General features: G+C 38.9%; 2 protein-coding genes and 1 pseudogene across 2 annotated transcripts in view; 2 read left to right on the top strand and 1 right to left on the bottom strand.

The window, feature by feature from the left end:
* Positions 1–26,903: 26,903 nt before the first annotated feature.
* On the top strand, positions 26,904–28,050 carry LOC132118934 (putative nuclease HARBI1; annotated as a pseudogene).
* A 13,133-nt stretch (positions 28,051–41,183) lies between these two features.
* LOC132119391 (uncharacterized) lies at positions 41,184–43,173 on the top strand. The gene is made up of 6 exons (XM_059529295.1): positions 41,184–41,493; positions 41,582–41,698; positions 41,774–41,892; positions 41,995–42,142; positions 42,218–42,336; positions 42,434–43,173. Exons 1-6 carry the CDS (start codon positions 41,256–41,258, stop codon positions 43,052–43,054), a joined length of 1,362 nt encoding a protein of 453 aa, XP_059385278.1. The 5' UTR covers positions 41,184–41,255; the 3' UTR covers positions 43,055–43,173.
* Positions 43,174–62,860: 19,687 nt separating this feature from the next.
* LOC132119389 (inactive N-acetylated-alpha-linked acidic dipeptidase-like protein 2) overlaps positions 62,861–72,089 on the bottom strand; it is a 306,226-nt gene continuing 296,997 nt past the window's right edge. The window contains exon 14 of the mRNA XM_059529291.1: positions 62,861–63,669. Within this exon, the coding sequence (XP_059385274.1) occupies positions 63,483–63,669 (187 nt within the window). The 3' untranslated portion in view covers positions 62,861–63,482. The remainder of the gene's footprint in view (positions 63,670–72,089) is intronic.

The following is a 72,089-nucleotide window of genomic DNA, read 5'->3' as shown; positions in this document are numbered from 1 at the left end:
GGTAATTTAATCTGTGTAGCACAAGCAAGGTACATAAAAGGCAAAGAAAAAATAATAAATAAATTACAAATAAATAAGTTACATGACATGCAGCCAAGTATGGTGACCCATACTCAGAATTTGTGCTCTGCATTTAACCCATCCAAAGTGCTCACACACACACCGTAAACACACACAGAGAGCAGTGGCCACCTCAGTCATGGTATTACCAGCCCAAGACTCAAACTCACAACCTTAGGGTTAGATGGTTCCAGTATTTTTATTGCAAAAATATGCTCAGAAGAAGTATTCTTAAAGAGCTAGTATATACAGTATATAAGTATATACAGAAAAAGTATATACCCATTTTTATGTGTTGCCCCCAAAAATCATATCATTTCCTTATTGCAAAGCCTTTCCAGCATGCTTTCATATGATGCAATCTCAGTAATTCCATCAATAGGGTTTGGGGCATTTCCAATTGCATAATATCATTCTAGTCCATAATATAATAAAATTTTTAGACACATTCTTTGCTACATGAAGACATAACTAAGGCGCCAAGGGCAATTTTGGACCTCGGCCACTTTATTAAGTATTTTGAGAGTTTTGCGACTGTATTCCTATAACATTATTATCTTTTTTTTTTTTTTTTGGACAGAGGTCAAATTTCACTGTGCCAAAGCAAAGCAAGCTTATTTATGAACTCAATTCAGCAAGACCACCATATCCCACAGATAAATATGGGTCCTTATAACGGATTAAGATAACTGTGAATACTCTACCAGGGCTGAAATAACCTATTGATTTGTGCTTGCAGGATCACTTTACATTCACACTGTCTTCCGCACTGTCTCACGTTTTCCTCTCTCTCTCTCTCTCTCTCTTTCTCTTTCCACCCTTGGTCACAGGCATCTGCCTATGATGTGTTCTTAATGAAGCATTTAGCCATCGATGTGCTGCAGGCTGCCTTGAGTGGATAATTTTCAGGTTAAGTATTTACTGGGGTGTTGGAAAATAAATTACTTTTGTGACAATAAGTGCAATTACAAAGAAATTCTGCAGGGAACAGTACAGATGATAAAATCTATAGTAATGTTGTAAGTGTACAGCTAACAGAACTGTTTAATTTGAATTTTGCCAAAATCCCACCATTGTTGTACTGACCGAATTTTTTGTTTTTCTGTAACTCTCCCAAAAAGCCTTAAAGGAGTCTTTAAAAAACGAATCACTCAATAAAGAAGTGTTAAAATGCCAATAGGCACTTTTAGGTTTAATAAGATTCAGAATAACACTACATTGTGACATAGCATGATCTGTAAAACTCATAAGAACAATTTAACTACTATTAATAATATTGAGATGTTGTCCAAAGGCATACAACCTGTCTAGTCTGGTAAGTGATATCACATTGTCTCTTTTATGAACCCAGGTATATTGTCTTTCATTATTATTTAATAGTCTCCAGATATCACACAAATCATACTTCTTAATCATGTGAGTGAGACGTTTCCTTGAAGGCATAGTAGGTTTAATATGATTCCTGTACAAGACATGCTCAGTACAATTCAAATCACCAGCTAAAAATAAAAACTCCTCAGAAGAAGCATTCTGCAAAGTACAACATAATATGTCTAAAAACACAATCCTCTTGAATGTAGATGTTGGAGCACAGACACACATAAAAACAAAAATATAATTCTCAAACATAGCTCTCACTTTTAAAACCCTGTCTTTAACAATTTCCTAATAATCATAAGAAATTGAACTGAAACTTCTGAACAAAATGGCAATCCCTGCACGTGAAGTATTATGACTCAATACAGATATCCCTTTAAACTCCTTTTCCATTCAGTGACATTTTGTCCATCACTGTGTGTTTCTTGCAAAACAAATTACATCAATGTTTTTGTTTTTAATAATCTCCTTTAACAACGCACTTTTTCTAATGTCCCTGGCACCATTCCCATTCAAGGTAGCCAGGCATATTTCACTCATAAGTAAAAACAACAAAAATAAATACAGACCTCGAAAAACAATCACATTGTTACAAAAATATATTTTTTAAACATCATCGTTTAAAACTTTAAGTTCCTTACAATTTTCTTCAAACGGTACACTTCATTATTAGTAAAGGAACCGGACATTAGCCTTTTTGTCTTCTCAACAAACTGTTTGACATCAGGGAAATAGTCCCAAACATTAACACCTCTCTTATTTTCTGAGTCTCAAACACTCCGCGATACAGGCAGAACAGCATTTTCTAAAGTACCACATACTTGTCTTTCTCATTTTTTTCTTTTCCTGAAAACTGCCCTAGATTAACTGAATTCCCATTACCATTGTTAAAAGTGGCCTGTACCATTCCTGATGGGTCTTGAACTGCCCCGATTGAGCCAATCTCAACCAGGCCAGCAGCATTCTGTCTACTACCGGAAAACTCATTTCCAGCCACAGGCTCTGCCTCAGCGCGGCTCTCACCTAGTGGCCTCAAGGCCAGCAGCTCAGGTTCAACTGTGCCAGGAGCGATAATGCCATAACTTTGCCCAGTACCATCCGCTTCTTTCAATATATTGGGACAATTTTTTAGTAGATGTCCCACTTTCCCACACCCAAAACACTTTGTTCTTGCAGTTGTGATAAAGATAACATACTCAAAGTCACCAACACAAAACTTAAGTGACAGGTCTAACTCTGCATCATCTTGAACTACCATATATGCAAAGTGCCTAAAGCAGACAATATGTTTCAAAAGAGGGTATTCGGTACTTATCGGGATTTTTTTAATTGGCAACTCCAGTTATCCATGATGGGACAGGGGCTGAGTTAAAATGTCATCACTCATGAATGGGGGAACATTCAATAAAGTAACCCTCTTAGATGGTAATGAGAGGAGAAGGACAGGAATAAACTTGCCGCCAACAGTAACTCCGTGCTCAACAACAACATTTGCTATCAGTACTGTCAAGAAAAATTACAGCTGCGTTATTCACTCTTGAGGCTGATAAAGTTTTTCCATTAGAAAAACTAATGGATTGCATAGTCGATATAAAAAACTGGATGACGAGTAATTTCTTACTGCTAAATTCTGAAAAAACAGAGGTGTTAATTATAGGACCTAAAAACTCTGCTTGTAATAACCTGGAACACTGTCTAAGACTTGATGGTTGCTCTGTCAATTCTTCATCATCAGTTAGGAACCTAGGTGTGCTACTTGATCGCAATCTTTCCTTAGAAAGCCACGTTTCGAGCATTTGTAAAACTGCATTTTTCCATCTCAAAAATATATCTAAATTACGGCCTATGCTCTCAATGTCAAATGCAGAAATGTTAATCCATGCATTTATGACCTCAAGGTTAGATTATTGTAATGCTTTATTGGGTGGTTGTTCTGCACGCTTAGTAAACAAACTACAGCTAGTCCAAAATGCAGCAGCAAGAGTTCTTACTAGAACCAGGAAGTATGACCATGTTAGCCCGGTCCTGTCAACACTGCACTGGCTCCCTATCAAGCATCGCATAGATTTTAAAATATTGCTTATTACTTATAAAGCCCTGAATGGTTTAGCACCTCAGTATTTGAATGAGCTCCTTTTACATTATAATCCTCTACGTCCGCTACGTTCTCAAAACTCAGGCAATTTGATAATACCTAGAATATCAAAATCAACTGCAGGCGGCAGATCCTTTTCCTATTTGGCGCCCAAACTCTGGAATAACCTACCTAACATTCTTCGGGAGGCAGACACACTCTTGCAGTTTAAATCTAGATTAAAGACCCATCTCTTTAACCTGGCTTACACATAACATACTAATATGCTTTTAATATCCAAATCCGTTAAAGGATTTTTAGGCTGCATTAATTAGGTAAACCGGAACCGGAAACACTTCCCATAACAACCTATGTACTTGCTACATCATTAGAAGAATGGCATCTACGCTAATATTTGTCTGTTTCTCTCTTGTTCCGAGGTCACCGTGGCCACCAGATCCAGTCTGTGTCCAGATCAGAGGGTCACTGCAGTCACCCGGATCCAGTACGTATCCAGACCAGATGGTGGATCAGCACCTAGAAAGGACCTCTACATCCCTGAAAGACAGCGGAGACCAGGACAACTAGAGCCCCAGATACAGATCCCCTGTAAAGACCTTGTCTCAGAGGAGCACCAGGACAAGACCACAGGAAACAGATGATTCTTCTGCACAATCTGACTTTGCTGCAGTCTGGAATTGAACTACTGGTTTCGTCTGGTCAGAGGAGAACTGGCCCCCCAACTGAGCCTGGTTTCTCCCAAGGTTTTTTTCTCCATTCTGTCACCGATGGAGTTTCGGTTCCTTGCCGCTGTCGCCTCTGGCTTGCTTAGTTGGGGACACTTCATCTACAGCGATATCGTTGACTTGATTGCAAATAAATGCACAGACACTATTTAACTGAACAGAGATGACATAACTGAATCCAATGATGAACTGCCTTTAACTCTCATTTTTGCATTATTGACACTGTTTTCCTAATGAATGTTGTTCAGTTGCTTTGACGCAATGTATTTTGTTTAAAGCGCTATATAAATAAAGGTGACATTGACATTGACATAAAATAGTCTCAAGCCCTACAACTTCTCTAATAGCCAAGCAACATTGCTCAACACTCGTAAGTGAGCTCAAATTCACACTTGGGGCCGACATACCTCCCTGATATAAAGGCAGTCCGCAGCCCAACAAGGACAACAGCTCTAGGAACCCACCACTAGAGAAATCACAAGCAAGAAAACAGAAAGAAAAAATATCACTCACAGAGAGCCACCTGCACTCGCACCACTTTATTCATTTGTCCTCGAAAATCATACCAGAAGTGTGTGTGAGAGAGAGAGAGAGAGAGAGAGAAAGAGAAATAGCGAGGGAGAGAGAGAGAGAGAGAGAGAGAGAGAGAGAGAGAGTAGATATTTGGGCTGGGTATTGATTTAGATGTCCGAATTCAATTAGATTTTGATTCGCAAGCTCTCGACTCGATTCGATTCTCGATATGTTTTATTACATTCAGTGAATATAGTTTTAATACAAATGCTATTGATATTTCTAAAAAGAATTAAAGTAAACATCTGTTTACAAAAGGAGAATTAATGAAAAAATAATAAGAAGAAAAAAAGAACACCAGGCCTGTATTTTAAACCTATTCATCTTTTGTATATGGTCCAATAATAGGGCCCTATAAAATGTTATTCTTATTCTTTCTGGTAATCAGATGAAGGCATAACAAATTAATAATTTTTTAAATTATTATTTATTTATTATTTATTATTATTATTATTTTGGCAAACAAAGTGCTGCACAACAGAGGTTTACTGTTAAAATGTAAAAAAGAAAACAAATGTGATTATTCCTTAACTGGCAGCCACTGTGTTTGTGATATGACAGTAGTTTTCTCAAATGAAACTGTAAAATGCTAATGAGGTGAATCTCAGATCAGCTGAAGATGATTGTGTATTCATATCATCATAGTGAGACGACAGAAGCTGAAAACATGTGAGCGTTGTTTGTGCTTTGGTATGTGTGTATGTTACATTAGTAAACTAATTTGAAAAAAATGACTGAGGGAAATCATGGTGCCTTATGCGTGATATCAAATGCTTCTGCAGATTTCTAGTATTCCTATAGCATTTCAACTGAGCATTGTGAATCACGCGAACGGCTTTGTTCTTGGTTTTCATCAACAGTATCTCCGCCATGATAAGCGCTGAATGAGTGACAGGCTTTCCGTTGTAACATCGTGCAAGAAAAATAAGGGTGACATTTAGTGGAGAAGAGTAATGATAATATTCACGTTAATCAGATCTAGTTTTAAATGTGTGCTGAAATAAATACCGGAAAAGATCGATTCGTGGCTTTCGAGAATCGATATAGAATCGACGTCATTTAAAAAAAATTTTTGCCCAGCTCTATATCTGATATCCAATTTCTATGACCTGAGGTAAACAAAAACGCTCAGAGAGCTAAACACAATATGAGATGCGAAACAGTCAGAACGTGTAATTTTACTTTTGACGAGTTGTAGCCTTGAGTTTAGTAAGCAAAAGGAATTCACAACAGGAAAAAAATATATAATCTGAATACCACAAAAGAAGGATCATATGACCAATGAATAAACATCATCTCTGCTTTTTTCAGATGTTTTTAGAACTTCATTAGCATGTTTACTTGTGTGGATTTGGCATTGATGTGCCTCTAAAGTGTTGTGGGAATGATTTCTTATTATGCTATGACTCTTAAAGCTGTTGAGGGAAGAAAAAGACAGACAAACAGGAACGGTGCAGAAAGAAAGCAATAATGAAAGACTCAGAATGACACAATCCTAATTCCTGCCCCAGATGGGAGTACTGACAGCACACATTTATCTGTGACATCCCACTCCCTGCAGGCTGGAGACACCCACCCCACAATCCCCACATCATGAGCCAAAGCTAAACAGAATGAGATGACAATTCTCTGCTCAGGGTCATATCTGTATTATAAAGAGTGTGTCTTGACAATGTCATTGTTTATAAATCACTTGAGAAACAAAATGCACCAAATGTGCATATGCACACATTCAAATAGTATAAATGAGATCTGAGAGCTAGGTGTTATTCATACTTTAAGGTGCCTTTTTATTAATTTTGAAGTTTGACAAGCCCCTGGTCACTATTTACATTGACGTCAGCACAAACCGCCTTTTCTCATTTTGTGTTTTACTTAAGAAAACATGAACTTTCATGAACAATGGATGGAATAATGGATTTTTAGCTCAATACAACAACAGCAGCTTGGATCCAAGGACCATTTCTGTATTGGAAATGTATGATTAGGATAGATGTTCTTTATTTCATAAATATTATATTATATAAATAATATTAATGATATTCTGATTATTTTCTAGGTATCTTATAACTTTTATTCATAATTTTATTATTTTTCCCTGTGGTCCACTTAGGCCATTCAATTTTTATTGCACCAAATGCAATCATCATTTTTCAAGACCATTAGCTAACCTTCAAGAATGTAAGAATATCTCCTCAGTTTCAATTGATAGACTGTGGAACAAGCTTTGAACTTGACTGAGCTAATTAGATTGATCTTTTCAAACCTTATTCATTTTTAAATGTAAAAATGTTATTTTATTTCACAAACTATATCAAAACAAAATGACAGTGGCATCAGAAATAAAACTTACTGAAAAGAAAACCAACAAATCTTGAGCAGGTTGTTATTATGACCATCTTTTAATTGAATTATGACACCGTATGCTGCGTTTGGAAAGGATCCGTTCTCTGCTTATTTAATTTTTCATGTTAACTTCCTATCCTTAGACTGAATACTAATATGCATATAAGGTTTCTCTGACCTTTTTCATAAGTCACCTATATTAATGTTACAACAATAAAATTTCAAAGTTTATTTCATTAACTACATGAATCTCTATCTGGAGTGTAGCTATAGGGCATGTCCCTTCTCTCACTCAGAATTTCTAGTTCTCTCCTCACTATTATCTACTAAAACAGTGAAAAGACTGAATATTTCAACACATTCAACTGCAGCACGTAAGTGGTGATATACAGCAATTACTGGGTTATTGTACTGAGTATCTGCATTTTTAACTGCCAAAAATCTGATTTTGTCATAAGATTTAAATGATAATTTTACAATATTACTATTTTTATAGTATTTTGGTGATCATAAGAGACTTTCTAAAACAATAATAAATCTTACCTTGCCAAACAGTATGGTACCTCCAAACGCTAATTAAGTACAGTACACACTGCTATTCGGTTGTTAAGTGATGACGTAAGAAGCGCTGTTTCCGGGTCCAAGCCTCAACTCGCTTCAGTTGAGAATACGACCTCAGCAGCCGTTTATGAGCACTGTTTATTCATATTAATAATTTAAGCTAAACGCTTTCAAACTTATGGTATACACTACAGTATCCGTGCTCACAGCATCCCAAACACAAATAATTGTTATATATATATTTATATTTTCATTGTCTGGCTATCTGGGACTTCGGTATGGAGTTAAAGGTCAAGATTATAATTTTCCCGCTAGTATTCTATCACATTGTAATGTAGCCGATCTGACTCGAACAAGACAAATTAAAGAGTCGATCAGGGCTGTGGTTGAAACATGAGCCAAATTCCTCAGGAAGGCAACCGGAGGTTATAAAACATTCTGTGCCACAAGTCCCAAGCAAGATAACCAACCAACCAACTTTTTCACAGAACAGCTTTCAACATTAACACATTTAATTAATGTTGTTTTCTCGTGGTAACTGATAGAGCGTTTGGACATGGAAGCGCTGCTACGTGACGTCAGACTTAACAAGCGAATACAGTGCTATGTTGCTTACATGAGCATTGTGAATACCCTAACCTGGTCATTTGGGTGTCATTAAAGATACATGAAACAGCTTTTCCAGATATAAAAAGTTGTTTCGTTTAATTCTCTCACAATATATCACATAGAAGAAAAATGCGATTGTGTTTTTTTTCAAGAGAAGCATTAGGAGATCAAACACCCCACAGGCACTATCTAATGAGAGAATTTCCAGCCTTTACAGCATTAATAAATATTACTCACACTGAGGCCATGATCTGACTGACAAGCAGAGAGTAGAAAATCAGAGTTTAAAATTTTACATTTAAAGAATAAACAATATGATTGACTAAGTGTCTTTCCTAGAAATAACTGAAGCAGTTGGACATAAGAATAAAGAAACAAAGGGCCTACAGTTTGATCAAAGTATACATCAAAAGGAAGCATATACACTCATCACATCTGGCTGAACAGAAATGGCTTCTTGTTTTTAATGCAAAAATGCTGTTATAACTAATTGTTACATTAAAGGTCTCACCCTAAGGCTCCTCACCTGGTATGAAAAAGTACAGCGTAGGGGTCACTTCCTGCCAGGGCGTAACTAATCCCAATAGACACACTGGTAAAGACAGTTCATTATAATGACAATAATGACACAGTTTCATATTCATGAGGAGCTGTCGCAGGAACAAATCAATCGGGACCTTTTATTGCTCCATCTCAGACGTGGACAGAACCAGGTATTTAATATTCTTCAATCTTTTGACCACTGAAATACCATTTTAAACTCCATCAATGTTAAAACATCTCACACGTTCTGGAATAAAGATCAACCTTTAAGTGGATTTTGGTGTGATGGTTCGGTATTGTGTGGATTTTTTATATTAGGTGTGGTGCAATAAAGTTTTAAAGCTTTTTGAAGAAAATTGGATAAGCCTCGGATTTGCTAACAAGAAAGTTAGATAGTAGGCAACTGATAAAACCTATACAAATTATGTTGAATAATAATAATAATAATAATAACAACAACAACAGCAAAATTATTTATTTCTTTAAAATGTTCAGATAATGACTAGTTTGGCATGGACAGCTACAAACAAACATTAAATAAATAACATGATAAAAGTGACAAAGAAAAATACTAATTGTACTTGTAAACACAAAAATAAAATATTAATTATAGAGGGGAATTTTAAAAAGTCTCAAAATATATAAAACCAAAATAGCAAAAATAGTAAACTAGATCTGTCAGGATCCTGTTAAGCAAATCACCCACACCTGTTCCCTATCAGCGATCTCATTACAAGCACTATAAAACCGGTATCTCAGCCTCAGTTCTGGGTCGAGCCTCGATGAGGATCTCCAACAGAAATCGACCTCACGATCTTGTCTCCAACTCATCTCGTCTTCGGAGCAAACACCAGCCGTAACGTATACTCACTTTTGGGAAATTAACGTGTGTTTTTGTTCTCTTGTCTCCACAACTCTCATGGCACTATCCGTGATCTGAATTCTCCTACGTACCTCGATATCTCCTGAGTGCCCATGTGATTCTTCGAACATTGTTCTCCCACTGCAAAGAGAAGAGACAAGTATTGATATTCACGTATTGTGTGGCTTTGACGTCTCGACACGTAACAAACTCCCCTGGCTTTCACAGAAGCGGAATCCCCTGGCTTCCACGGACACGAACTACACAGACCCCGCACCAAGAATTCACTTACCTCAGCCTCCTTGTACTATCCTGACAAGATCAATTAGCTGAAAATATTATAAAAACAAGCCGAAAAAGAATTTTTTCTTCCCCAATTAAAAGTTAACAATGTATTATATAATTACTAGTTTGGTAATGATATCTACCAAAAAATACATAAATCAAATAAATTACATTAAAAACAAATACATCAATTACATGACTGGAGTTATCAAATAAATTAATAAAACAAGGAAAGGGTAATTAAAGAGACCTGTTAAACTACAGTAGTATCACAACAAACTATAGTTTTATTTATTATTTGCTTATTTGAGCAAAAGCTCCTAATTAAGAATAACAAATTAAAGTTTTTAAAATCTTTCGTTTTTGGCACTAACGTATCATGTTGAATATTGAAGCTCTGAATTAGTCAATGTGTGCCAGTGTGAAAATAATTCTGAAATAATTACAGAAGGAAAAACACAGGAGAAGAGAAACCTTGACTTGCACCATCATAAAGGACAATGCTGTGTGGATCTACAGTCCTTGACTGCTTAGAGAATGCAATCTGTCATGGAAGCACATTGATCTAGTGCTAAGCCTCTTGAACACAATGAGGAGACAATCGATTAGATGTGTGTTAGCCAAACCTGTCTAAATGCTGATAACAAGCTCTTTCCATTCAGTTGCATGACCGGGCATGCAGAGCAGCGCAACAAATGATTCACTGTTAAATGTCAAAGGCATTTCACAATAATGACCACTGATTTCCTTAGTGCCTTGCTATTCTTATTTTCCTAAGAAACCCCCCCCCAAAAAAAAAAACTTATGCATTTTGGATTCTGTTTTTAGTTTCACAATATCATAGAGGACACTGGTATAACAGTCACAATGTCAACGGGGGCAGAACAAATCAATTTGGCCTGTTAATCTATCAAATAAATTGATTTATAACGCATAGAATTTATTTTAGAGCCCTTTAAAGTACACAAAAACTTTACATTTGACTAAACTAAAGAAGTGGGGAAAAGATCAATTTCTAACATTGTTTAATTAATAATGGCCCATTTAAAGACAAACAGATGGGCGGCCATATTGAAGACCACTACAAAAAGCGAATGACCATTATTCCATTATTATGCACCATTATTCAGAAGGTGAAATGTTAAAACTGTTGTTCAGGGCAGTACTGACATTTCGCACATAAATAAAACTGCAATTTATGGTGGTCCACAGAGCATAACATGGATTAAAAACCTACTTACAGTTTTTTACAATCGCTATGACAGTTTTTTTCAATACATTTAACAAGTTTCCTAAACTCTTAATGCACCAACAAACCTAAAACACACAATTGGCAAAACGGTTAATTTCATGCTCAAAATCACACATTATAAACTAAACCCCAAAACAAATTTTCAAAATACAATAATCAACTAACACAATACACTGTCTAACACAATGACAAAAAAAAAAAAACACTATCATCAGCTGAAATTACAGAAACTGCATTATTTTATGTGTCAGGTCTGCCCTTATACAATAGACAGTATATTGCAGGGATAGGCAACTCCGGTCCAGGAGGGCCACTATCCTGCAGAGTTTAGCTGTAGCCCTCATAAAAACTCACCTGCCTGTATCTATCTAGTAATCCCGAAAACACTGATTGCCTTGTTCAGGTGTGTTTAATTAGGGTTGGAGCTAAACTCTGCAGGATAGTGGCCCTCCAGGACCGGAGTTGCCTATTCCTGGTATATTGTATTGATCACAGATTGTGTTTTGCACTGTCGTTTCTTTTTTAAGCCTGTTTTGTTGGGTTTAGTAAATGCATTATTAATTTAAATTCTATACAAAAAAAAAATGAATGTCCATCTCAGAGTATCTTTATAAAATGTTCAGTTTATGTAAAAAGAAATTAAATAAAATACACACAGAATTGCTGCAGTAAAGACTTTATTTGCAACAGGACATTAGAAAAGGAGTGAAACAGAAATACAAGAAAAAAAATGCATAGCTGTCATTTATTTGTAATTTATGTCATTATGTGAAAATACTACATTTACAGAACAGAAAAAGCCACAGTAGAATAAAAAGTAAATAAATAAATGTTATCTAATCTGCCCAAACTTCTACATTTTTAAGTTAGTCTTAAAACATGATGTTATCTGCTCTGACATACAGTGTGAAAGCATTTGTAAATTTGACTGTAAAATTAGATGGTTTTGATCTTGGTTGAGCTTGTGTGTAAAAGAAGTTCAAGCATTTTAAATTGGTATTAACTGTATGCATTTTGTATTAAAGCAACAACAAATGAGTTAATTGTATAGCCTACATTGACGGATGTTGTGCTAACCATGTTAAGAGTTTAGGAAACTTGTTAAATGTATTGAAAAAACTGTCATCACAATTGTAAAAATCTGTAATGCTCTGATCCAGTGAGGACGTTTGTGTCTGTACCTTCAGTGGAGAGCAGCTCTTAACTAATTATCAGTCCCAGTGACTTCATTAACCTTTTTTTATTTTTATGACATTTTACCATATTGCATTTGTGATGCTTGTGACACTTTTATGAGAGTGTTCTTCACAGAATCTTCTTTTTAATGGCGAACGCTGCAATAAATGCAAATACCTTAGAAAAACTAAGGGAAATAAAACTGCAAAATAATTGGGGTTTATTACATTTTACAGTTGTTGTTTGCAAGCCTTTTATGGAAACTATCATTGCTTCTTAAAAAAAGAAAATACAATAAAAGACAGAAAAAATGGTAAAGCAATGAGAAAAAATGATTAATGACGTTCAAAGCATTGTAATAACATCATCTGAAAAGGCCAGTGAAAAGTACCATGTTGATGCTATTTTAGTAAGATGCCTTTTGTGATAAACAATTACATTACATTTCATAAAGGACAATTTATATTTTTCTTTCTTTAAATTAACAAATTTAGCTGCTTCTTGTGCATCGATTACAATCAGAGGAACATTTAAACTGATTCATACATATATATATATATAGTATGTATTTTTATTATTTATATGATCCTGTGCATATATTTAAACGTATCTCAGAAAACCTTATATAATATGCATGAATATGTATATTTAACGCCCCCCCCCCCCCTTTTACTAATAAAGAGGGTAGAAAATAAATTGAGAAAATACATGCTGCCTCTAATCCCCAAGCAGTATTTCTATGAGTTAATGATCTTGTCTGTTTACCTCAGGGCACTCTTATCCAGAAAGAGCTTTTGATTCAGAGCCAGTTCACCATTAATGTGAGCGCACAAGGCCAACATCATGTTAGAACAAAATTTAAGAGCCCAAGTACAATATGTTTACAGTTCACAGGGAATTACAAGCTTTGGTATGAAAGCTCTATATGGAATTTACGAATACTGTCTTGCGTTTCAAGGCTATAAGTTGTGCAAAGTCAATACACATGGCCTCCATAAAATCCAATGATGTCCAAAAGACTTATATTTGCATATAACAACAATAATTAGCATCACTTAATCAGCCTAAATACATTGTTTTACACCTACAGTACAAAACACTTTTTTTATTTTTATGGGTTAAATCAAGTAAAAAGGAATACTTCACACAAAAAAGAAGATTTGATGAAAATGTACCCACTCTCAGTCTTCCAACATGTGGATAAGTTTGTTTGTTCATCAGAATTAATTTTTTTTTTTACAGATATTTTTCATTACATAACTTGTTTACCAATGGATTATCTGCAGTGAATGGGTGCCACCAGAATGAGAGTCCAAACAACTGATAAAAACATCACAATGATCCACAAGTAATCAACATGGCTTCAGTCCATCCATTAAAGTCTTTTAAAGTGAAAGTTCATAATAAATAAATCCATAAAGACGAAAGACGGAAGCATTATTATTGATTATGGACATATTTTGGAGAGAATTGATGGTATAAAGTTAAAAAATGATGAATTTTTGTCCTACAAAAAGCTCTTTGCTTCACAAGACGTTAATTGATGGACTGGAGTTGTGAGGATTACTTGTATTACTGGATTATTGAAATGTTTTTGTCAGCTGTTTGGATTCTCATTCTGATAGCACCCATTCAATGCAGGGGATCCATTGGTGAGTAAATGATGCAATGCTACATTTCTTTAAATATGTTCCAATGAAGAAACTCAGCTACATCTTGAGTAACCTGAGGCTGAGTAAACTTTCAGCAAAATGTAATTTTTGGGTGAACAATTCCTTTATTGTAACAATTACAGGTAAACCTTTATTAAAAAAATAAAAATAAAACACTTCAAAGTGAAAATTTTATCTATTTCAGTATTTAAATATTGACTAAAAAAAAAACAGCAACTTGACTTAAAGATTTAATCCATTTATAAAACTTAACATTCTTAGTATAAACCTGCCTAACAACAACAAAAAATTTCTTTAAATGTGCCTAAACAGTGTTTTATATATAATATTGCTTGCTGAGTATAGGGTATGTGTGTATCCTGGCTTAACTGTGTTTAAACTGTGTGAGCATTAAAGACAGAAAAAAAAGCAGATTAAATTGAAACCGGTTCTGATAACATTTTGTGGCAGAGTGGGTAAGTTCCCTCCCCTGTACTTAGAATGACAGCCTATCAGAACATGGTACTGCTGATATAAAGGCTGCAATTAGGCTACCTGGGATGCATCATTTGCTAGCTTCGCCCTTGGTGTGTGTGGGTTCTGCTCAAAGCTGGAATATCATCTGCTTTGTGGTGGTGTGTAAGGCTGCCATTATTCCCGGCTGGGTTTGAGTTCATTCATCTTTAAATAAACTGTTGAGAATTGTGCTGTGAGCAACTGTATAACTTGTCTCATGATGACCAAAATCTGCAGGACTATCTTTGGGAGCATTCCGTCCTGTGGGGGGTCGGGGCAATCACCTCCTTCATAAAACAAGATTACGACAACGTTGCTGTTTTGCTGTGTGTTTGTGTTTATTTGTCCTTCCCACTCTTGGTTGTAGCTGCTCCACACTGTACGTGTTGGGCTGGGTGCTTCGGCCTGCCCTCCCATTCTAGAATTACCAGCTTTGTATAAGCGTGTTTGTGTGGTTTCTTTGGTTTTGGAGTTTGTCTGTTTCCTTTATACTGTTTGTGTATTGTTTTGTTTATTTTATTGGTTTCTTTATTGGTATTCTTTATTGTTTCTTGCTACGTTTGATTTGGCTTATTTTGTAATTTACTTTTATAAACCCTCTGTTTGTGTATCTTTTTATTAAGTGACAATTGATTTTCATCTGAATCTTGTTTATTTGTAATTTAAGAATGTCATATGTCTCCAATCAGGCTCTGGCATAACTTTTATTTGGTGTATTTTGATTAATTGTTTTCTCTTGTGTTTTAGGCTTCTGAGCAGGGAGGCTAGTTCTAGTACCCTGGTGGTGGCGTTTGGAGCACAAAGTGTGGATTGCCGTGTGTGTGATCACTTATCTCACAGTGTGTGTGTACGCGGGTCAAGAATAATCACTCTACGGCTGGCCTACCCTGCTACAGTTAAGCCTTAGTCATTCTAGTCATGTATGCGGTGTACTGAGTTGTAGTTGTTTAACCCATTGAGTTATATCTTAGTCTGGTCGTTTTAAAGTGTCTTATCTGATTATTGTGAACTTAATAAACATTTTGTATTATGATGCCCATGTCTCTGCCCTCCATGGTAACGAACCTGTGTGTCAGTGTTTATTTCCCCTTACTTGAAAGGGGTGGCGTAGTCAGCATTAAATAAATTCTTGTTTAGTGTTCATTGTGCCATTTACTCCTGTGTCCACGCTACAATTTGAAAACAGTACTGATGCACATACAGTGCATATCTGAATGCTAACAATTTATCTTGCTGCTAATCTTGTTTACAGGTTCACGCATCTCACATGGATGATTACTGTATGAATAGCTCGCTCTGCGCGTGGGCGTGATCACATTACAGACAATGAGCTCAGACGGGTTTCATACAGATGACGTCATCAGAGAACATTTGTTTTTGATAAAACTTACTTACTTTAAAAGTAGACACTTCAAGCTTTCCAAAGATATGTTTTTTAATGTCTGTGTTTGAAGTATTTACTGAGTTTTAGTTCATTTTAGGGATGCGTTTCAGAAATAATTTTGCGAAGACTGAGACAGCCGAAAGCGCACCCTGTATATTCTCTTTATTTTACAAAAGCACAATCTTTTGTTGATATTGTGAGTGTAGACCCTTCACAGATTCAAATGATTTATAACACTTGTATGTATGATCAAAAATTGTGGAGCAATTTTAAGCTTTGTTATCAGGAAAAAAAATTGCAAGTGATCTCGCAGGCGCCTCCATCGGGCCCAAACTTAACGTAATTGTAAAAACATACAAATTTTATTTTCTGAACATAACATTAGTAACAATTATATTGAATTGAGTAACTGTAATCAAATTAAATACATTTTAAGTGTAATGCGTTGCATTACTGCATTACCAGAATAAGTTATGATTACAGTAACACATTACTGATGAAACAAAAGAAACAAGACACAACATATATCTTCTTAAATGCTATGTAGACTACCATTCAAAAGTTGGGGGTCAGTAAGATTTTAAAGTTTTTTTGAAAGAAGTTTCTTATTTCTCTTATTTAATCTTCTCTTATAAAAAAAAATGTTTTATTAATGTCTTATATTTTTTTAAATGCAAATATTCCTGTAATGGTAAAACTATATTTTCAGCATCCATTACTCCCGTCTTCAAAGTCACATTCTCCTTCATACTTCATTTTAATATGCTGATTTGCAGCTCAAGAAACTTTTCTTATTATTACCAGTGTTGAAAGCATTGTGCTGCTTAGTTTCAAAATGCTTATATAGAAAGTTAAAAATAAATATTTATTTGAAATAAAAATCTTTTGTAACATTTTAAATGTCTTTACGGTACTTTTTGATCAATTCAATGCATTACTGCTGAAAAAAAAGCATTCATTTCTTTACAAAAATAAATTATAATTAAAAATATAAATTCAATATTAAATAAAATTCTGAACAAATTTTTGATCAAATCTCATTCATTTGTGAACCCATATGGAAAAAACCTATATAAACATATATGTTTCAATATAGGTTTTTAATATATGTGACATATATAAAATTGGCAGTTTTCCTATATTATATGTACATATATGCACACACACACACACACACACACACACACACACACACACACACACACACACACACACACACACACACACACACACACACACACACACACACACACACACACACACACACGCACACACACACACACACAAAAATAAAAATGAGATATGAGCTACAAAATGACCAGATCCTGCCATTAGCTATATAGAAGACATATCTTGTATGTATAGGGCTTATATGTGGATATGAAGAAGCAATACACGAGACCTATATTTCCTGTATATGCACATATATGCACCTCAATTGTGCCTTTATGTGGCATATATATGCATATATGCAGCATATATGCAGTATATATACAGCATATATGCAGTATATATACGGCATATATGCAGCATATATTATCATATATGCGGATATATGCAGCATATATATATTATCATATATGTGCATATATGCAGCATATATGTGCATATACACTGCATATAGGTTTCATATATGCACATATATCCACATATAGGTTCTTTCCATGTGGGATTACAGGATAAGACATTTTAGGTAATTTTCTATTGATTATATGGGTAGCTTTTCATTTACATCTCAGGGAATTTTTGACTGAGTACTTTTAAAGATATTCTATTTTTATGCACAAATATATGATAAAAATTAACTTTAGATTTACAGTCAGTGGGATATAAGACTTGTCCCTACAAGCATCCCTTAAGGAAGACCCCTTTGTTTCCATTAGGACACAGTCATTAGTTGACGGCATTTGCTGCCCATGGCTAGAATGTTGGTGCCTAACAAGTCCCCATGTCTGCTACAGAAGAGCAGAACACTCCTTCAGCTCCAGATGAGAAGTTCTGCAGTAATGCTGAGCCACATACGGTGCTGCTGTATGACTTTTACATGCTAAATAATGAATCAGTGGAGAGATAAATGTAAGAAAAGAAGGGAGGACAGAGGTGAATGAATATGGCAAGAGATCACAGAAGTGTGCAGCAGTGAGGAATCAAATCGAAACAGCAGGAATAATTCATACTACTGCACTCCCCTTCAGTCCACAACACAGCAGGCTGCAGGAGACAGCCACTCTCTCATCCAAACCCTTCAGCAACACTCACACTCCCATTATGCTGCACACACCCAGGTTAACATTTATGACTCTCTTTCTAAGGCAGTTCTACTTTCTTCATTGGAAAACAAGAGTCTCAATGCTGTATAGAACAAGAGAAACGTATGTCAAGTACAAGTGGAAAACACAGAGAGGTAGCTAGAGAGGAGGACGGGGCTAGTTGTCACAATTCAAGGTGGATTTATGTTCATATGTGGAAATAGAAAAATAACAAAAATAAATAAACTAATTAATTAATTACTGAATAATGTAAATTTGAATGTATACTGAATAATACTAAAATAGATAATTAAAATATATTATAAAAATATAATTATACTTTAAATATAGCAAATCATTATAATTAAATTATAATTATTTTTCTTTACTAATTTACCCATTGCCTCTGTCAGTTTACTATATTTGGCCTACACGTGACATTGTCACTAAAGTAAGTATAGTAAAGAAAATAAATAAATAAATGATCCAACAGTGCCAGAAACTGGTTATTATTATTATTATTGTTCTGTTTAAATTGATATGCTTATCTGCAACCCTGTAATGACATTTTGCATTACATGTGAACCCAGTAGAAATTTTTTTTGGCGCGGGGGGATTATTTTTCACATTTGCTGTCTGACTTAAGTGGAACGACTTTATGTTTGAGCCAAAGTGAAAATCTTACACTTGATTTTTGATGCACCCTAAAGTGTATGTTCCAATGTGTGTTTCTTATATATATATATATATATATATATATATATATATATATATATATATATATATATATATATATATATATACTACTCCAGAATCAGCCCAGAGACTGGTGGAAATATAACAGGAAAAATACAAATACAATTTTTCTTAAAGTAATAGATGTCGCTGTGATCTGTATTATTTTCACATTCACCTGTCTGTACAGATCTCCAAAGGGAAAAATAAACACAGTCCCATAACAGATGTTACATATAATTCTGTTGACACAAGCGCCATCAATAAGATTATATTTAGTAAGAAATAGATTAAAAAAATATATATGGGGCAGAAAACATTCATCTGGAAGCGTTTCTAACTCCATCTGAAAAACAGAGTGCTCAAAAGTATTGCTGAGTTTCTACTTTTCATTAAGGATGATGAATCAATTTCCAAATTGTTTATGTCAGTCTGCCAAAAATCCCCCTAATGATGCTTTGGCACGCAATCTGATTGGAATTTTTACTTTAATTTTTAAGACTACTGTACCTGTACACCACAAATGACAAGGGAATGGGCTGTGGAGAGTAGCAGGCTACAACATTAATTTCTGAGAGGGACCCATCTGCTTGCAGAAAGGGACGGCCAAGTAATTAGGATCGAGAGCTGCTAGAGCTCAACACCTGCTATAGATAAGTTACATATCTGAGTGTGTGTGTGTGTGTGTGTGTGAGAGAGAGTGTGAGAGAAAGAGAGAGAGAGAGAGAGAGAGAGAGAGAGAGAGATCAGAACACAAACATCATTATGCCCAAGGTGATTGTGCATCACAAGTCTCCACTGCCGCCAGCTTGATCAGATGTCCACTTACTGTTAGATAACAATTAGAGAAGTGCAGCACTCAGTCAGACTGCACACAGACACCTTCATATGCCACATCTCAAAGCCATTGTGAAAGAAATCAAAACTGAAGTTTTGTGGCTTTCGGTCTGTGTCAAGTTCAACTCTTGATGCCATCTATATGCTAGACTCCTAATGCTTCACAAAACAAACTTTTAAGATATGCAGAGGCCCCAGAATGTATTTGAACAGTTTAGCGTTTAGTCATGCTTTAAAAAAAAAAAAAAAAAAAATCTGTCATCATTTATTCACCCTCAAGAAAATGGACCAATTTTGAAAAGAAAATCCAATCTCAATTCTTCACTAGTGACTATCATGAGCTTTGAAAGCCACCAGAGAAGGGAAAACAATAGAAAATGTTTAAAAAATTCCCCGTAAAAATACATTCTATTTACTGTCCATCAATCAAATATATGTATATATATATATATATATATATATATATATATATATATATATATATATATATATATATATATATATATATATATATATATATATATAAAATTCCTTACACAAATTAGCCCAAAATACTGAATCAATGTCCTGCTGTAAACTTGAAGCAAGACATAACAATAATTCCCTTCGCAAAAACTACTTGTACAGATGGAAAGAGTAACATGCAAGTCACACCAAAAAGAAACATGAATATTTAATAACAGTTGTCATCACATCTATCCCTGAAAATGTAGGATGACAGCAAATCTTGAGGGAGAGACTGAGATAGGAAGAGTGAGAGAAAGAGTGGGAGAGAAAGAAAAGTTTGTCTGGTTAAAAAAGAAAAGAAAAAAAAGAGCTTTGTAACTTGATATACCCCATATAAGAGTTGTTGATGCTTTCTGAGGAATATAACACTGTGTGACAAATCTTTGTCCTTGAATAGGTGGCTTTCTTTCAAGGTTTCCGTAAAAAAGATTCTAAGAGGTTACTTTTCCAAGAAATTTAGTGGTCAGGAAGGATCATATGACCATGAACATTATTGTGGACAAAACTGATGTTCCTGTAGGATGCATTTAAAGCAGAAATGGCAAGTTAAAATGCACATGGAAAAATCGTCTGCTCCTGAACCAGTGTTACAATTTAAAAACATAAAATATATGTTTTAGACTTTAGTTTAATTTAGTTGAATATATATATATATATATATATATATATATATATATATATATAAATATATATTATTAGTATTATTATATTATATTTTATTATTATTATATATTATATACAAATAAATGAAATAATAAAAAATAAAATAAATACAAACAAAACATAAACAGTTCAAATAAATACACTTGATCTGATCATGTTTATGTTTTGTTTGTATTTATTTGATTTTATTTTTTATTATTTTATTTATATATATATATATATATATCAAATCTAAGAGAAAATATTTTCATGTTTCTAAAACGAGAAAGAGAGAAGCAAGACCTGTTATTTGTATACACAGTTTTTCTGGTTTATATGACTGTGTATACAAATAACAGGTCTTGCTTCTCTCTTTCTCGTTTTAGAAACATGAAAATATTTTCTCTTAGATTTGATATATATATATATATATAAAATTATCTTAGTTACAGTAAATCACAGAAATTCCATACAGTAAGTGGCTGATGTTCCACTAGACCAGATATGCACCAAAATTACAATAAAACCTTCACCTAAACATATTTTACTTTTTTTAATTTTTATTTTAGAAAATATATTTAAAATGCAATAAATAATAATGTATCTTACATTTTATTTATTTTTATAAAAATATAAAAAAAAGTAAAAAAAAAACTATATATAATAACTATAAAATATTTTAAATAAACTAACTGAACTTTTTTTTTTTATAGTGATGTAGACGTCAGAAATGCTGTTAAAGAATTCAAGAAAGTCATGATGCTATAAAGCTCGTCACAAGATGACAATGGATTGCAAAAATGTGCTTAATGGCACTGTAGTCGCTTGTAAATATGCAGTGGATATTAAATATATTGCCCAGCTCTATCTACTGTTTACTAGATGAAAATGAGTGGCGAGTCCAGTAGGAGTGCTCAAACAAATTACCATTATTTTTTGCCTTTGGACACAGCCTGTTTGTCAGCACACAATAGTAGCCAAACCCAAAAAGATTTCATGCCTGTGTCTGAGTCTTTGGTAAGCACAACTGTCTGTCTCAAACCAAATATAGTTTACTATTGCTTAGAATCCATCACAGTTGTTGAGCCATTTAGTGATAGAGGGCAAGGTCAATGCAATCATAAAAACGATTCATGACAACAATGATAGCCAGTTAAATCAAAAGGCAACCAAGCAACACTGTGATAAAAAAGAAGCACTTGTACACTTTCATATGAAGATAAAAGCAAAAACTCTTTTGTAGACTTGAGTATGAGAAAAAGTAATGCTCACGAAGCAGCCAATGAGGATACGACCTTAGTGGTGGTATGGCATTCAATAACAAACAAAGATGTGGAAGAAAAAAGTGAGAAATGTCATGTATTATATACCACTCATATAAACTGAATAAAAACTGTCAGGCCATCCAAGATGTAGATGAGTTTGTTTCCTCATTGGAACAGATTTGGAGAAATTTACAGTTGATTAAGATGTCTGTAATTACTTACAGGTACTATAAAAAAAATTAAACATAGACTAGCATTCAGATTTTATGATGAAACTGTGTTGTGGAATTCTAACCCACTATTTTTCACGTTTTCCTTTTAAATCTGAGCCTCATTTATGCTGCTGAAAGATCAATCAAATTTGCTAAAAATTAACACCAGTCACATGGCTGATCACACCAAACTAACCCTGCACGGGCATGCAGAAAATTGTCTAAAATGTATTACTGTTAAATTTCCTCCATGCTGAATGCATATCGGCTCTCTATCATGTTTTCTGGAACGCATATTCAGCATTAAGCAGATAGTGGCGTGGAGTCATTTACAGAGTATTTCTGTGCTCAGAGACATCTATCTTTTTAATGGGCTTCTTATCAAGCCCCAGCGAGCCAGCCGTGCAGCCCAGGCATGAAAGCCTAATTGAATCATAGAATGCTAGGGCATTGAAAAATCTGAAGACACTGTCAACCTGGCATATAAATTAAGCAGGGATCTAAGAGGAAAATAGTGCTCTCCACACCCAGCCTGCAGTAATAAAGCAAATCTTTAGCATTAATGCTTTATTTAAAAGTGCATTAACACAGATAGGTTATTATTTCAAGTATTTTAGGAGTATAATATCATATATGACCATGAAAGGCACCTTGATCATAAAATAATATACCGCAAGGCTTAGTGTGGGCCTATGGGGGGATTTTCTGGGATATGAGCAACTTTTTCTTTTTCAAAAAACTCACTCCGACTTGCCAGACTTCAGTATCTAACAATCAAACACCAAAGGTATGATGCAAAATCCTGCTTCTTGTGTATTGAGCAAAAATAAATAAATAAATAAATTATTTCAGTCTTTCTACTTCAGAATATCGATGTATTTATAATAATATACATATATTTTTGCTTCAAAATGTTTATTTCATCCTCTTCAATAAATATATTTTTTAAATGCAAAATTACTGACATTTCAATGGAATATTATCTATTTTGTAAATGCATATTTGGTTTGATTTACCAAACTAACACATGGGACAATCCTTGGGCTAAATAATACATTCATTTGGATTTTTGACATCAAATGCAAAATAAATACATTTAACTATGCACAATTATAAAGTCAGTTGTGTTTAATTATTTGCATTTAACAATTTTTTGATCAGACGCAGAGACACAGCATTACAAAACTTAACTCAGAACACGAAACTCTCAACAAAAACAAAATAAGCTAAAGTAAAAGAACAGAGGTAAAGTTTGACGAGACTAGGTGGTGTTTCTTCTCATCGTGGCTAAGTAGCAGCAGGGGTGCAGGCCGAAGCACGGCTGGAACAGCACTCAAAGAAACGCAACATGTAATGACAAAAAACATGGCTTAGAGCAAAAGCTAAGAGCATAGTTTTGATGGTGTCCTGAGTATTTAGACTGGCCTTTCGGCCACACCTCAAATGTCTTTTTATGCATGTAGCCTATGTATTATCATAATAATTATAATTTTTATTTTATTTATTTATTTATTTTTACAAAGAATTCTCTTTTTTATTACTTTTAATTAGCTGTAAGAAACAAAATGCACTGCTGGACAATAATCAATAATTTGTAACGAATTTTTTTTTACTAATGGCTATTTTATGATTGTTTTATATGTTAGGCTACAGTTAATTAGCAATTATTTGAATTTTCTGCACAGAATAAGGTAGAAAATATACTTTATAGTTTCTGTACTGTAATAAACGATATGTCAATTAGCACTGCATCATTCATACATTTTATTTATTATAGGGTTGTAACGAATGTACACACAAAACAAGAGATCCAATAGCAATATACAGAGGGTGGTTAGGTTCGACAGTCTCCCCATCCACTCCTCTATGGTGGTTGGGGAACGGATTCAAAATCCCACACCGCTGGATCTGGGCATGATGGAGTAACGAATGAACACAAAATCAAAACAGGCAGGAGGTCAAAAACATTGAAAGTAGTCCAAAAAACAAGAAACATGAAAAACATAAGGGAACACGAGAAAGCCGGGTGACGGAAAACAAGGACTCCATGAAATATATAGACAGGTGATGACGATGAAAGTGAAGACAGCTGAGTGCAATAACAGGTGTGCAATTAACATTGATGAATGGGACAAAGGCTTGTGGGAAATGTAGTGCCTGCAGTGGGGTGACTATGGGGAAGTGAGACCACTAGTTGACACCCAGGGAAACACAGACCAGACACTGTGACAGGGGTTTTCTTAACGTTTCATCAGTTCATTCTGCTTTTATTCAGTTTACCTGCAGATAAAGCCTGACACGTCTATGAGAGCTAAATCACTTCTCTTTCAGTGTGAAAACTTCATTTCATTTTCACAGAATAAAATGCTATAGAAGCTATTTAACTTTTCCTCTTCATCAGCGAATGATGATTTTGAAAGAAAACTACTGTAATGCTACTTTCATGCATCTGATTATCAGATAAACCTTGCGCTCTTATTTCAAGGTCGTCATTAATGCTGTGGTTATTTTAACAGTTTCCTTCATACATTCGGTTCATCCACATTGTTTAAACACATTTATCATTCAATGGAACTGTGCATATGATTAAGACACTTACAGTCCTGTGACAGTCTCAGGCGGTTAATTCGATTCTTAGCGTTTTGAATCAATTACTGTCCGAGATCGGCGATTCACGATTCAAAAATCATGTTTCAAGATTTATGCATATGAATTGTCAGGGTTTGTAATAGATGCATCGAGAAAACAAGTGAATCGTTACCCCCTTTATGTTATCTTATCACGTGGTCCAAATTTTCCCGCTCTTGCAGGGTATAATTTTGGATGTTTCCTATAACAAGAATACATTTGATACATTTGACAAATAATTGATTGTCAGAAACATTTCAAGCCCCGGAGATTAAAACACACACATACTAAACATGAATATGAATCCTTAAGCTATTCAATAGTTATTAATACACAATAAGTGATTAAAAACATAATAGTCTAATGTGTGGGTTACATATATGATATGGAGTTAAGCAATGGATCTCCAGAAATCAGTCCAAAAACAGTTTCATGACGTGCCTTTGTACAAAAATGCTGCCTGTAAAGTCACTGCCTGATACGGCAGTGAGGCAGTAAGTCACCTGCCTAAGTTTTCAGATGCAGCCTGTATCTGATGGACACTTGGCTCCTTACCATATCCCAGAATCACTTGCACGCAGATGACGACAGTGTTTACACTCAAAGAACACATTGAAATGTAAGTATTCTGTTTTCATTTAATCAAATACCTAGCGAAAGAGTTAAAATCCAAGCTAGTGTTACAATAAATTAAAACGTTAATGCAGTGTACTTTCTGTTTTTCCCTAATTATAGTTGCCAGTGCGCTGTGGCAAGCCTTTTTGTGTGTGCACTTGATCGCTTATTAGGCTATGTAGGCAATTAAAGGCTCATTATTATGATTTATATGGTTTATTAATAAAAGTGTGACTAATAGTCGACTAATGCTTAAAACGAATGACTTCTAGTCGACCAGAAGAATCTTTGGCCCTAATGCATGAGAAGCACACATATAAAAGGCTGACAAATAGCTGAATCTATAGCCTACTTGTTTAATTAGTGAGAGCATTTTAAAATCTTTATTTGAATATGGCAACATAATATTGTGCTCTGTTACGTTCTAGCTCCCCAAAGGGAGGGGAGCCTGACAACCCACTGCTCGGGCCCACCGATGCCAACAAAGGAGGTATGGAGTTGCAGTGTGAGAAAAAGGACACAAACACCAAATACCGTATAAAAACAAAGCTTATGTAGCCACGGTAATATTGTAAATAAACTATTCTATTGTAAATAAATAAACAATATTCTGGGAAAAGGGGAGGACTGGACAGACCAAAGCAAAGAAATAAACAGGACCCCACCCCTAACCTATACTAAATCACACATAAATACAATCCCTATCTGGCACACGATCAAGGCGCCCTAACCAAACTTACAGCTGGTGGTCCGCCCAGGGGGCTGTTCCATAAACCAAGATTAGAGTATAAGCCAGGCTTATTTCGGTTAGTCAGGCTTATTTTTGGTAGATTCGGTTTCATAAATCAAACTTACAAAAGTTCAAACTCAGTTACCCCGGCAACTTATGCTGGCAAATTAACCTGGTCCGGGGCAGGCTAACTGTCAGGCTAAGTCTGAGTTCAGGCTTAACGAGCATACCATTTATACTCACCTTCTGGTATTTCGATGTCATTTTATTTTACTTAACCACTATTAATAAATTTTTTTTTTTAAATAAGCAAATGTACTTTACTAATAAATGTAAGAAATTATAAGGTATAAATACACTAAGAAATGTTCAAAACTTGTGTGTTTAATTGGTGAGTTTGGTTAATGAGTTTGGTAATTAATTAAAAGTATATAAATAGGGAGCTGAAATCGTTTCCAAACTTAACCATGGCGTGTCCTTTCATAGATGAGGTGGTGGATGAGGGAGCTATAGTCTTGCGGAGGGCATTTCAAAGAGAGTGAACTTTCAGAGACAGGTCAGACCCATTGGCTTTTAATGACAGCTACCTGTAAGAGCGATATAGGTTCTCAAGAGATGGGATTGCATATATTTGTAGATTACTAAGCCCATACATTGAAAATAATACACGCCGCAACAGAGCGCTCACAGTCCCACAGACGGTGTGCATTGCACTTCGCTTTTTTGCCAGTGGAACATTTTTGTACACAGTTGGAGATGCAGAGAATATCAGCAAAGCATCAGTTTGCTGCTCTGTACGAACTGTGTACCTTTCTTTAAAAAGACTACTCAATGTGTTCATCACATTCCCTGGCCACGAAGCTATTCGTACCATTAAACATGCCTTTTATGGAATAGCTGGTAAGTTCAAATAACTATAAAACATGGAAATATTTCTTGACTGTTGATTTTACATGGGACATATTTAAAACAAACATAATTTTCCTAGGTTTCCCAAATGTTATCGGTGCATTGGACTGCACCCATGTGCGTATTAAGTGTCCGTCTGGTCCACATGAAACTGACTTTGTGAATAGGAAATCAGTACACAGCATCAATGTACAGGTACGGTCCCACTGAGATGATATTGAAGGCTATGCTCTAGCACTAAGTGTTCTGTACTAAGCTGGGCATCAGTGTTTAGTTCATTGCAATTAAAATGTAGTGACCTACAGGTTTAATTTATTTTAGATGATAAGTGATGCAGATTGCCTCATCACAAATGTAGAGGCCAAATGGCCAGGCTCTGTGCATGACTCCAGAATCTTTAGAGCCTCATCTCTCTACCAGCAACTAGCAAGAGGTATGCTAGTAATCACTTAAAACTTAAAATCAGTCTTAAAAAAAGAAAAAAACTACATTATATATACACATTCTGTCTATGCAGGAGAATTCTCAGGAGTTTTGCTGGGAGACAAGGGATACCCATGCCTGCCTTACCTCTTGACTCCCTATCAGGAGCCCCAGACAGAGGCACAGCACCGCTACAACATTGCCCATGCACGCACAAGAGGTCGTATAGAGATGGCATTTGGGCTGATAAAGTCAAGGTTTCAGTGTCTGAAGCACCTCTGAGTGACTCCACCTAGGGCATGTGACATTGTAGTTGCTTGTGTAGTGCTCCATAACATTGCTTGTCTGAGGAGAGAGAGGCAACCAAGGATTGTTGAAGAGGAAGACTGGGGCAATGAAGCAGTATTGGAAGAAAACGAAACAGGCAGACTTATACGAGACACATATGCAAATAATTATTTTGCTTAATATGGTCTAAACCATGTGTAGCTTTTAAAATTTTCCACTGGCCCCTCAACTTTCTCCTTAGTTAAACAAACACACAGAAGTCAAAGTATTTAATGTGATTTGTCTTTATTCAGAGTGAATCTGCCTGTTAGGGGTGAAAACACACAAATAAATTGTGGAAAGGGATCAAAAAGGTAACTTTTTTTTCCTTTTCCTTTTTTAAAAATGGTAGTTCTACTTGCATTTTTCTGTAGCTGTTGAATTTCCAGCTCCAACTTCCTCATCTTCAGTTTTTTTATACTGGATGTCGATATCAATCGCTTCCATTTGTTTAAGGAGGTAGCGTTTATACACTCCTTTTAGGTTTTCTGGGTTCTGTAGCAACATAGATTTAAGTTATTTCATTGAATACTCTTGTCACATTGTTTTCATTTCTTACTCACTTTGTCACATGTGGTCCCAGACTGAGAGGGCTCTAGAACAGTGTCAGCATCCTGAAAACACATTATGATCCACATTCCAAGATGGCGGCCACATTCCAAGATGGCGGCTGTTAGTACCTGTCTGTCTCGAATCTGTCGGTTTTTAACAGTGTGAATGACATGTTGAGTGACTGAATTCACAAGACACCCGTGTTGTGTGGGAAAAAAAATTAGATTTTGATGCTGTTTCTCCTGGATGAAACTCTTCCTGTTTACACCGTGACGTCATTCACCGCCACGGTTGGATTTGAAAGGAAGAATCTGGCTTGGATTGATTCCGTAAATAGACTCGAGTAACAGTTGGAGTGCTATTAACATGATGCTTTTATCATTAGTCCTAATTTTATCTTTGGCTATTACCAGTGAGGTGATTCATAGAAATTATGAATATGATGAGCTCTCTCCACAGTCCCAAAAATATCTAGGCACTATCTGGGACTTTGGCTCTATGGACATCAAACTCAGCTGGAATCCACAGACTATTGGTGACTACAGAATTCTATATTTATCTGATTTAGTTAAGTTATTTGGTCTACATGATTGGTTTAAATGTTTTTATTTTTATCTTCCTTTTAGACCAGATTACTGTTTTTATAGAAAAGTAGCACTGCCTAGTTACAATATAAAAAGAAAATGTATAGTTGTTCTCCTTCTTATACTCTCTGGTAGTGTTCATCCAAACCCTGGTCCAGTACCAAATAATTTAAATACTCCGGAAGAATTCAAAACTAGAGCCGGACTAGGTTTTATACATATTAATGCCCAAAGTCTTCTCCCCAAACTCGATTTTATAAAAACTTGGGCCCACTCAACAGATGCTGACATTATTATAATCTCAGAAACATGGCTTAGTAAATCTATTTTAGATAGGGATATAGCAATCAAGGGCTACAACGTCTACCGTTGTGACCGCCCTAGGAAGGGTGGTGGCATTGCCATTTATATAAAAAATCTTTTTCCTTGTAACATTGTGTATTCAGTATCCATTAGTAAGCAGCTAGAGCTTTTAGCCCTAAAGATGGAGTTTACATTGGGGCAAACATTGACGGTCATAGGTTGCTATAGACCACCCTCAGCAAGTACTGAGGCTCTATACTCTTTAAATCATCATCTATCGAGCTTTGAATTTGGAGAGGTCCTTTTAGCTGGGGATTTTAACTTGGATTGGTTGACCTCTATTTCAGATAGTTTTAAATCTGTCTGTGACTCTTTTAATCTTACACAGTTAATTGATAGTCCAACTCGTCCAAACCTCAAGTGCCCTGAAAAGTCCTCTTTACTTGACTTGTTTTTAACTGCTCCACACAAATTCTCAGATATAGGTGTGTTTGCAAATGACCTGAGTGATCATTGTACAATTGCGGCAGTTAGGAATGCTAAAATCATGAAACAGAGACCACGGATTATTTTTAAAAGGGATATGAAGCATTTTTGTGAACAAGCCTTTCTACATGATCGGTTTCATTTTGATTGGAACAAAATCTACCTTATAGATAAAGTAGAATTGGCCTGGAACTATTTTTATGATGGTTTTCTTAGGATCATAGATAAGCATGCCCCTGTACGTAAATTCAGAGTTAAAGGCCGAAATAATCCCTGGTTTTCTCCTGAGATTTCATGCCTTCTCAAGGATAGGAATGCTGCCTGGTCAAGGGCCAGGAAATCAAAGAGCGAAACGGACTGGGTTTATTTTCGGCAATTGAGAAATAGACTTACATCTCTTATTAAAAAGTCAAAATCAGAGTATTTTGTTAATGAAACTACAAAAAACTTAAATAATCCAGGCAAGTTCTGGAAAATTATTAAAGCCTATTTTGGAAATATTAGCTTTAGTGAACTACCCCCTCATGTTATGGCTGATTCAGGCAAGGTGACTGATAAACAAACAATGTTAGCTTGCTTTAATGAGCACTTTATTTCTTCAGGATCCCTATTTGAATCCTTATGTCCTGATTCTTCTGGTTCCTTTGTACAGGAGAACCCCTCTGACCCATGTTTACCTTCAGAAAAACAATTTTATATTTCTCCTTTATCAATTACCAAAGTCCATAAAGCCCTTCAGGAATTAGACACAAAAAAGTCTGCTGGTCCTGATAATTTAGATCCCTTCTTCCTTAAGATAGCAGCTGACTTCATTGCGGAGCCTTTATGTTATATTTTTAACTTAACAATTGTCGAAAATGACATCCCTAAAGTATGGAAGTCAGCCCATGTTACACCATTACTAAAAGGGGGCGCCTGGTTGGTGAGCAACTAAAGGAATTTTTAAATATAAATGATATCCTTTCACCTTTTCAATCAGGGTTTAGGAAACAACATAGCGCCATATCTGCAGCATTGAAGGTGATAAATGATATTGCTGGGGCATTGGATAATAGGAAAATATGTGCTGCGTTGTTTATAGATCTTTCAAAGGCTTTTGATACAGTTGATCACGGCATTCTTGTGAACAGTCTAGTGAGCATTGGTTTGTCTAAGCATTCGGTAGATTGGTTTGCAAATTATTTGTCAGGTAGAACCCAAAGTGTTCGAATGGCTGGTTCTGTGTCTTCATTTTTGCCTATTTCCAAGGGGGTTCCTCAAGGCTCAGTATTAGGGCCCATATTATTTTCAATTTATATAAACAAACTTTGTGAAAATCTATCGAATGCTATGCATCACTTTTATGCTGATGACACTATTTACTGTACTGCATCATCTACTGCACAAGCCCTTGAGCTTTTGCAGTCTGCATTTAATACTGTTCAGAACCATTTAAAACAGCTTAAGCTGGTCTTAAATGTACAAAAGTCAAAAATAATGGTATTCACAAACTCAAGACAACTTCCAGTTTCTTCTTCAAGCATCTCAACTTTTGAAGGAAATGAAATTGAATTAGTTAACAGTTATAAATATTTGGGTATAATCATTGATTTTAAATTATGTTTCAGAACCCATGTTAGCAATCTGGTTTCTAAGCTTAAGATAAAGCTTGGCTATCTCTACAGATCAAAATCATGCTTATCCATTCGCGCTAGAGAATACCTGGTGATGGCCACTTTTCTTCCCATATTAGATTATGGTGATCTGATATATATGAATGCTTCTGTCCAATGTTTGAAGAAACTGGATGTTGTGTATCATTGTGCATTACGTTTTTTTACTGGTTGTGGTTATAGGACACATCATTGTATCCTTTATTATAAAGCAAAATGGCCCTCTCTTTATGCAAAAAGGTACACTCACTGGCTATGTTTCATTTACAAGGCACTTCTTGGACTAGCTCCTACTTATTTGAGTGTCCTTTTAACAAGTAATCATGGCCATTATGGATTACGTTCAAATGATGTACTACACTTGTTGGTACCCCGTGTCAAAACAGAAATAGGGAAAAAAGCCTTTATGTTTGCAGCACCTTCTGCCTGGAACCTTCTTCAGAAATCATTGAAAATGACTACCTGTATTTCTTATAGACAGTTTGTTTCAACTCTGAAGAATGTGGAGCAGGTGAACACTGGTCAGTGTAATTGTTCATAAAGTTATATTAAGCCTTATTCAGTACTGGGTCTTGTGATATATATGTGTCTTTGATGTGGGTTTTTTTATATGTTGGAAACTGTTCCTTATGTTTGTTTTTTTACGCTGCATCTTGGCCAGGTCTCTCTTGTAAAAGAGATTTTAATCTCAATGAGTTTTACCTGGTTAAGTTAAAAAAAAAAATCATTTTATCACACAAGTACACTTTTTAATATTCAATACAGTATCACATGGAACCTGTGACTACCTCAGGCCTCCTTGAACATGCAGACACCGTCTCCTCAACCTCCTCAACTGATGGGACTTCTCCCCGTGACCACGGATTAAACTCAGTTAAACTCATTAGCTTACATGACTGATTTAAAAGGTCTCATACTCGCAGGCAACATGATGTCTGGTGGATCCATAAAGCATACAGAATCTTGATAGAATTTTTTTTTTTTACCAAAATGCACCACTACAGTAGCACAAGTACCTCTACGTGATATTACTGCTATGGTGTACTTAGGCTTACAATGCCAAAGGAAGAAGGAAATCAGTTAGTCAGGAAGGAATAATCATAATAAAACACAGCCACACCTTTTATATACTCACTCCTTATACTACGTGATATCATTTTAGATGATGTCCCCCCCTCCATTCCCTCAAGGACGGTCCTCCCTTTATTAATTTCCAAAGCCAGCTCCTCTGCAGGAGTGAAGCTGGCTGGTGGTGGTCCTCCCCCAGTGCCAGCAACCTCAGTCTTTTTGGTCGCTGCAATTAAAAAAAATACATTAAAAAAACCTGAATAGTTGTAACTCCAAGCTGGCATTGATTACATATATACATACCATTGGATTTACTTACCATTCTGAACTATATTTTTATAATTTTATTTTCACCTGCTGCCAGGTTCTTTTTCCTTCACTTAAGTTGCTGCTGCGTGAAAGCAATTAACGTTACGGTTATTCACACAAACTTTGCAATGTATTTTGACACACATTCAATGTTGATAAAGTATTTTAAATAGCTTACACCGCTACTTACGCATTGAGACGATCAGCAATTTCCTGCCAACCTTTCTATCTTGCTTTATTTATTGCCGCTGTATTGCCTTTTTTGGTGATGACATCTTTAAATTCTTCATATGTTTCCAATAGCAAACGCTGTTCCGTTGCCATGAACATATCTTTTCCTTTTGTTGCCATGGTAGCCCACAGTAAATCGATTGACCCATGCTCGACTTTTCAGGACTTTTAAACAATGGCGTGCACGCGCAATTATCTAGACTATTTAAACCTGACTCAAATTAGTAAGATCACACGATCCTCAACTTACTGTTATGGAACCAATTTAAGCGCGGATGTTTAGCTCGGCTCATTCAAGTCAGGTTTTGGACTTTAATCCCCGCTTTTCTAAGCGGCTATTATGGAACAGCCCCCAGGTCTAGCTGATGTTTTTAGACAGAAACATACCTACGGGTGATACATGTATACCCCGGGGTAGCTCTAAATCTACTCCCCAACTCCCTATAAACAGAAAGAAAAGCGAGTTAATAGAAATTATAAGAATCCACAAACACAAGTGCGCTGTCCTGCTACTACAACTTTCAAAAAAGGAACACAAGTTAGGTTTACTAACACAGAAATAGTTTAAAACTATTCTCATATTTCAAAGTTGTCAGAAAACCAAACACATGTGCTCTGGCCTGCTACTACAAGTCCCAAAAATGGAACACAAGTTAGGTTTACTAACACACAAAAATAGTTCAAAACTATTCTCAAATATTTCAATCAAAAATCAAGTCAGAAAACCAAAACACACACAGGGTACAAACCAAACCAAAAACAGGAACAGAAAGACCAAACTGAGCCAAGACTTAGCTTTTTAAGGAGCCCAGCCAGCTGCAGCCAATGATGAGTGGGCGGAGTTCCAAGTCCCAATCACCCGCTGAACCACCAATCAGCTGCCGGAACAATCACAGAAGCCATTTTACCAGAGGCCTGTTGCACAAAAGTAGAATTAAGACATCCGGGATAAATGACTCAGCTGAGCTCAATGAAGCCAAAACATGTGCGTCCAGGCTTAATTGGTTGAACAAAGACCAAGCCAGGATGAGCAGACACGGATTCATTAAGCCAGGTGAAACCAATCCTGGATAGGTGCGCGCTCACGGCTCACTCAAATAGACCCCGCCACAGATCACAGATTAACTGATTTACCATGGCAACTAGAGCCGCGTACTTTTTCCCCGTCGGAAGCACAAATCGTCATGGAGGCATACGAGGAGGTAAAAGATATAATTAAGAAGAAAGGCAACACCGCCACAGTGATAAAGCAAAGAGAAAAAGCGTGGCCAAATATTGCAGACCCCATGAATGCCTAAGTAGTGCACAATTACACACTCACCGCTCGGCTGAAACATCACAATTACAATTCAAATATTTAATTCACATCTCCCAAAACGCAGTTGTACTGTAATTATGAAACGGTTAAATTTTTAATTGAAATGCACTGCAGATATGAGTGAAATTGTGTAAAGTAACTCCATCACACTGTATAAAGCTATGATAAATTATTATTAAAGCCTTACATTATTATTTAACGTTACTACGCTCAGTACGGTTTAATCTTAGCCGTTGTACTCTGCTTCTTATGTTGTCCACCGTTTTTTTGTGTGTTTCTCCTGCTTTTATTAATGTAAAGCTGCTTTGACAGAATGAAACAATTGTGAAAAGTGCTATATAAATAAAAATTTAATTGAATAAATAGATGAGCTATAATAATAATCACTTTAATTTATATAGCGCCTTTCAAAGGACCCAATGTCGGTTGCTCACTGCACTGCAAAAATGTCTTTCTTACTTAGTATTTTTGTCTTGTTTTCAGTAAAAAAAAAAATATCTAAAAAAAATCTTAAATATTTTCTTGAGCAAAATTACCTAGGAAAATAAGCAAAAAAATATGCCAGTGAAACAAGAGAACTTTTCTAAAATTAAGTGTTTATGGAAAAAGTAAACTTATTTCAAGAGATTTTTTCTTATTATATTGACAGATTTTTTATTTTTTTTGCTTGTTTTAAGCACACATTTACTTAAAGTTTATATTTTTTGTCTAAACTATACTTATTTTGCTAGGTCATTTAGCAAATCAAGAAAATACATCTTTATTTAAGATTTTTTTTTTTTTTTGATATTTTTACTGAAAACAAGACAAAAATACCAAGTCATTTTTTAAATGTTCTTGTGATAAAGAATGTGTGTGTGTGTGTGTGTGCGTGTGATGTAGATTAAACATGAACAGGCCAAAACGGACATGGCAGCAGGTCAAAATCAAATACAAGAACATTCTGCAGAATGGTATGGTCCCTGACTAATATTTAACAAAGCACAAGCATATATTGTACCCAGAAGCTGCCTGCTCACACATTGTCTGTACTGTTTTAGCATTGAAAAAGAAGACCCACAGACAAGGCACGGGTGGTGGGTCACCAAAGGCTGACCTTACCCAAGCAGAGGACATGGCCTTGGAGCTAAATAAAGGCAGGCCCGTCTTAGAGGGGATCCCTGGGGGGAAAGAGACGAGCATAGGTTCCTCCCAAGATGCCACCCGCTTCATTCAAGGTATGTCCTTCCATCTCTACATGGGATACAACCACATTCATATTGAATCAATTTGGACTGTCTGACTTTGGTTTACCTATTGCCTTGCAGTGTCTGGCAGCACTGTGTTCCTGTTAGAGCCACCAGCACAAGCACCAGACGATGCTGATCCAGTGAGTACTCCATCAAAGGCATACTGTAGGCCTGGCATGTCTTGTCTACTAGCTTCAATATGAATCCGATTAAATGTGATAGGGTGAAAGCCCCAGTGCAGCAGCAACAGCACATGATGGAGACGATGATGAGGAGGAGACCATCTCTCTGGATTCCAGAAGGCATGAGGTATCATGTTAAGACTGTGAAAGTACTATTTACTCTACAATGGTGAGGAGTCCTCATCAAAATCAAAAAATCTAATTTCTTTTACAGGACCCAGATGCTATACAGTGGGAAAACCAGCCTGGCAACATAGTGCGTATTAATAAAAGGACACCACATCCTGCCAAATTCCAGCTGCGCTAATTGTATTGTGTTCACAGAGCTCACAAGCTATCAGAAAGTTGTATGGCAACCACCTCCAGCGCCAAATAGAACTGGCAGGCATAGACATTCAGTACAAGAAGAAAAAGATGGAAAATCTTGCACTGGAGTCCGAAATAAAAAAGAGGACAATTAGGAAACTGGACCTTGAAATAAAAAAACTTGAGAGGGAGGTGAGATATGCCTTCAATGTACACTGTATGCTAACTGTAACACAAATGTATTAATAATTATTTTTCTTTCCTCCCCCAGCTCCAAGAAGATGACACAGCTCAAAAAAAAATTAGGTATATTCTCGTAAAGTCAAGTGAGCCATGACATATCCGCTCTTATTGTGAGCACACAGGACGGTGGCATCTTTCTAAGGTTTTTTTTATTTTCCCAGCAATCAGTACAACCAAGTCATCGTTATAAGGCACCGGCCTCTTTTGCCCACACCCCCAGCACCAGGTGTGGCCACTAGCCTATATGAAGGCCCAAAACTGTGTGTTCCTTTCTGCTCTGACAATGGCATGCCCATTCTTGCGAGATGTGGTGGATGAAGAAGCACTTGTGCTGAGGAGAGCCTTCAGGCGAGAAAGGGTCTTCAGGGACCGGTTGGACCCACTGGCCTTCCCTGATGACCATCTATATGAAAGATACAGGTTTTCTGCAGATGGCATCAGGTATCTATGCAGACTACTGGGTCCCAGGATTAAGCACCGCACTGCACGGAGCCATGCACTGAGTGTGGAGCAAATGGTTTGTGTGGCCTTGCGCTTTTTTGCTAGTGGAGCCTTCCTGTACTCAGTGGGGGATGCAGAACAGCTGAACAAGGCCACAATTTGCCGCACAATAAAGAGTGTGTGTCTGGCTATCAAAGCATTAGCAGATGTCTTTATCTCCTTCCCTGGCCACAGAAGACTCTGTGACATCAAAGAGGAGTTCTATAGGATTGCAGGTAAGAGGATCTACAAATTACAGGACAACTGTTAACACATAGTAGGATACTCATTACTTTGTGTGACAGGTTTCCCCAATGTCATTGGTGCAGTGGACTGCACACACATAAGGATAAAAGCCCTCTCAGGTGCCCATGAGGCCAATTTTGTGAATAGGAAATCCTTTCACAGCATTAATGTTCAGGTGAACATAACTTTTTGATATTGTCCATTGACGAACACTCTGCATTGCCAGTGATGTGCATTGATTGGTGTAATATTCCTCATCTTATGATTTCAGATGGTCTGCAATGCTGACTGTGTGATCAGCAATGTTGTGGCAAAATGGCCTGGCTCAGTCCATGACTCCAGAATCTTCCGGGCCTCTGAAATCTATCAGTGCCTATCACAAGGTAAGCCACACAACCCCTATTTATAACCATCATGGCGGTGTCAAGAATATGGGAAGTCGTGGCCTAATGGTTAGAGAGTCGGACTCCCAATCGAAAGGTTGTGAGTTCGAGTCCCGGGCTGGCAGGAATTGTGGGTGGGGGGAGTGCATGTACAGTTCTCTCTCCACCCTCAATACCATGACTTAGGTGCCCTTGAGCAAGGCATCGAACCCCCAACTACTCCCCGGGCGCCGCAGCATAAATGGCTGCCCACTGCTCCGGGTGTGTGCTCACAGTGTGTGTGTGTGTGTGTGTGTGTGTTCACTGCTCTGTGTGTGTGCATTTCGGATGGGTTAAATGCAGAGCACAAATTCTGAGTATGGGTCACCATACTTGGCTGAATGAATGTCACTTCACTGTGTTTATGAGGTAGTAATGATGAGATTTTGTGTTGACAGGTGAATTCCCTGGTTTGTTGCTGGGAGACAGGGGGTATGGCTGCCAGCCTTTTCTCCTGACACCTTTCACAGACCCCCAGGAAGCACAGCAGGCCTACAACCATGCCCATGCCAGGACCAGGGCCAGAGTTGAAATGACCTTTGGCCTCCTGAAGGCACGCTTTCACTGCCTTCACAAATTAAGGGTCAGCCCTGTTAGGGCATGTGATATTACTGTGGCTTGTGCTGTCCTCCACAATGTGGCCTGCCTGAGGAAGGAGAGGGCCCCCAGAGTGCCACCAGCCATGGACTGGGACAATCCGGCAATCTTCCCTGATGACGACAGTGGTCGGCTGCTGAGGGACCAATATGTGTTGAATTATTTTAGTTAGTATGTGTGCTTTCAATTTTGGTTAAATATGTCCTGCGGTGGCAGAGGAATTTGGGTTTTTTTGGGTTCGTTTTTTACGAATTTGGCCTCTTATGATGTTTGTGCGGTATACTGTGTGTAATACAAGGCTGCAGGGAGGCTACTGCATCCATTCATTTGTCTGTTCAGTTGATGTGTATGGATTTGTCCTGCATTTATTTTAGTGTGCAGACATGCAGGGTGTGTTATATACAGACCTTTGAATGTGTATGTATCATTTTGTATAATATGCTTTGATTCTGTGCTTTCCATCTTGTAGAGTCACTGTGACTTCAGTTTCGAAAGGAGCTGATGGTTTACCTGCTTTGTTTTGTCCTTATTCAATAAAGGAACATAATGTTACACATTGTGTTTTTATATTCATATGGAATGTGTATTTGTGTATTTGTTTATATGACAGAGTACTAGGGCCACACTGAGGAAAAAGGATAGTCATAAATTTATGAGGCTGGTTCTTTCTGCAGAAAAGCTACATATTCTTTTTACAGTTTTGATACTTATGACAATGTGATACTTAATATTCTGGCACATCAGCATGTCTTTGTTTATGAAACCATACTGAAGTACAATTTCACGAAATGCCCCACATCTGTCATTTTAACAACTGTCCTCCTTTAAAACAACTGGTTACAATATTATGACTTGTCTTTTTTTTCCCTCTGTGGCCCTAATATTCTATCATTTTATATATAGCCTTATAGTCTATGGGAAACTGTAAATTATTTAATGATAGCAACATCATCTAAAAATCACTATTTATCCAAAATGATTGAAATTAATGATCACAAACGTTTAAATAATGACAGTGGGTCTAGTTATATGTGATAATGTATAGTGAGCAGTGAAATAACTATTGGTTTCCATTTGTGGTGACTGCTGACTGACATTAGGGATGAGATTAAATAGATCCTGGAATTTAGCCTGGTCTGGAGCAGGCTAGCTTCACAGAATAAATCTCCATGGTAATTTATACCATAACATATCCTCCTGCCCCCTATCCAGCTTTAGTGCAACCGGATTACGGATCAATTGAGCCAGGATCACCAAGATATCCTGGCTTAATCCCTTATCCTAGTTTTGTGCAACAGGCCCCAGGTAAAAAACAAAAAACAAATACACAAACCTCAAATTTCGGTTCCAAAAACGGAGGTAACTTTCAGGGTATGTTAGTAGTCATAGCAACTCACTCTCTGAACTTAACCTGCTCTGGAGCAGGTTATGTTCCAGGGTTAGTTCAATGCAGCGAGCCTTCAGTGGGCGTGTCAGATAGCGCAAAACATTATATAATATTACAATATGTAATATAGCCTATATATATATATATATATATATATATATATATATATATATATATATATATATATATATATATATATATATATATGATGTGTTAATGAGGAAGCGCTAATTTAAGTAATAAATAAGGTCATATATTATTTTAATATGATTATTTCTTTTATTGGCATATATAAGAGTTATCTATAAATTATGTATTAAGAGGTATGTATAAATTATAAAACACTATGACATGGTAATGTTTAACTTATATATATATATTTATATATTTCATTTATTACATGTTATATCTCACACATGGAGGGGCATTTTTCATAATGTCTAAATTCTAAATCAAAATATATATCTTATATGACTTAATGTATAATTAGCATGAAACAAACAATATAATTTAAATTCTCAAGGATTAAAGATTAAATGAAAAAAAAAATGATTGCACAGCCAATCATGAGGTGGAGATATGCACTAAGCATGTAAACAACTAATGAACAAAAGAAGAAGAAAGAAACAGCTTGTCGCGCTTTTTCTTAGCGTCCGTTTCTACACTGACTCGTCGATTCGCCGCTCTGTTGAGAATGTCTTGAGTCTTAACCAGGAACATACCGTTGAATGAACTTACTCCTGGACGCGTTTTTGGAACCACATACCTCGAGTAAGCAAGGTTTGTGGTTAATCAACCGTGAGTTCAGGGTTTAGTTCATTGTAAGTTAACCCTGCTTTCTGGAATACACCCCAGAACAAAATGACTATAAAACGAACCCAGAACTCTTGGGACGTAACACGCTCTATGATACAGTATTTATATGAATAAATCTCTGACAAGAGACTATTAGCCATTCACTGATTCAGCCCTTTCTTAGCTTAAGACTTCTGTCTATTCCTTAGTAAAAGTTTGTCTCAGCAGCTTTGTGAATAGGTTTTAAGAAAAAAACTTGTGGCTAAAAACTTTTACTGCTATTTAGGAGAACTCTCAGTGGGAAGATAAAATGTTTTGTGAATACAAATTTTAAAATGCAAAGTATTTACAATTAAAATAAAAATAAAGCTATGTAAACACTTGCATTTCTACTATATTATAAATGTGTCCCATCAGGTAATAAAAAGTTTGACACACACTTGGTCTTCATCCTCACTTGAACACTTGGGCCAAATACAGGAAATATATCATAGAAGTAGTCAAGTGCAAAGAACGCAAGTGTGGGTATTTGGACAAGGCTACGTATGCACATTGGGATGCAGGGTGTGAAACAATGTAGACTTTAATTACAAGAGGCACAGGTGAAAACAACAAACTAATTGATGAACAGAGTTGATTGGTCGTCCAATATCACTGAGTGATTCAAAAGTAAGTAGAAATAACACAGCATTTCTCAATAAGCTTGTCAAGCTGTAGAGTTAAGGTTTTTCCAATAACTGAACTTTTTGGCATTTGATTGAAAACTTACCATGTTTTGGGCGAAGGGCCTCTTACTTTACACAATGGTTGTGGTGACACAGAGTTTTTCTTTAAGGGCTGATCATGAGGCCTTTTCTGAAGCAGGTGCTGCTTCTGGAGCAGTCTCTGAAAACATGGTCCGATTTGGCCAACTTTTAATTGGTGGTCAAGATGCAGTATCTAATAAGAATGTGAAGACCTCTGCATTGAGGTCAGTGGAGTCTCATGGGCACCAGTCAAATGAGGAAGGTATCTGAACTAAAATGTGTAGTATAATATAATTTTTTTTTTTATTTATTGGGGACTCTTAACTTGACTTTAATTTTTCCTTTTTAAGTGTGGTTTCAACCTGCTAGCGCTAAACTGCGCCGTCTGGGTTATGTGCGATGTAGCAATAATACAATGACCTTGCGCATTCCGGGACCGAGAATGCCGCACTTTCTGGTTGACCGAGGTGAGTCATGTGTCTGGTGTGTGCGTGGGGTAGGTTTTATGTTTTTCCCTCAAACTTTAATTTCTGAACTATAAGGAGAGGAGTCGCCAGTACCCTTGTCTGAGATGCCAGCTAGTTGTGGTTTTTCACTGAAGCGGGCACGCAGGGATGTCTCCCTTGTTGCTCCATACAGGGGCTGTCATGTCAGAAAACAGGTTAGCATGCATGATAAAGGTGACAAGTGCTGTGTCCGTTCCATCCATGTGCTTTTTGTGAGTGTTGAAAGGTTTTAACTTAATTTCTACATCTCCTAACAGGGTGGAAGTTATATTCTGCCACTCATTATAATGGGAGCTCCAGTGCAAATGTCTTGCCCTGTGAGTCCTCCCCTCCCTACGGTGTCCTGCTTCTCCTCTGGCATGATTGTCAAATTTGGAGTCAGAGCAGATGAAGTTAAAGTTAAAGGCAAGTCTCTTAATAATTTATTCAATCTAATAGTTAAAAGACCTTTTGTGCTTGATTCTGGTTTTCTGCTTCTAGTTGATGGATCGTGGCAGCCTCTCCTTGAGAAGTACACTAAATGCTCATTTACACTGGAGATTACTGCTGGTTCACTGGTTATCATTGCACCATTCACAGGAAGCTGTTGGGACATTACAGTAAGAGTAACTGTGCACTTGATGTGACTGTCATACACTGAATGTGGAATTGATCTTATTTTTGTAATACCGTTTACTGGTTGTTTTTGGTCTTCAGGATACTGAAAGGCAACTCCCTCTGATGTATGGTGACCAGGAAGTGACACTTTCCTGTCCTGTGACACAACCAACCTTGGCCCCAACCACACCTGCTGTCCGTGACCCAACTGATATGCAACAAATGTTTGACCATTTCCCTTTTGGAAGGCCATGGTGGTATCCTCCTCCTGGTGTACCTGTTACCCTGCCTCCCACTGTGCCACCTACAACGGCTTCAACTACTCCTTTTCAATATCCTTTCCAGCAACCCATGTTCCCTCACATGTATCCCATGCCAGTGTTTGATCCTTATTACTTTAAAGGTGACCCAGCTGCTCCCCCAGCACCACAATATCCCTGGTACCCAAAGCTCCCTCCTTATATGAATGGCTTCCACAGCCCAGTTGAAGTGACCACTCCAGCATTGACCACGACTGCCCCTGCCCCATACCAGCCTGAGCACCAATATCCAGGTTATCCAATGTACCCCCCATTCTATGGTCACCAACCCATTGTGTCTCCAACTGTGAAATACCCTTTCATGCCTCAGTATCGTAAAGAGCCAATCTTTGGTCCCCGCAGCCGTAAATCACTGTCTTCTCCTGCACTGTTATCCTCAGTTTACAGGACTCGAAGATGACCACTTGATTGAGCTGAGTGGACTGAGGTGGCATTGCTTTTTATTGATCCTGGAACAAATTAAGTGACCTCAAAAGTTGTTGGGTTAAAGCCTAATAAAGCTTTGTGACACTATTTAAATGTGACTATTTTTATTTTTTTTGTAGTTTGTTACCGCAGAAAATATTGAAGTCTCCTGTGCACCAGTAAAGGTTTACCAACTTTAACAAGTTCTAATGCTGGGAAACCTGCAAATGGGGAAAGGCCTTGTCTTTGATAAGATGATGCGTACAATAATGCTGGTTTCACACCACGTGTAAAGTGTAGGGGTGTTTTATTTTATTCTTTTTAAAGCACCCGTGCTAACGCATTATTGTTCACACTTCATGCAGAGGTGGCAGTGCCACAATGGGTTTTAATGATTTGCTGTGCTGCCTTTGCTGGGTTTAAAGCCATTGTTTTTATAATGGACTAGATTAACGTGGAAAACTACATTTTTTTTTCACCATAAAGTCATGTGAGGTTTCACTATCATGGGGTGAATGGCACACAGTATTGATAAAAAGCTAAATTTTAATGTTCAAGTTCACTTTGTAATATGCTATTTTCTGCTTTTGATGTTCAATGGTTATACTAATGTTAAAAAAAATATATTAAAATTCAGAAACGAAAGTAAAGATTCTGAAAGCATTAAAGGTCCTATAATTTAATAGATTTACAGTAATGACTTATGATTTTAAATATGATTTCATTACATGATTATCTCTAAGGTGGACACCCAACATAATACATAGCCCCTTCCACACTGAGGTTCCGGACAATACATGGGTACTGTGTCCTAGCAATTGGACCCAGATTGTTAGATTTTTGGTTCATTCACACTGCCATTGATTTCCTGGAATGTGTGTGCATTCACACACAACCCGTAAAGGTCCCATAATGACATGTGATATCAGGATGTGACGTGTAATGTATGGGTCAAAAATGCTAGGCATGTTAACATTCACTTAAATGATCGTGAGAAGCTAACTGCTCTAGGGTTCGTTACAGTTTGCACAATTTTTCGTCGCAAACATTTATCTGCCTTCAAAACACCTGGTAAAAGAGTCGCACTATAGCATGCGTCATCACTACGACACACCCTTTACAGTAATGGTTCTGGCTTTTGTTCACACAGAGCTGGTTCTGGGACTGAACCCGGCAATGTTACTAGGTCCGCAACCCAGGATTGATCCCAGAATCAATCCCGGGACATGTTTGCGTTCACACAGAAGGCAATTCTGCAATGTTCCAGCACCTACATGCAGTATGAAAGGGGCTTAAGTTTACCATGTGAATCTAACCATGTCATGTCAACAACTAAAAAAAGTCATCAATCAGTTAATTATGTTAATTATTTTGCCTTTTGCCCCAATTATTCTCATTATTGAAAAGCTGTTGCTTTAGTTATCTTAAACCAAACTGGGAACCATTAAGAAGACCTTTGTCTCAAAATATATTCAATAGTTTTAGCGATTATCATTTGCTACTTAAATCTACAACATAAAGAATATATATATATAATTAAATACACAAAAACACATCACTTCCAGGAGTTATTGCCCAAACTTAAAAAAATTGGCCATATAATGGTAAAAATACCCCCTGGAAATCAATTTAAGGTTGCAAATATTCAGTAAAATACATTTCTGTCACTGTCAGTTTCTGTTAATTTAACACACCCAAGCCAGAGCAGACTGATAAAGAGGTTACCAGGGCCTTGTAGAAAAATGGATAGGAACTGTTGGTAAATAACTGGAAAGCACAAAAGCAGCCCTGTGCAAATATCAGCCATTACTCTGCATGACAACGCTGTGCATGATTTACTGGTGGAGGTGTCCTGTAGCAGCTATTAAGACCACCATGCCTCACCTCACTAGTGCGAGCACAACTTTTTGAATTTGACTATCAACCCCCTTCACCTGTCAACCTCCATCACAACACTGATGGTTGCTTCATGTAGTTTCTTTTTTTTTTTTTTTTTACACTTCAGCACCCTCCTTGACTCAAAATGAGGGATCAGGTGAACCACTCTGCAATGTTATAGCACCCTTAATCCAACTATGAAAGCCTATAGGTGGGCCTTTAATAATAAAAAGTGAAACTTGTATATTATATTCATTCATTACACACAGACTGATATATTTCAAATGTTTATTTCTTTTAATTTTGATGATTATAACTGACAAATAAGGAAAATCCCAAATTCAGTTCCAAAACCAGCACCTGTATTTCCTAGTGGCAATCCAACCAAACATAACAATAAGCAGTCAAGTATTATTATTATTATTTATTTTTTTTCATGATATGTACAGTAAGTTACAGTTTTTTACTTCAGTACCATGTGGGTCAGTGACTTCAATTAATGTGTCTGTGTCAGATTGCTGTGATTCCTACTGATGTTCACTGGAAGGCCTCATTTCTCGCCCATCATCCCTGCTGACAAGGTGGCCCCCTCTCTTTGCCTCATTCATCTTCATTAGCTGTCTATTTCCTCCATCTCATGTCAAAAATACTTAATTTTTCTGTTGCGTGGGCCAAGATGAGCCCTGATTAGTTACCAATAATAATGACGCATTTCAGCGTAGCCTCTGTGCTCCTCCTCAATCCAGCTATATTAACAATCTCTGTAGTCCATTTAGCAAAGAAACTATACAGCTGCCATCTGTTTTCTGCTATACTTCCTACTGTTTTACGATGCCCACCACCTCCTGCCTAACCAGTTAAACAGCAGGGAAAACGGCAAGAGTAAAGGCAAATACAACACAAATACAAATATGTTTACTTTAAACGAGTGCCAGCAATAGTGGCGTGCTGGGGTTGGATATAGACTAAATATATTCTAAGCCTTTTGGCTTTAATAAGTTTCCTAAAGAAACAGACAAGAGTAAACTCATGAATGTGTCGTCCACCATGATTTCTGATCTTTCCAACAACAAAGCATTGAATATGACAAACTAGTAAATACAACTTCAGAAATGGGAAGTGTCACGATCATGAGATGGAGTGCCCATGAACTTCAGTAGAGGGCACTCCATTCAGGACCATTCCACCCATCAACCACCAGATGTCAGTTGGACACTAGCACCTCTCATACTGTTGCACCACACCCGAACTACATTCCCCATGAGTCACTGCATCACAATTACCCTGCCACACCTGCACATCATTCATCAGCCAATTTACTTGCCACACCTGCACCTCATTTACACACAAATAAAAGCAGCACACTCACTCTCACTCACTGCGAAGTCTTGTTTAGCCTGTCTAACATTTCCGAGTGTTTCTTCCTGTGTTTGATCTTTGGACTGATGACTCTGATTCTCTGCTGCCTGGCCCGATCTCTGCTTGTTTCTGGTTTTGATTCTGGTTATCCCTGACACACCTGACGCCATTCCTGATTTCTGCCTGTTTGACCATTCTTTAATAAAGCGCTGCATTTGGTTCCGAACGTATCTGGCTCATCATTACAGTAAGAAGTTTCAGAAAGGTGATATGTGAAGGTAGCATTATAGTTGACTTGTTTAACCATTTACCAGTTTCATTTACAATTTTGCTGCTTTTGTTGTCACATTTAGCAACTTCTGATGTCAAGAAGAGTTTGGTCTTCTACTCAAAGGCTGATTGTTACCCTTTTAAGTTCAGTCAAGACATTTATTTAGTAAAAAAAAAAAAGATTATAGCTGTTCCCTTTTTTATTTTAAGTTCTACAGATACTTTGTTTTATATCGTGTATTACATCAAAATATTGGCTTTTGAGGATTACATCTCTTGTGGATAAGTAGAACAATTGCATTTATTTGATTAATGATCATTTAACTTATCAAAGATCATTTAAGTATTATTATCATTTTAAATTCTTTTCTGTGTTAATATATTATAAAAAATGATTATGTGTGATAAAGCTGAATTTTCAGAAGTTATTACTCCAGTCTTCAGATGTCACATGATCGTTCAGAAATCATTCTGTTATACTGATTAAATGTGCAACAAATATTTCTTACTATTATCAGTTTGAAAACAGTTTTTGTCAGGATTATTTGATGAATAAAAAGTTTAAAAGAATAGCACTTATTTGAGATGGAAATTTTCTGCAACATTATAAATGTCTGCACTGTCACTTTTGACTAATTTAGTGCATCATTCCTGAATAAAAGTTTTAGGGCCCTATCATACACCCAGCAAAATGCGACGCAAGTGTGTTTGCTAGTTTCAGTCCGGCGCCACGTTGTGTAATGAGCAAATGCATTTGCGCCCATTTGTGCGCCGAAGGGGTTTGCTGGTCTATAAAAGAGGTGTGTTCAGGCGCATTGCTTGTGCATTGCTATTCCAAGGAGCTGCGCCATAGACCAACTCAAACCTGGTCTAAAGTCAATGGCGCAATATTTTTTTGCTATTTAAAGAGCGCATTGGTAGAAAATTGTCTGGGCAGGTCCACAGTGTGCATTGACTTTGCTTATTACACACAGGGATGTGCATCACACAAACATGCAAAATATATATAAAAAAATATTCTTCACTAGAGAAGCATTCAGCTTTTCCACCAACAAATTACACCATGTAAATAGTGATCCACCATGGCGTGAGCGCTTCTCGCTCTTAAAGGGAATGGGAGATGAAACTCAGATTGGTGTATTGAACGTTATGCCCATTACTCATTAAGAGAATAGGGACAACCCATTCCAAAAATGCGGCCCAGCGCATGGACTGTTTTTCCGTCGTTATAATAGCAAAAGTGGGTTTGGACACGCCCTGAGTGCACCTGCGCCGTGCGCTTTACACTTTGCGTTTAGATCATTAAATAGGGCCCTTAATTTCTTTAAAAGAATAATATGTTACTGTATCCAAACTTTTGAATGTTTTTACATTTTTACCTTCAGTACCTGAAGTTGGGCTAAATGGCATTGTTGAAACAAATCTACAAACAGGTAAATGAGCAGAGCCTAAAAGAGAATGAGTCAACATTTACTGTGAATAAGTCATTGCACATTCAGTGTTAGATAATTTAAAGAAAAAATGCCAGTTTAAAAGCCATAAAGATGCTGGTGTGCTCTAAAAAGCTGACTGATTTATTTAAATCAACAGTATATACATTTGTGTAGATCTTTATGAATTATTTATTTATTATTTAAAATCTGTGGAGTTCTGTGGCCGATATCTTAGATTCAAAGTACATTGTCAAAGCATTTTTTATTTTTTTTTGCTAAAATAAAACTGCCACCGAATGATTTGTGCAGCAATAGAAAAAAAGGAACTGCTTTTTGAAAAGATTCAAAGACAGCAGCATAAGTAAGTTTTTCAAAGCTTATCAAAACGCTTCAGACATAGTTTACAATATGTCTCTCTTAAATGTCAAATAAGAGAAATGTCAATCTCAATGACGTTATTATCAAAACGCAAGATCTGCTTTAGACCTCTAGATACTTTGAAGTCAAAATCAACTGCACCAAATGTCAGAAAATGGTTCAATAAAAGAGAAAGATGAAATTAGAATATAAAAAGAAGCCACCTTATGATTACCAAAAGAAATAGCAGTTTTGAAAAAAAAGACAGTTTTGCTAAGAATCCAAACATGGAAAACAATGTCAGAATAAACAAGTACAACAATGAGAGCACACACACACACACTTCTTTCATGCACTAGAAAGCCTACAAGGAAGGAGATCAGGAAAGGCACCAGACCTGTCTGAGCATCCGTTACAGGCAGTCCTGCAAAAAACACATGATCTGAACAATTGTTCACGGCAGAATCTACTGAATATATCTGCATGGCCTTATATTAAAGCAAACATATTCAGCCACTCATATCAGATATTATCTCTAGACTTAATCATTTGATGGTGGTAATTTTATTATGGCTAGAACACTTTAAAATTACTTAACTCAAGATAGGATGAAATAAAAAAAATTACAAATGTATTTTTTTAACATCTATTAAATCTCACTGAAAACAGAAGTTAAATTCAATGCACCATGTAATTGCAGTGTCTTTTTTTTGGTTTTGCAGCTAGCCGCTCTAGGCCGGCCCCATAGAGCTCTCAGCCACGCCCACCGCCTCCAACTGCGTCATCGCGACAGCGTCAGCAACGCAGCTCGGGACCCCGTTCTCGCTCTTCAAGCCGTCGCTCCGCACCGCGGGAGCCGCGGCAGAGGATTGCGGTGAAGCCAGAAGCCCCGAAAGCATCCTAGCACTGCTGGGAAAGCGCCGGTGTTCGAGTTCCGCTGCGGCCGAGCTCTCACCCAAGCGCGCCGCTGTTGCAGTTCCAAGAGTTGTGACTGCCTCAGTGTCTTCTGCAATGTGCAAGCCTGCACGAGTGCCCGCTTGCCTGCACACAAAAGCCGTTATCACGGCTACCCAGATGTTTCACGAAAAGAGTGTGTTTTCTGGTGTTCCGGCCACGGCCGATGGTGCTATAAATGTAAGGACGATGCCCACTCCTCAGTGCCCATCTCCACATGTAAGCACAGCCCTGCACACAGGGCCTGCGCCCATAAAAGCGACTCAAGTCGATCGCGCACACTGCATAGTAAGCGTGCCCACCCCTCAGTGCCCACAATTACTATGTCACACGCGTCATGTGGTTTCTGTAAAAACGAAACCCATGTACGCTCGTCCGGCCATGGCCGATGGTGCTATAAATGCGGTGGCGATGCCCACTCCTCAGTGCCCATCTCCACATGTAAGCACAGCCCTGCAAACAGGGCTCGCGCACATAAGATCGACACAGATCGGTCAAGCGCGCCGCATAGTAAGCGTGCCCACCCCTCAGTGCCCACAATTACTATGTCACACGCGTCATGTGGTTTCTGTAAAAACGAAACCCGTGCACGCTCGTCCGGCCACGGCCGATGGTGCTATAAATGCGGTGTCGATGCCCACTCCTCAGTGCCCATCTCCACATGTAAGCACAGCCCTGCACACAGGGCTCGTGCACATAAGATCGACACAGATCGGTCGAGCACGCCGCATAGTAAACGTGCCCACTCCCCAGTGCCCACATACACTATGTCACATATGGCGCGCGGCCTCTGTAAAACCGAGGCCCATGCATGTGCGCTCTGCACAAGCAGACAGCGAGTTGAAAGTGGTAAATGTGCACATATGCAACCCACAGTTACTCGCAAACATATCGAGTCCCACGGGACCTGCTCAGCCTTCCCCCAGTCGGTTAAGCACCGAGACGGGGTCGAGGGGGAGCGATCTGCCCGCTGTGATCAGCGCGCTCCCCGCCTCAAATGCGCAGCACACCCGAGCGCCGCCGTTGCCCGGTCAACAGAGCGCGTTTCGCATCCAGCCCTTAGCCATTCATGCAGATGCATGGTCAGTGCTTCCAGGGGTTTCGGTTTGGGTGCTAGGCATTATAAAGAGAGGCTACTCGCTACAGTTTTTTCAACGCCCTCCGCGCTTTTCAGCGCGTGTCGAAACTACGGTCAAAACAGAAGTAGCACACATACTTCGGGCCGAAATATCAAAACTGTTGAGCAAAGGGGCTATAGAGCCTGTGTCTCAAGCTCAAAGCGAGGGAGGGCTGTACAGCAGATACTTTCTGGTGCCCAAGAGAGATGGGGGACTCAGGCCCATACTGGATCTAAGACAGCTGAACAAGGCATTGATGAAACGCAGTTTCAAAATGCTTACGACCAGGAAGCTCCTCGCGCAGATTCGCAGAGGGGACTGGTTCATGTCAATAGATCTGAAGGACGCGTATTTTCAAATACAGATAGCATCAAACCACAGGCGATATTTGAGATTCGCCTTCGAGGGCCAGGCATACCAGTCCTGCCGTTCGGCTTGTCAGTGGCTCCTCGTACGTTTATGAGATGCATGGATGCAGCGCTCGCTCCTCTCAGACTCAGAGGCATGCGAGTGCTGAATTATTTGGACGACTGGCTGGTTCTGGCCCGATCACGAGCGGAGCTCATGGACCACAGGGCCGTTTTGCTCGATCACCTCGAGAAGCTCGGCCTCAGTGTCAATTGGGCGAATAGTTCGCTGAACCCCAGTCAGACGATTCTGTTTCTGGGTATAGTTCTGAACTCGTGTTCCATGATGGCATAGCTGTCACCACAGCGCGTGATGGGCATTCAGCGCGCAGCGAGTTCTTTCCGCTGCGGTGCGACCGTGTCGCTCAAACACTGTCAGAGGATGCTGGGCCTCATGGCCTCAGCATCTCCGGCTCTGCAGCTGGGCCTGCTCCGCATGCGCCCCCTGCAGTTCTGGCTGAAGGCACGGGTGCCGCGCAGAGCGTGGGCGTCTGGCCGGCTGCATTTCAAGGTCAATCAGAGCTGTGTCACGGCTCTGGCACCTTGGACAGCGAACGGCTGGTACCGATCAGGTGTAAGCCTGGGGACTTCCCCGAATGTGAAGATGGTGTCGACGGACACCTCCACTTCGGGATGGGGAGCGCTGCTCGAGGGCAGACCGTCCTTTGGCCTATGGTCAGAACGGGAAAAGCTCCATCATATCAACTGTCTGGAAATGCTGGCAGTGGAGAACGCGCTCATGCGCTTTTGTCCCCATATCAAGGATCACCACGTCTTAGTCCGTTCGGACAACATGTCTGTGGTGTCCTACATAAATCGCCAGGGGGGTCTCGGGTCCCGAAACCTGTACAGGGTAGCGGAACGCCTCCTGGTTTGGGCTCAGCGCAACGTGCGTTCGCTGAGGGCAGTGCATGTGCCTGGGCTACAGAATCTGGGTCCAGACAGGCTGTCCAGAGGCAATGTTCCTACGGGCGAATGGTCTCTACACCCGCAAACAGTCCGGCTGTTGTGGGAGAGATTTGGCAGGGCGGAGGTGGAACTCTTCGCATCCCACGAAAACGCTCACTGCCCCACGTTCTTTTCCAAGAACGAAAGCGCGCTGTCACAGGAATGGCCGTGCTGCCCGCTTTATGCTTTCCCTCCCGTCTCCCTCCTTCCGCAGGTGATAGAACGGGTGAGAGAAACGAGATGTTCAATACTGCTTGTAGCACCTCTTTGGAAGAACCAACCATGGTTCCCAGATTTGATGCAGTTAGCAGATGTCGCCCCGTGGCCGGTACCGTTGAGGAGGGACCTCCTCTCGCAGGCCAGGGGCTCGATTTGGCACCCTCAACCGGAGTTGTGGTCCCTCCATGTGTGGGCGCTCAACGGTTACCCGCTGATCTCGCAGTGGGAGTGCTAAATACCATCACTCAGGCTAGAGCTCCGTCGACACGACGTCTGTATGCCTCGAAGTGGTCGGTGTTCTCCAGCTGGTGCACAGCTCGAGGATGTTCACCCCTTAGTTGTGAGGTGACGGAGGTTCTCTCCTTCCTGCAGGAGCTGTTGGATAAGGGCAGAGCCCCATCCACGCTCAAAGTTTATGTGGCGGCCATCGCAGCGTTTTCTGAAACAGCGCTCGGTCAGTCAATAGGAAGGAATGATTTGGTCATCCGGTTCCTCAGAGGAGCTAGGAGGCTGAATCCTCCCAGACCTCCGTCAGTCCCTATGTGGGACCTCGCGGCGGTTTTGGAGGCCATGAAGGGTCCCCCTTTTGAGCCTATCCAATCGGTTAGCCTTCAGCATCTGTCGTTCAAGACAGTATTCTTGTTGGCTCTCGCTTCAGTGAAGCGTGTGGGTGATCTGCACGCGCTCTCGATGAGCCAGTCGTGCTTGGAGTTTGGGCCTAATGACTCAAGGGTCATACTCAAACCTAGGCACGGTTATGTGCCGAAATCCCTCAACACGCCGTTTCGGACTCAGGTTATTGCCTTGTCTGCCCTGCCGGTGTCAGGAGAGGATAGAGACTTGAGTCTTCTTTGCCCTGTCAGGGTTTTAAGAGCTTATGTGTCTCGCTCTGCTGCCTTTCAGCAGACGGAGCAGCTGTTTGTCTCGTTCGGTGGACATTCCAAGGGAATGGCTGTTTCGAGACAGACTCTATCCAGATGGATAGTTGACGCCATAGCGTTAGCTTATGCTTCCAGGGGCCGGCAGTGCCCGTTGGGCATCAGAGCACACTCCACAAGAGGCGTCGCCTCGTCGTGGGTGTGGTCTACTGGGATCTCCTTGCAGGATATATGTATGGCGGCAGGTTGGGCCTCGCCATCTACATTTATCAGGTTCTATAACCTGGAGGTTCCCGCCTTGCAAGCAAGGCTGCTGTCGGTATAGTCGAATCAGGGCCCTGAGGGAATTCTGAGTTCATGAGCGCTATGCGCTGCCGACTGTTATATGGGCAGTATTGCGTAAGACCCGCATTGCCACATTGGTCAGGCCTTGCCTCGGCTGTGTGATGTCATATTGCCGCATCTACGGATGCTGCTAGATATGGGACGGAGGGCTTTCCCCCTTTTCTGTTCTGGACTCTCTGTGAGTCCCTCAGGTGATGGTGCACTGTAAATCCTGGGCGTTGCTTCAGGTTTATTGGTGTGTGATCCCTGCGTGCACGGCGTTTTACATTGGGTTCCCGTAGCGTCTTAGCTAAGACGCAGTACGAGAGAGCTCTCATAAGAGAACGTACTCGGTTACTAAACGTAACCTCGGTTCTCTCTAGAAGAGCGAACGAGTACTGCGTTCTCTGCCGTGCGCACGATTCACTCTGGTTCGCTTCGGCGATGAAATATATCAGGTGAGTCAGCCTTTTTGAGCTCCTTTTATAGGTTGGGCCATACCCGTTTCGGCGGGAAGTGGCAAGAAGGGCGCGAAGCACCGGGGGCTTATTGGTCTGATGTTGCATCAGTCTGTGCTCGATAGGCTGTGCAGTTGCCGCAGAACCAGCCAATGAGCGGACGAGCCGTCTTGCCTATGGCTGTGTACTGCTGCAAATGCGCTTTACAAAAATACAAAATTAAGGATAATGTTTTGCTTCAGTATTTCGTGAAAAGAGACTTTTCCCGTAGCGTCTTAGCTAAGACGCAGTACTCGTTCGCTCTTCTAGAGAGAACCGAGGTTACGTTTAGTAACCGAGTACGTTATTATTTCAGTTCAGGGGCAGTTTTCAATGCAAAAAGGAACATTTCCAAGGACAGAGTATGGCAGGTACGCCCCGGTCACTCTATTTTGACCATTTCTGGCAAAATCTGTCTGCAACAATGCTAAAAAGGAATAGTTTTAAACATGGCAAAATAAGTTAAAAGGAGCTGATAATAGTCAACTCTTTTCAATCTTTTTCAATCTCAATTCGAACAGCTCTTTACTCAGAGTCTTTACTCATTTAAAAAAAAAAAAAAAAACATCTAAAGACTCATCTTATTCGCCAGCACTTAACCAACTTATACTAGCACTTACCTTTTCTTGTCTTGTCTATCGTATTCTTTAAAAAAAAAAAAAACAACCAACCTGGCTATGTGTTCTGTACTAGACTAACTGAGACTTGTCATGGCACTTGTATACTGTTGTTGTTCTCTTGTTGGTCTGATTGCTTCTATTGTTCTCATTTGTAAGTCGCTTTGGATAAAAGCGTCTGCTAAATGATTAAATGTAAATGTAGAAGAGGAGAGAGGGATTTTTATAACTTCTACTTTGCATGGGTCCGATAATCAGTATAAAAACCTTAATATAATAAAACGTCCTCCCTATCAAACCATCATAATGTCACCTTGTATTTTCAGCTATAATCTGAGTTGGCAGTTAAGATTGACATGTGCAGTTAAGGACTGGAGAGCAGCAGTGTAATGAGAGAAGTAATGCTGGAAGAAGTGTGCTGCCTAGAAGTAAAAAAAAAAAAAAACCTAAGCATAAACATCTCTTCTGGCCTAATTACAAAAATGATGCCGCGGCTCTTTGATGCATATTAATAAGATGCTTCTGATTAGCCTCTCACAGATAAATAACAGTGGCAGTCATGAATGACAAGCCAAACTAAAAAGTTTAAATTGACTTTGCTGACACTACAGATAGCATTTGATTTTGCAATTACAGTGTAAATGTTTGGGCAGGATTAGTTACAGATGCACACATATCATCAGGGAATAAGCACTTATTGTTAAAATGGCTTTTTGTCTGCCTTGAAGTGCAACAAACCAGGTAGACCCATCAGCAAAGAGTGATATTAAAATTTAAAGTCTAAAAATAGAATAAAAAATAACTTAAGTTATCTGTAAAGCAGCATGGCCAATATCATCAGGCCCCTAAATGAACTCTCAGCTCAGAAATATGAGTTTGTGTAATAATATGATATGCCAGGAAATTAAATTTGAGAGATGAAAGAGGATGTCAATGCCGTAAGCTAGCAAATAACAGAAAGAACAAGCCTCAGTAAAGCTAGTAAATGTGCAGATTTGATTAATTGACAGAATGCCTGAATTACTGTATACAATCTTTTTGTAGGCAGAATTATGGGGCAGCTATTTGTGGATTTAAATTACACCAACACTCACAGTCAAGATGATGGATGACTATAAGTACAGAAGTAGCAAAGGAACTATGATGGCATTTTAATGACACCGATATCAGTTGCTCTGGCAAACGGCCAAGTCAAAAAACATCCTCTCACAGTCGTTTAATCTCGATATCACACAAGTTTCGATGCAGAACGTGCTTTCCTGCAGGTCTCTCATATTAAGTCTGATTAATGGATGGTTGTTGAATTTTTATGTATTTGCACTATAAACCTCATTTCTGGGAATCACTATGCAGACAGTAATTGTGTTATAAACTTGCTAAGATGCACTTAGGGATATAAAACAGAAAAATTGAAGACACAATGACAATTACGCTTGATACTGTACAAACAACAGGAGCTGTCAGTATATGCATGTTTCGGCTTGATGGCCAGAACAAACTAGAAATTGAAGCAGGTTGCTCATTATAAGTCTAAAAGGTTTGCACAGCTGTCACATAATGCTGCTACTCTGCCAATAACAACATCTGCAGGCTTTCTACTAAAACAACAAATCAGCACGTGCGGCTTTAACCAGAAACATAAAGCATGGGTGCTTAATTGTTGATTTTCTGTCTTGCATTGAACCCAAAGGGAGATTTTTTGCAGAATATTAACTCTGCTTTATTCTGACAATAAACGTAAACAGATTCCAGGTGCAGTTAAACTCTGAGAATCAAAATCAATAAGTAACATAAATGTGGTCCTCATACACAAGTCTCCTGATTCTCTAGATTAGCCTGCAAGACATCCACACCAGGAGATGTAAATCTAGGGCTGTTATGATCCTCGAAGACTCCACCCACCCTGGAAACCCACAGTTTAATCTGCTTCAGTCAGGCAGACGCTGATGGCAAAAACGGACAGGCTCAGAAGGAGTTTCTTCCCTCACGCTATCAGACTACTAAACATGGATATTAAAATCAGTGCATTTTAGAGACTCTGGTAGTGTAGGGTTACCCAATAACTCTCTGCACACTGCACTTTTTTTTAGATAAGCTAGCTATGCAACTCATCCTCAATGCACAGTTTACATCTCCTTACATCATCTGTGTAGCATCTCTAAACATCATCTGTGTAGTAGTTTAATATATTTTTATTATTAATACAATTATAAAACATACGTACATGTATGTAAAGTGCACATTCAGCGGAGGAGAATTACATCATTGTATGACCTGGACCTGACGTCAGGAGAGCTATAAAGGTATAACGTGCTCTGTCTATCGTGTAATATTGTGTTAAAAGTTCAATTCAGTGACATCGTTTGGGCTGGGTATTTTAGACCTCTGCATTGCTATCACACATTGATCTCTCCTGATACTCATAGCACTGCAGACCAATTAAGCTCAGTTTCCAGGGTCTGCAGCTGTCATCGCTATCATTGTATTTATATATTCTGTCCCTTGCGTGCATTCCTACTGGAAGTGCATGAGGCTGCACACACACACACACACACACACACACACACACACACACACACACACACACACACACGCACACACACACACCATTTATGCTATGGTGCCCGGGAAGCAGTTGGGGGTTCTGTGCCTTGCTCAAAGGCACCTCAGTCATGGTTACACCCAGCCCGGGACTCAAACTCACAACCCTAGGGTTAGGAGTCAAACTCTCTAACCACAAGGCCACGGCTTTCTCAAGAAAAGACAGGAAAAGAAAAAACAACAGTGCAATACAACTGCTGCTGTTGACAGTTAATTTGAAGGAAAAATAAGAACAAGAGAAGACGAAACTATAATAAAACAATCATATTCAGAAATTATTTTAAATTTAATTGCTTTAAAACATTGCTAAATAAAATGTTGCATTAAAACTTCCAGGATATTTTTCTGTTAAGGGCCTATAATGCATTTGCTGTGGAATAATTTAGCCCCCAAAATATAATTCAAATATATTCAAAACTATTATTTTTTTAATAAACTGTTCAATGAGTAGTTATAACTGCTTCTCAAATATATTAAAAACACACAACTTAAACAAAATTCTACTTTAAGAGAGTTTTTTTGGTGATTGTGAGTGATATTATTGAAAGTTATCATAAAGTGTTTTGTTTTTCTTTCAAACTTTTGTGTACATGAGCTTGGTTACATTCATATTCCACTAGCATCTTTATTCCCTTTATTTCATTTTCTTGATAATAAACTTTACTCTCTTATTAGAGTAATTGGATGCTAAATCAAAGAGCTTCACAAGTCGGCGTTAGCGTTTTAATACTCTTCCCCATACAGTGTTTAGGGAAGATGGTCACCTTTTCCCTTTTCTGTTTACGACAGCAACGATTAAAGAAATGATTTGAATATCTCCTTCGGGATCGTCACATAATAAAAGTGATTATCACATGTGCTCAGAAACAAATGTAATGGGATGACAGTGCAGCTGTGTGTAAGTAAGCACAACTTTTATATAAAAAACAAACAAATAAACAAACTTTTTTTGTGACAGATTTCTTCATGAAGCTCATTAACACAATTTTTGTTTAGAGACTCATCCCTAAGAGGAAACAAATTAACTTTTGAAGACAATAAGTAAAGTTATTTATGCTTGAGAAGGCAACATATAGGTGTTTGAGTGCACTTGAACCCAACGGGTCGTTATTATTATATCAACATTGGCTATTTCCAGCTGCCATCAGAATAAACTTTAATACATCTATACTTGACAGAAAAAAGGTTATGGTTATAAGGTTTGTGTTGTGAAAGTCCGCGTGAACTGGAAGCTGCAAACAACTTTTCTCCAGTGTTGTGATGTATTTCCGAGAGAAACAGAATACTAAATGAGGGGAAATAGTGGGCGTGGCCTTATTTTCCAACTATCTGATTGGATCTAGAAAAGTAGTTAATGACATTCGCGCGTGAAGTGCTCCGAGCACATCCGTGACCTCTCTGTTATCCCTTCTTCCTCGAAATGTAAAAATTCGAGTCATCGAATGGGAACAGTGTTTCATGAGTGCCACAACCAAAAATCCACCTCCTCGCCATCTCTCCTTTCACGCGCTGTCAATGTTCGCAAACACACATGCAGCCTGTCTACTGTCAGTTGGAGGGGCGTGGTTATGGATGCTAAGCAGACACCCAAGCCGTCAAACCTACATCGTCAGGGAAGGTCCTCCAAAGCAGAGGGGAGGGGCATTTTCAGAATTTGAACATTAAGATTATGAAGCCAATTCTTTTTGTGTGTGGGTGTGTGGAGTGACTTGCATGGATGAATTGTTCACCACAAAACAATAAATTTAGGCAAACAAAGTAAATATGGTCAATTTTGATTTCAGTTGGACTTTAAACAGTCTTTCAGTGAGAAATGAAAAGAGATTGATGATCAAACGGCTGTTATTCCAGCACAGGTATTTATTGCCTCAGGATCAGTTTATGCTCAGTGGAATACAAATTCAGCAGAGAAAAATAAAATAAAATAAAAAATAACATGCTTCTGAAATCATCTCTACTGTTATTACAGTTAAGTGCATTTTAAATATCACATTGTATCCTTCTCATTTTTAATATTCCTTTCTCCAACATACCGTGAATTAAATAAAACCTTCCACACATTTAAACAGAGACAGCGTGTTCACATTGTCCATCCATTAGGTGCTTTCTGACCCATATGTGTCCACAAGACATCAGGCTATAGACAACACAATTATATTAAATGCCCTACTGGGTATAAAAAGCCCGGATTCAACCTCTGTAGACCATTGAGACCAAACATAACTAATTTACTGTAGGACACTGAATGCACTAAAATGTCACTTAGTACGTGTCACCAAACACACTCATATGAATTATGTTCAGGGGTGTTGCTCTTCACACCGGGTGTTCTCAAGCTTTGACATCCCATATACAAGAGCAATTTAAGATGTACTGCATTTATAACAATACTCATTTCAGTATAAAGTGATGCCAGTGCATGGAAAAATACTGGGAAAAACGGTTTACAGATCTACTCTACATATGTATTCAATACGTGGCTTTCTGGAACACTCGATTCTGATTGGTCAATCAGGTTTAGAAATTTGGTGTCGTCATTAGCAACTCTCTGTTTTAGCATTAATAATAAGGATCCACACAATCTGGAATTTTGTGAAAGAGCTAAAAAAAAAATCCCCATTTAAATTTCACATATAGTTAAGCAAATTCTTCACGTTGACCTGAAGGAAGCTGCTTGGTTTGAAAGTGACTTCTGTGCACTTAGCAAATGTTTGCTTGCAAAACGTTTGCAGCGAATTTGCAAGAATAACTTAAACCTGCTGTAAAATCTGGGTGGGAAAACCTTTCGCCATCTCACAAAATTCCCAGTCACATGGATTCCTATTGCAATGAATGGATTTCACTCCCAAAAATGTTCCAAACAATGAAAAATGTTATCACACCTTACCAGAAACCAATGTTATTTTCTTGTTCCACCCATCTTGCATCTCAGTTATCAGTTGTAGTGAATATAACATCAGATAACTTCAAAACTATTAACAATAAACTTACATCAATTCATTTTGTGAGTAGCTGCAGAATAAGCGAGATAATGTATAGTCAGATGACTGTTTTTGCTAAATAAACCCCTTATTTGCGAAGGGCTCCTGATCACCCTGTCAGGTTTAATTTGTCACTGGGGCAGTACTCTTTTTAGTAATATGTACTTTTAAAGTACTAATATGTACCTTTAGAGGTAAATAAAGTACAAAGATGTATATTTTAGCTTTTGTAGTTTTCTGTTGTGGGATATTACACTGAGAAACAATTGTGTGTGCAATTTCAGCTCCCAGCCCTTTATTCCAGTGATAAGAATTAATAGCCTGCTATTCTAAATCTAAAATCTAGTCTAACTTCTTTATCCTAATCTAAAAAAAAAGAGACAAAAACGAAAACATTTCATGCATCTTGCAGCTGCAGTTTTAGAGAGATTTCACAATATATTAAATTCATACAAATGCTACACAATAGAAATAATTGCAATGCACAACATAACTGAACCTGAAAATTCTCTTGGGTCAACAGAAAGACTTGCCAGATTAAATTATATGTATTTACATAATTATTAAGAATATGAAATAAATAAATACAATAGCACACATACAACTGCACAGCCAGGCTGACAGTTTAACAGTTAATTTTAGTGCAATGCAAATGAGCTGGACTTGGTTGTTTGGTGTAGTAAACCAGCAGTAGATGGGTCCACAGCATTTCTCCATGTGCAAATGTAGTATCTGTTTAAAAAGTGTGTCATAATTATTAAGGTAATGCTGATTCCACAGAAATGGTACACAGTTTTAAATGGCTGCTCTCTAAAAATATGTTCCAGGGGTTTACGAAACAAGAAATAATAAAAAGGCAGAAAGAAAACCTGAAGAAAAATGAAATAAATAATCATATATATATTTAGTTAACCTTATAACCCTGTCAAATAATTACTTGACAAATGAAACATTATGAATAAAAATAAGCACAGTATGAGATATTTTGATAAATGTTTGGTATTTAAACCACTGAGTGCAAACTGCTGCTTTAAAAGCATGTACAGTATGACTCTTTTGAAGGCACGTAAATAAATTAAAGCTGGGTCAGACTAGATTCCCTGAATCTTGTGTTTCTAATTGAGTTGCTTTTCATACTTAAATGAGTAGTTTACCCACAAATTTAAATATGCTGAAAATGTACTCACCCTCAGGCCATCCATGTAGATGACTTCGTTTTATTATCAGAATATTTGCAGAAATTTAGCATTACATCACTTGCTCAGTATATCCTCTGCTATGAATGGGTGCCATCAGAATGAGAATCTGAACAGCTGATAAAGACATAATAATGCACAGGTCACCCACACAGCTGCATCAATTAATGTCTTGTGAATAGAAAAAGGTGCGTGTGTTATAAACAAATATCTAACAAGAAGTTTCAGAATGAAGGTTCAGAATACTGCGTCAGGCTAAAATATGAGTTCTCTATCCATAATAATGATTTCTCCATTGAAAAAAATAAAAATAAAATTCCCATCTGAATCAGGAGAGATATATGCACAAAGTAACGTGACATACAATCAAGTATGGTGAACCCATACTCAGAATTTGTGCAACATGTAATTATTTCTTTCAAATAAGCAGCCTTTAGTTTCACAAGATGTCAATTGATGCACTGGATTACTTGTGAACTATTGCTATATTTTTATCAGTTATTTGGACTCTCATTTTGACGGCATCCATTCAATGCAGAGGATCCAAGTGATGTAATGATACACAGTGGTGGATGAAGTACACAAATCAAGTACTTGAGTAAAAGTACAGATACATATACTGTAGTTCCCAAACAGCTGACAATTTTGACCTAAATATGATTTTCAGAAACAATAATTAATCCTAAATTTCGACATTAATAACTTATTATTAATGAATTAGCAACATCAGACGCATGCAAGCGCGCTCACAAGATCTCCTGGTTCTTACTTCTGTAGACTCACACTAAACGGTTCATTTGAATCAGTGAGTGGTGGACTCCAGAACAGCTGCAATCGGATCATTCTAATTCGTAAACGAATCGTTTGGTGCGATTTGCGATCCGATTTAAAAGTTTATTTTGAAAAGACTCAGTTCGTTCATGATGAATCAGACACCGCTTCTTCGTGTCGGAGCACGTGATATATTATAGGGAGTAACGATATGTTGTATGAAATGTAGTGAAGTTAAAAGTACGATCTTATGCTTTGGAAAAGTTACTCAAAATAAAACTACTCCAGTAAAGTACAGATACTTGAAAAATGCACTTAAGTACAGTAACGAAGTAAAGCTACTCCGTTACTGTCCACCACTGATGATACATTTCTCCAGATCTGTTCTGATGAAGAAAAACACACCTACAGTACTTCTTTGATGGCCTGAGGGTGAGTACATTTTTCATAAAATTTTAATTTGTGGGTGAACTATTCCTTTAAAAGGCAAGTAAAGTAAAAGGGACATTATTGGTTACTCCCAAAACCCTCAAATCCCCCAAAATAGTTAAAAGAGAAACAACAACATTAGTGCAAATGCAGAGAACAAATCTCTGGCCGCCAGAATACAAAAAATACAATAAAATAAAAAAATAAATAAAAATAAGATGACATTAGCATGACTCACTCCATTGTGGCATCATACCCCTGCACTGTTTGCCTACTGTAGCTTATATATTTGCCAACCTGGCTCCTCATTAGTGGAATGTCACCCAATCAAGTTGCAAACTCAACTCACACCTCCTAAAGACTAAAATAATATCTCTAATCTATTACTACTTTCACTCACAAAACCTTTAGTACTTTATAAACTATACCTTTACTGTATTGCCTGAACATTTCTTTTTCTAATATCAGAACCATCATTACCCTGAATTCTTGTTTTGTTGACTTGACCTGTCTTAGTTCAACTTTAATTGGTTTACCTAAAAAAAAAAAAACATTTTTTTTCTATTTTTTCTACAGATTCTGAAACAAATACCCCTGAGAGACTGTCCAAGTAGCACATGCTGCTGGTGCTTCCTTCCAGCTTTCTCTATATAATCAGACATCTACAGTAATAGAACACTATGCATTATGAAGTCTGACTTCATGTTGTTTTTGAGTCACAGCATTTCTCCTTTTTCAAAGGTCACTGCTTACTTACTATCTGCAAATTTTGGACTAGTCTTTATATTACTAAGCAAATAAAATATATTCAAAAATATTTTCTAAACGTTTCAAACATCATGTTGCTTCAGTAAATTAACCTGTTTTGAGTCCCGACTTCCATTTGTCCTCTTGGGTTTATGTGACTGGAAATGTAAGTGATAAACCTGCTGGTGTTTTCTCGGCCCTGCAAGCTCCTTGACTCTTTTCTCATTAATCTTTCTAGAACCATTTTTGAACGTCATTAAAGGAACAAAAACAATAACTAAGTGTTGGCCTGAAGAAATTCCTCAGGTGAACCTCAGGTTAATAGTGCACTTAATAATGATACCCTCTATTTCTCCCTTCAAAATCTTCTGTGTTGACCAGAAGATCTCAGGATTTATGTCGTATTTTGACATCATGAGGTGTGGTCTCTTTCCAAATGTCAGTTTGGGTTGTCATTTTCATTCTCAAACAGGTCGAGTCCACTTTGTATGAGTCTGTCCGCTGAACTGATGGCACTGGAAACCAGAATGAGGGACTGGTTGATGCTGTTGTGCCAGGGGACATCCAGGGCATCCTTCAGGATAGAGAAGTGTGGATTTTGTCTGCTCAAGCAATAGAGAATGTTCCTGTGAGAAACAGAAATAAATATTAATACAGAAGTAACATTATTAATAAAATGAGACAAAGAAATAATACATTAAAAACAAACCACAAAAAGCAATAGTTAAAAAAGACTAAATGAAATGAATTCAAATAACATTCATAAAAATAAAATGAATAGTAAAAAATAAAAATAATAAAGCTAAAAACATTAACACCAATACAAAAATGTAAAAATTATAATAAACATTAATAAATTAAATGAATACATAATAATTAATAACCAATAAATGAAAATAAACTAAAATAAATCACAAACATATAAATAATACAATTATTTTAATACACTGAAACCTCTTTTCAACTGTAATTTGCAGAGATATCGTCAAACTTCTGCATGACAATATCAACAGACTTTGGGCCATTTTCTTTACGGTTCAGAGTCACACATTGATTTCTATTTCTGGAGAGTTTTAACCAGATTCACACCTCTGACTGTAATAAACGGGGCAATTCTTTAACTGTAAACAGGTGGAGTGAAGTTGAGAATAAGCCTGTCACCTTCAAAAAACATATTTATTAACTTTATATGAGAACGTTATAATGAACTCTATCTTGCTAACAGGAAGGTAGAAATCACATAAGAACAGAGCCTGTTCTCCTATCATCAAGTCACTAGTATCTGAAATATAAATTTGGAGCTGGTATAAATGTTTACTTACCATTTGTTAAAATTTAAACAGAATTATAAAGCTTTGAAAAGACAATACAGTCAAAGGCCTCTGAGCATTTCATCGTTGTGATTCATTTGAAATGAAGGACTGAAATGTCCACATTTCAAACATTCCCTCTTCATTCCCAAAGGAAATGGGAATTTTGTATCTTCCCTTTTTGTTCAGCCTGTGAATCATATCACACATATCAGAAAGTGGCTCTGCATCATTCTTAAAGGAAGATTCCGGGTTCAATACAAGTTCAACTCAACTGACAGCATTTGTTGAATGAAGATTACCAAAGGACATTTTGACCGACTTACTGCTCACTTTTTTCATTTTCTCTTTCTTTCTTTCTTTCTTTCTTTCTTTCTTTCTTTCTTTCTTTCTTTCTTTCTTTCTATGTCATTCTAAATATATTTTTTAAGCTACACACTTTAACTTTACATTTAATTCTACAGAAAATCTTTTATTTAAATTGTACAGTATACAAACCCGATTCCAAAAAAGTTGGGACACTGTACAAATTGTGAGTAAAAATGGAATGGAATAATTTACAAATCTCAAAAACCTATCAAATGTTGAAAGTGAGACATTTTGAAATGTCATGCCAAATATTGGCTCATTTTGGATTTCATGAGAGCTACATATTCCAAAAAAGTTGGGACAGGTAGCAATAAGAGGCCGGAAAAGTTAAATGTACATATAAGGAACAGCTGGAGGACCAATTTGTAACTTCTTAGGTCAAATAGCAATAATACTGGGTATAAAAAGAGCCTCTCAGAGTGGCAGTGTTTCTCAGAAGTCAAGATGGGCAGAGGATCACCAATTCCCCCAATGCTGCGGCAAAAAAATAGTGGATCAATATCAGAAAGGGGTTTCTCAGAAAAAAAATGCAAAGAGTTTGAAGTTAACATCCTCTACAGTGCATAATATCATCCAAAGATTCAGAGAATCTGGAACAATCTCTGTGCATAAGGGTCACTGGATGCCTGTGGTCTTCAGCCCCTTAGACAGCACTGCATCACATACAGGAATGCTACTGTAATGGAAATCACAACATGGGCTCAGGAATTCTTCCAGAAAACATTGTTAGTGAACACAATCCACCGTGCCATTCGCTGTTTCCAGTTAAATCTCTATAGTTCAAAATGAAGCCATATCTAAACATGATCCAGAATCACAGGCGTTTTCTCTGGGCCAAGTCCAATTTAAAATGGACTGTGGCAAAGTGGAAAACTGTCCTGTGGTCAGAGGAATCAAAATCTGAAGTTCTTTTTGGAAAACTGGGATGCCATGTCATCCTGACTAAAGAGGACAAGGACAACCCAAGTTGTTATCAGCGCTCAGTTCAGAAGCCTGCATCTCTGATGGTATGAGGTTGAATGAGTGCGTGTGGCATGGGCAGCTTACACATCTGGAAAGGCACCATCAATGCTGAAAGGTATATCCAAGTTCTAGAACAACATATGCTCCCATCCAGATGTCGTCTCTTTCAGGGAAGACCTTGCATTTTTCAACATGACAATGCCAGACCACATACTGCATCAATTACAACATCGTGGCTGCATAGAAGAAAGATCCGGGTACTGAAATGGCCAGCCTGCAGTCCAGATCTTTCACCCATAGAAAACCTTTGGCGCACCATAAATAGGAAGATGCGACAAAGAAGAGCTAAGACAGTTGAGCAACTAGAAGCCTGTATTAGATAAGAATGTGACAACATTCCTATTCCTAAACTTGAGTTTCCCAGACGTTTGCAGACTTATAAAAAAGAAGAGGGGATGCCACACAGTGGTAAACATGGCCTTGTCCCAACTTTTTAGAGATGTATTGATGCCATGAAATTTAAAATCAACTTATTCCCCCCTTAAAATGATACATTTTCTCAGTTTAAAAATTTGATATGTCATCTATGTTGTATTCTGTAATTTGAAACTTCCACATCATTGCATTCTGTTTTTATTCACTATTTGTACAGTGTATTTGTTTTTTTGAATCAAGTTTGTACATAACTGCACTTGCAGGTAGTACTAATTAAATAAAAGGCCATTTAAGGGTTAAAATAAATAACTACTTCAGTAGAACAAATAAGAATTGTATAAAGTAATCAAATGTATTGTGATGAGTCAGCTGCGTCCTCCCTGATTGTCACCGGCACCCCGTCCTAAATCGCCGCCCTTCACCAGGCTCCCGACTGGAGTGGGTGTGTGAGAGTAGGGGTGCTGGACGAGTCAGGGCTGGCGGCGTGTGATGGGGCACACCTGAAGGAAATGGAGCCTCATCACCGCCGCTGTTTAAAACGCCAACGCGCCTCTCCTCGGGAGACCGGTCTCTTCCCCGTGCATGCACACTGGTGTCCTCGTGGGTCCAGGAAAGGTGCATTGAGGGACTCCCGCACCACTAGAAACGTGAGCTGCCGGACCCGCGATACGGATGGGAACCGCACCCGTTTGCAAGGCCGACGGGCCAGGATGCCAGGCCGTCCATCCCCTGCCAGTGCCGTGGCCAACGAGAGTGATGCGGCCGCTAGAGGAAGCCGCCGCCCCTCGCGCCCCGGACCGAAGAGGGGAGCGCGTGCGGCTGCCGGACTCCACCCCTTACCTGGACCCTTCCTCCATGAACACTGCCAGACCCACACGAACCCCACAGCACGACGAGGACACCAGATTCCCTGTTTATTTTGGACACTTTTCCCCTTTGGCCACCTTTATCCCGTTATATTTGATTTCTGTTAATAAAAGCCTCTCCGAGGCCTGACGCCACACCCACTGTGTCTGTCTTGTGCTCCTCCCGTCACAGTATGTAAACTACATATTCTTCACCGTGTAAATTACATATATATTTCTTCTTATTTAAGTTATAAAAGTGATTTAGTCAAGAGCAGTGAAAGCTTTTCTCTCTTTTGCTGTCTGATTAACATGAATGACAGACAGCAGAAATATTAGACTTTAAGATATTTAGTACTGTATATTAGTACTTTAAGAGCTGCATGGGCCGGAACATCTCGGTTACGTACGTAACCCTCGTTCCCTGATGGAGGGAATGGAGATGTTATGTCGAACGACATATGTGGTCTCACTTGGGAGGCCAATCATCTCTGAGTTTAAGAGAAAACGCCAATGAAAATTGGCTAGTGGATTTAACATACCTGAGCCACTCCCCATGCCAACGGGTATAAATAGGGCGACAGGTGCATCCACTCATTAGGTTTTACACTGAGGAGCCGAGAACGTGTCCCGGCAACAGCGACCGGTTCAAGGTTGTGGCATGGGGACATAACGTCTCCGTTCCCTCCATCAGGGAACGAGGGTTACATACGTAACCGAGACGTTCCCTATCTGTCAGCCACTACGAGTTATGTCGAACAAAATATGGGGTCCTATGGAAAACGCCACAACCTGAACACCGTTACAACCCTGTGGCGCTGCAATTGCCGGCAAGCCGTGGCGTGCCACAAAAGCTACGCTTAAGGTCGTAACCTTCCCAAAGCCCCAGCGCAAATTCACTGACCTTGGTAACGAAGGGGCCAAAGGGTGAGTACATCGCTGCTGGAGAAGGCCACGCTGCTGTTCCGCCCACATAATGTTAATAGAAGGGATTTCAACCTTCAGAGAAAGATTGCTTCAAATATTCCCTATTTGTTCTTTCAGCTTGGCAAGACAATGGGGAAGCGAGCCTTAGGAAAAGATGCTACGGAGACCACATCCTACCCTTAGGGAGGTGATATGTGGAGATACTGATATGGACTGACCCAGGGGGCAGTACTACATATGGAAGGGGTCTCTGAGGCAGGTCCTACCTGCTCTTCTCTCGGTTGACCTGAAGCCCCAACTGACCGAAGTGCCGGAGCACCAAGTCCCTGTGATCGCACATTTGCTCTCGGGACCGGGCCATAATGAGCCAGTCGTCGAGATCCTTTTGAGGATCCTGATGCCCACTTCCCAGAGTGGGGCAAGGGCGCCCTCCGCGACCTTCGTAAAGACACGGGGGGACAGGGAGAGCCCGAAGGGGAGGACCTTGTACTGCCATGCTTGACCCTCGAATGCAAACCACAGAAACAGTCTGTGGCGAGGGAGGATCGAGACATGAAAGTATGCGTCTTTCAGGCCGATCGCTGCAAACCAGTCCTGGGGCTGAACGTATTTGATAATGCGTTTCTGCGTTAGCATCTTGAACGGGAGCTTGTGCAGGGCCCGATTCAGGACTCGCAGATCCAGGATAGACTGAAGGCCACCGCTTTTCTTGGGTACGATGAAGTAAGGGCTGTAAAACCCAGTCCTCATCTCAGCTGGAGGGACCGGTTCGATTGCATCCTTTGCCAGCAGGACAGCAATCTCCTCGCGCAAGACAGAGGCGTCCCGGACTGCCACTGGAGTCTCGAGCACGCCATTGAACTTGGGAGGTTGCCGGGCGAACTGAATCGCGTAACCGAGTTGGACCGTCCGAATGAGCCAGCGTGACGGGTTGGGCAGCGCAAGCCACGCTCCCAAACTCTGTACAAGTGGCACCATAGGGACAGTCGACATACCTGCAGTGGTGCAGCGATGGGGAGTTGTGTCGGATGGCCCAGAAGGCATCCGGTTCCGAGTCATCACAGCCACACTCCTCGTGTTTCCAGAGGAACTGGCCAGAGACGTGTGGAGAGGCGTTGCTTCTCCGAACCGCGACCTCTTGACCGCTGGCGACAGGGGGCATCGTGGGTGAGAATGAGGAGGCAGTGCGTCGCTTATCGGCAACCCGCGAGCCTTGCAACTCGGAGGAAAGGGAAATTGCACTTTTATGAAAGAGTGCAACGCGCCGGCCTCGAAGAACTCTCAGCACGGGGCGGAGATGGTGTGGAGGACGCAGGGGGGCACCCACGGCGCCGAGCAGGCTGAGGCACTGCCCGCGACGGAATGGTGGCAACCGGAGGATCACGTCGTGGCGAGATGTGCTGTATGGCCTCAGTCTGCTGTTGTTCTGTCAGGAACTGCTGGGCACAGCCCCTGACAGCGTCGCCACACAGGACAGCCTGGGAGATGGGAGCATCGAGAAAGTGCACTTTGTCAACGTCTCTCATACAAACCAGGCTGAACCAGAAACGGCACTACTGGACCACCAGAGTGGACATCGCCTTCCCAAGGGACTGCGTCGTGACTTTCTTCACCGGGAAGGGTGAGGTCAGTTGCCGTGCGCAGCTCCTGCATCAACCTCGGGTTGGTTCTACCCTCGTGCATTTGTTAAAGCCTTGGCTTGGTGTGTTTGCAGGATAGCCATGGCATGCAGAGCAGAGGCAGCTTGGCCCACAGCACTGTAAGCCTTGGCAGCGAGAGTGAAGTGAAGTGAAGTGACATTCGGCCAAGTATGGTGACCCATACTCAGAATTTGTGCTCTGCATTTAACCCATCCGAAGTGCACACACACAGAGCAGTGAACACACACACACACTGTGAACACACACCCGGAGCAGTGGGCAGCCATTGATTGCTGCGGCGCCCGGGGAGCAGTTGGGGGTTCGGTGCCTTGCTCAAGGGCACCTAAGTCGTGGTATTGAAGGTGGAGAGAGAACTGTACATGTACTCCCCCCACCTACAATTAATGCCGGCACGAGACTCGAACTCACAACCCTTCGATTGGGAGTCCGATTCTCTAACCACCAGGCCACGACTTCCCGTAAAGTCGAGCGGCCGACAGCTTACAGGCCTTGGGTGAGAGGTGCGGACTATTCCTCCCAGTGGCGGCGTTTTGCAGACACAAGTGCACCGCAATCGCACTCTCTTGCTGGGGAATGTCAACGCACCCCTAGCTGCCCCGCCATCGAGGGTAGTGAGGACGGAGGAATGAAATGAGCTGCTTCCGGCCGTAAAAAGGGGCCATCCACGACTACATCACTTCCCCATGCACATCCGGGAAGAAAGGAACCAGAGCAAAACGCGGTTGTGAGCCGCGCTCTACAACGAGAACAAATCGAACAGCCATGAGCACTCAGGGCTGGGCGGTGCATTCACCTCCATCCTGATGCTCACAGCTGCCCGGGCAAGCATGGCTGTCAACTCTGGGTCCAATGTGGCAGTGGCGACAACACCTGAGGGGGGCAGCCCCGCCAAATCTTTATCCACAGAGGTCAACAGCCCATCCCCGATGCTGCAATCGACATCTGATCCCCAGCGGCAAACTGAATGACCCGTTGGGACTGCCATAAGACAGCCCAGCAAAATCACCCAGCAGCCGCACAGGACAAACACTGCAGAAGGGGTAAGAGGTCCATGGGGCGTGGCCCGGAGGAGAATCTCTCACTGTCACCTTCAAATCTTCAAAAAGCCGGCGGTCCTCTGCTCGTGGCAGAGAAACCGGAACGGGTAGTGACAGAGGGGTCTGCTCCTTTCCCTTTAAGAAAGGGAAGACGGGATTACAGCATTGCCATGGTCACACATGCAGTGCGTGCATGAACCATCCACGAATGCGCCTTCAGTGTGCTGAATGCCTAGACACGGAAGACAATGATCGTGGCCGTTGTCAGAGAACAGGAAACGACCACATCCAGAAGGACGCGGACGGAACGGCATCTTTAAAAAGACGCGAATCGTCCATGATTTGCTCTTTAAGGAAATCTGCTCTCTTAGTTGAAGCGCCCAGAGGAATCGCTGAAAGGGACACCACTGTTTGTGCCGTACCGCCAACCAGAACAGCTTCCCGACACAGCAGATGAATGGCTTTGTGGAGTACAACAGCTTTCATACAACCACTCGGCTCCGAAGCAAAAATCTAATGAGTGGATGCACCTGTCGCCCTATTTATACCTGTTGGCACGAGGAGTGTATGTTAAATCCAGTTATGTTAAATCCACTAGCCAATTTTAATTGCCGTTTTCTTTTAAACTCAGAGATGATTGGCCTCCCAAGTGAGACCCCATATGTCGTTCGACATAACTCGTAGTGACCGACAGATAGGGAACCAATGTTTTTCTACATATGTTTTCTTTCTCAGCTGTTTGCTTTCACTTAACACCTACATTACTGTGTTAATGAGGATACTTTCAAAGAAGGGTATTTTGACACATACAAGTGTGTGTATTTAACCATTCAAGACCTAAAAAAACGGCAAAAATGAGTGACAGCATATTGATCTGGGCTCTCTGGTTACACCATACTTTGTTTTTAATGGAGAAAGAGTTCTCCTGAACAGCAGCTACAAATCGAGTTTAGCATACACAGAAGATTCCCCTGCGTGGGGCACTGCAGATATCATCTGTTTCATGTCTACTGAATAATGGTGTTAGTTTTATCTGCAGGAACAAAGCCTCCAGAGTGTCTGTTAGCGTTATTCTTTTAGCCACTGAAGTCAATCTTACCCAAACCTGAGCCCTTGAGGAACACTTACTTGTTCAATACTCATAAAACAAAAAGTTGACTGTTTATAGAGATTATTCACTGAAAAAAAAAAATCATGACTCATTTACTCTTATGACATTTCAAACCCTTTTATTTTTGGCACTGATGACAAAAAGTGTGTCCAATGACTAGTAAGTCTTGGGGTTCCTGTGAGTGCCTATATTGTGCAAAGCAAAACCTCTTTTTTCCAGTCTATTTTCAGTTGCAGTATTTTAATCAGTTGGTTAAATCTGACTGATAAACAGAGAGGCAAGTGTATAAAACACAGGGGGTGAAACAATGAAGATCAGTGAGAGGGTGTTAATTCTCACAGGCTAGAACCCAAAGAGAGATAATGAGCAGGTACCCTGACAAGTCTCT

Source organism: Carassius carassius, chromosome 38 (assembly GCF_963082965.1).
Source record: "Carassius carassius chromosome 38, fCarCar2.1, whole genome shotgun sequence".
In the NCBI taxonomy this organism is placed as follows: domain Eukaryota; kingdom Metazoa; phylum Chordata; class Actinopteri; order Cypriniformes; family Cyprinidae; genus Carassius; species Carassius carassius.
This window is presented reverse-complemented; position numbering and strand designations above follow the sequence as displayed.

Coding starts and splice junctions, on each gene's coding strand:
- LOC132119391 (XM_059529295.1), top strand. CDS start 41,256: ATGTTTTGGGCGAAGGGCCTCTTACTTTACACAATGGTTGTGGTGACA. Junction 41,893..41,994: donor GCTGTCATGTCAGAAAACAG/GTTAGCATGCAT, acceptor ATCTCCTAACAG/GGTGGAAGTTATATTCTGCC. Junction 42,143..42,217: donor AGATGAAGTTAAAGTTAAAG/GCAAGTCTCTTA, acceptor TTCTGCTTCTAG/TTGATGGATCGTGGCAGCCT.